General features: G+C 46.2%; 1 long non-coding RNA gene across 1 annotated transcript; it reads left to right on the top strand.

The window, feature by feature from the left end:
• The first annotated feature begins 41,159 nt into the window (after positions 1-41,159).
• LOC134929311 (uncharacterized) lies at positions 41,160-54,870 on the top strand. Its single transcript, XR_010178461.1, has 3 exons — positions 41,160-41,645; positions 46,841-46,899; positions 54,736-54,870. It is a non-coding gene; the product is annotated as an uncharacterized LOC134929311 (long non-coding RNA).
• Positions 54,871-72,089: the final 17,219 nt, after the last annotated feature.

Here is a 72,089-nt window from a genome sequence, read left to right as displayed (position 1 = left end):
CTGAACTGTGTAATCAGTTAATTGAGTGCGCTGTGGCCAGCGGCAGCTGTTGGGAGAGACGCTCAGTACACCAAACCCCCCCCCCGGGCGGCCGCGACCACCCACCCCCTTTGAAGCCGCTCCCGCGGCACTGTGCGCTGGTCATGCCGGCGCAGTGGAAGGCTGGCTCACTAGCCTTGGCCTCCCTGCACCGCATATATAGTGTGATGTCAGGACGTGTGACATCACTGGAGCACCACCCCGGCACCCATGCGCACCCTGAATGAAACCCCGAACTGAAGGAAGCCACACAGAACAGTGTCAGCAGCACCTGAGGTGAGGAGAGTCCTGCTGGCTGCTGATCCACTGCGATGATATGGGACTATGATTTAGGCACTGACTCCAACACATGGCTATTCACACATCGATATATATATATATATATATATATATACTAGCTCACAGCCGCCAGCCGCCCACCGATCACCACCTTCAGCCGCCCACCACCCGCTGCTCACCGCCGCCAACCACCCACCACTCACCGCTGCCAGCCGCCCGCCGCCCGCCGCTCACCGCCGCCAGCCACCCACCGCTCACCGCCGCCAGCCACCCACCGCCATCTGCAACAAATGGCAGTCACCGTCAGCGGGACCTCACCGCCGCTGCCCATGGGTGCCTCCGCTGACCACAGTCAGGTAATGTTCCACTGCTGTCACCCTCTCTCCCTGTCGTTACTGTCTCTGTCCCTACTGTCACTCTCTCTCTCCCTGCTGTCACTCTCGTCACTCTCTCCCTGCTGTCACTCTCGTCACTCTCTCCCTGCTGTCACTCTCGTCACTCTCTCTTCCTGTCGTTACTCTCTCTCCCTGCTGTCACTGCCGTCACTCTCTCTCTACCTGTCGTCACTCTCTCTCCCTGTCGTTACTCTCTCTCTCCCTGTCGTCACTCTGGCTGTCCCTGCTGTCACAATTTCAGCTCATTCAGTGTGCTACAATGTGAGTTCCGGCTCATTCAGTGTGCTAGAATGTGAATTTCGGCTCATTCAGTGTGCTACAATGTGAATTTCGGATCATTCAGTGTGCTACAATGTGAATTTCGGCTGGCTCATTCAGTGTGCTACAATGTGAATTTACGGCTCATTCAGTGTGCTACAATGTGAATTTACGGCTCATTCAGTGTGCTACAATGTGAATTTGCGGCTCATTCAGTGTGCTACAATGTGAATTTTCGGATCATTCAGTGTGCTACAATGTGAATTTCGGCTCATTCAGTGTGCTACAATGTGAATTTCGGCTCATTCAGTGTGCTACAATGTGAATTTTGGCTCATTCAGTGTGCTACAATGTGAATTTCGGCTCATTAAGTGTGGTATAGTGTGAATGTTGGCTCATTTAGTGTGGTATAGTGTGAATGTCGGCTCATTCAGTGTGCTAGAATGTGAATGTCGGCTCATTCACTGTGCTACAATGTGAATGTCGGCTCATTCAGTGTGCTACAATGTGTATTTCGGCTCATTCAGTGTGCTACAATGTGAATTTACGGCTCATTCAGTGTGCTACAATGTGAATTTTCGGATCATTCAGTGTGCTGCAAGGTGAATTTCGGCTCATTCAGTGTGCTACAATGTGAATTTTGGCTCATTCAGTGTGCTACAATGTGAATTTCAGCTCATTCAGTGTGCTACAATGTGAATTTCGGCTCATTAAGTGTGCTACAATGTGAATTTCGGCTCATTAAGTGTGGTATAGTGTGAATGTCGGCTCATTTAGTGTGCTACAATGTGAATGTCGGCTCATTCAGTGTGCTAGAATGTGAATGTCGGCTCATTCAGTGTGCTAGAATGTGAATGTCGGCTCATTCAGTGTGCTACAATGTGTATTTCGGCTCATTCAGTGTGCTACAATGTGATTTTCGGCTCATTCAGTGTGCAACAATGTGAATTTCGGCTCATTCAGTGTGCTACAATGTGAATTTCGGCTCATTAAGTGTGCTAGAATGTGAATTTTGGCTCATTCAGTGTGCTATAATGTGAATTTCGGCTCATTCAGTGTGCTACAATGTGAATTTCGGATCATTCAGTGTGCTACAATGTGAATTTCGGATCATTCAGTGTGCTACAATGTGAGTTTCGGATCATTCAGTGTGCTTCAATGTGAATTTCGGCTCACTCAGTGTGCTATAATGTGTGTGTGTGTGTGTGTGTGTGTGTGTGTGTGTGTATATATATATATATATATATATAAAAAATATGTGCCTCCCCAGCCAATGACCTCACCGCACGTCACTGGCAAAGGGGTATGGTCAGGAGTCCTCAGGACTGTGGACAGGTGGACACGGTAAGCCGGTGGCCCCCAGAGCATATCTTCCAAGCCTAGCTGAGGCGGCACATGGTCTGACTCATCTGGGCAAAGAGGGTATGTGCAAATTGGTAAGAGCCTACTGGTGTGCGCCAGGATTCTCTTCTCATGCAGGTAAGAGAGCAATGACATGCTTTACTTGCTTGAGGAAGAATATTGGAAAGACAATACCAACAGAACCATCCCATATCCCTCCTACAGACGGACCTTTTCAGGTAATACAAGTCGACTTCATACAGTTACCACCCTGTAGGAATTTAAAAATAAGAATTTACTTACCGATAATTCTATTTCTCGGAGTCCGTAGTGGATGCTGGGGTTCCTGAAAGGACCATGGGGAATAGCGGCTCCGCAGGAGACAGGGCACAAAAAGTAAAGCTTTAGGATCAGGTGGTGTGCACTGGCTCCTCCCCCTATGACCCTCCTCCAAGCCTCAGTTAGGATACTGTGCCCGGACGAGCGTACACAATAAGGAAGGATTTTGAATCCCGGGTAAGACTCATACCAGCCACACCAATCACACTGTACAACCTGTGATCTGAACCCAGTTAACAGTATGATAACAGCGGAGCCTCTGAAAAGATGGCTCACAACAATAATAACCCGATTTTTGTAACTATGTACAAGTATTGCAGATAATCCGCACTTGGGATGGGCGCCCAGCATCCACTACGGACTCCGAGAAATAGAATTATCGGTAAGTAAATTCTTATTTTCTCTATCGTCCTAGTGGATGCTGGGGTTCCTGAAAGGACCATGGGGATTATACCAAAGCTCCCAAACGGGCGGGAGAGTGCGGATGACTCTGCAGCACCGAATGAGAGAACTCCAGGTCCTCCTTAGCCAGGGTATCAAATTTGTAGGATTTTACAAACGTGTTTGCCCCTGACTAAGTAGCCGCTCGGCAAAGTTGTAAAGCCGAGACCCCTCGGGCAGCCGCCCAAGATGAGCCCACCTTCCTTGTGGAATGGGCATTTACATATTTTGGCTGTGGCAGGCCTGCCACAGAATGTGCAAGCTGAATTGTATTACACATCCAACTAGCAATAGTCTGCTTAGAAGCAAGAGCACCCAGTTTGTTGCGTGCATACAGGATAACAGCAAGTCAGTATTCCTGACTCCAGCCGTCCTGGAACCTATATTTTCAGGGCCCTGACAACATCTAGCAACTTGGAGTCCTCCAAGTCCCTAGTAGGCGCAAGGCACCACAATAAGCTGGTTCAGGTGAAACACTGACACCACCTTAGGGAGAGAACTGGGGACGAGTCCGCAGCTCTGCCCTGTCCGAATGGACAAACAGATATGGGCTTTTTTGAGAAAAAAACCACCAATTTGACACTCGCCTGGCCCAGGCCAGGGCCAAGAGCATGGTCACTTTTCATGTGAGATGCTTCAAATCCACAGATTTGACTGGTTTTAAACCAATGTGATTTGAGGAATCCCAGAACTACGTTGAGATCCCACAGTGCCACTGGAGGCACAAAAGGGGGTTGTATATGCAATACTCCCTTGACAAACTTCTGGACTTCAGGAACTGAAGCCAATTCTTTCTGGAAGAAAATCGACAGGGCCGAAATTTGAACCTTAATGGACCCCAATTTGAGGCCCATAGACACTCCTGTTTGCAGGAAATGCAGGAATCGACCAAGTTGAAATTTCTTCGTGGGGCCTTCCTGGCCTCACACCACGCAACATATTTTCGCCACATGTGGTGATAATGTTGTGCGGTCACCTCCTTCCTGGCTTTGACCAGGGTAGGAATGATCTCTTCCGGAATGCCTTTTTCCCTTAGGATCCGGCGTTCCACCGCCATGCCGTCAAACGCAGCTGCGGTAAGTCTTGGAACAGACATGGTACTTGCTGAAGCAAGTCCCTTCTTAGCGGCAGAGGCCATAAGTCCTCTGTGAGCATCTCTTGAAGTTCCGGGTACCAAGTCCTTCTTGGCCAATCCGGAGCCATGAGTATAGTTCTTACTCCTCTACGTCTTATAATTCTCAGTACCTTAGGTATGAGAAGCAGAGGAGGGAACACATACACCGACTGGTACACCCACGGTGTTACCAGAACGTCCACAGCTATTGCCTGAGGGTCTCTTGACCTGGCGCAATACCTGTCCCGTTTTTTGTTCAGACGGGACGCCATCATGTCCACCTTTGGTATTTCCCAACGGTTCACAATTATGTGGAAAAACTTCCCGATGAAGTTTCCACTCTCCCGGGTGGAGGTCGTGCCTGCTGAGGAAGTCTGCTTCCCAGTTTCCATTCCCGGAATGAAACACTGCTGACAGTGCTATCACATGATTTTCCGCCCAGCGAAAAGTCCTTGCAGTTTTTGCCATTGCCCTCCTGCTTCTTGTGCCGCCCTGTCTGTTTACGTGGGCGACTGCCGTGATGTTTTTCCCACTGGATTAATACCGGCTGACCTTGAAGCAGAGGTCTTGCTAAGCTTAGAGCATTATAAAATTACCCTTAGCTCCAGTATATTTATGTGGAGAAAAGTCTCCAGACTTGATCACACTCCCTGGAAATTTTTTTCTTGTGTGACTGCTCCCCAGCCTCTCGGGCTGGCCTCCGTGGTCACCAGCATCCAATCCTGAATGCCGAATCTGCGGCCCTCTAGAAGATGAGCACTCTGTAACCACCACAGGAGAGACACCCTTGTCCTTGGATATAGGGTTATCCGCTGATGCATCTGAAGATGCGATCCGGACCATTTGTCCAGCAGATCCCACTGAAAAGTTCTTGCGTGAAATCTGCCGAATGGAATTGCTTCGTAGGAAGCCACCATTTTTACCAGGACCCTTGTGCAATGATGCACTGACACTTTTCCTGGTTTTAGGAGGTTCCTGACTAGCTCGGATAACTCCCTGGCTTTCTCTTCCGGGAGAAACACCTTTTTCTGGACTGTGTCCAGAATCATCCCTAGGCACAGCAGACGTGTCGTCGGGATCAGCTGCGATTTTGGAATATTTAGAATCCACCCGTGCTGTTGTAGCAGTATCCGAGATAGTGCTACTCCGACCTCCAACTGTTCCCTGGACTTTGCCCTTATCAGGAGATCGTCCAAGTAAGGGATAATTAAGACGCCTTTTCTTCGAAGAAGAATCATCATTTCGGCCATTACCTTGGTAAAGACCCGGGGTGCCGTGGACAATCCAAACGGCAGCGTCTGAAACTGATAGTGACAGTTCTGTACCACGAACCTGAAGTACCCTTAGTGAGAAAGGCAAATTTGGGACATGGAGGTAAGCATCCCTGATGTCCCGGGACACTATATAGTCCCCTTCTTCCTGGTTCGTTATTACTGCTCTGAGTGACTCCATCTTGATATGAACCTTTGTAAGTGTTCAAATTTTTTAGATTTAGAATAGGTCTCACCTAGCCTTCTGGCTTCAGTACCACAATATAGTGTGGAATAATACCCCTTTCCTTGTTGTAGGAGGGGTAATTTGATTATCACCTGCTGGGAATACAGCTTGTGAATTGTTTCCCATACTGCCTCCTTGTCGGAGGGAGACCTTGGTAAAGCAGACTTCAGGAGCCTGCGAGGGGGAAACGTCTCGACATTCCAATCTGTACCCCTGGGATACTACTTGTAGGATCCAGGGGTCCTGTACGGTCCCAGCGTCATGCTGAGAGCTTGGCAGAAGCGGTGGAAGGCTTCTGTTCCTGGGAATGGGCTGCCTGCTGCAGTCTTCTTCCCTTTCCTCTATCCCTGGGCAGATATGACTCTTATAGGGACGAAAGGACTGAGGCTGAAAAGACGGTGTCTTTTTCTGCAGAGATGTGACTTAGGGTAAAAACGGTGGATTTTCCAGCAGTTGCCGTGGCCACCAGGTCCGATGGACCGACCCCAAATAACTCCTCTTCCTTTATACGGCAATACACCTTTGTGCCGTTTGGAATCTGCATCACCTGACCACTGTCGTGTCCATAAACATCTTCTGGCAGATATGGACATCGCACTTACTCTTGATGCCAGAGTGCAAATATCCCTCTGTGCATCTCGTATATATAGAAATGCATCCTTTAAATGCTCTATAGTCAATAAAATACTGTCCCTGTCAAGGGTATCAATATTTTTAGTCAGGGAATCCGACCAAGCCACCCCAGCTCTGCACATCCAGGCTGAGGCGATCGCTGGTCGCAGTATAACACCAGTATGTGTGTATATACTTTTTATGATATTTTCCAGCCTCCTGTCAGCTGGCTCCTTGAGGACGGCCCTATCTATAGACGGTACCGCCACTTGTTTTGATAAGCGTGTGAGCGCCTTATCCACCCTAAGGGGTGTTTCCCACCGCGCCCTAACTTCTGGCGGGAAAGGGTATACCGCCAATAATTTTCTATCGGGGGGAACCCACGCATCATCACACACTTCATTTAATTTATCTGATTCAGGAAAAACTACAGGTAGTTTTTTCACATCCCACATAATACCCTCTTTTGTGGTACTTGTAGTATCAGAAATATGTAACACCTCCTTCATTGCCCTTAACAAGTAACGTGTGGCCCTAAAGGGAAATACGTTTGTTTCTTCACCGTCGACACTGAAATCAGTGTCCGTGTCTGTGTCTGTCGATCGACTGAGGTAAAAGGACGTTTTAACGCCCCTGACGGTGTTTGAGACGCCTGGACAGGTACTAATTTGTTTGCCAGCCGTCTCATGTCGCCAACCGACCTTGCAGCGTGTTGACATTATCACGTAATTCCATAAATAAGCCATCCATTCCGGTGTCGACTCCCTAGAGAGTGACATCACCATTACAGGCAATTTGCTCCGCCTCCTCACCAACATCGTCCTCATACATGTCGACACACACGTACCGACATATAGCACACACACACAGGGAATGCTCTGATAGAGGACAGGACCCCACTAGCCCCTTGGGGAGACAGAGGGAGAGTTTGCCAGCACACACCAAAGCGCTATATTTTACAGGGATAGCCTTATAATAAGTGCTCCCTTATAGCTGCTTTTATAAAATCACAATTTCGCCAAATTTTGCCCCCCCTCTCTTGATTTAACCCTGTTTCTGTAGTGCAGTGCAGGGGAGAGCCTGGGAGCCTTCCTGACCAGCGGAACTGTGTGAGGAAATGGCGCTGTGTGCTGAGGAGATAGGCCCCGCCCCCTTTTCGGCGGGCTCGTCTCCCGCTTAAAAATGGATTCTCGCAGGGGTTAAATATCTCCATATAGCCCCGGAGGCTATATGTGAGGTATTTTTTGCCAAAAAAAGGATTTTCATTGCTGCCCAGGGCGCCCCCCCCCAGCGCCCTGCACCCTCAGTGACTGCCGTGTGAAGTGTGCTGAGAGCAATGGCGCACAGCTGCAGTGCTGTGCGCTACCTTAAGAAGACTGAGGAGTCTTCTGCCGCCGATTCTGGACCTTCTTCTCTTTTCAGCATCTGCAAGGGGGCCGGCGGCGAGGCTCCGGTGACCATCCAGGCTGTACCTGTGATCGTCCCTCTGGAGCTAATGTCCAGTAGCCAAAGAAGCCAATCCATCCTGCACGCAGGTGAGTTCACTTCTTCTCCCCTAAGTCCCTCGATGCAGTGATCCTGTTGCCAGCAGGACTCACTGTAAAATAAAAAACCTAAGCTAAACTTTTCTAAGCAGCTCTTTAGGAGAGCCACCTAGATTGCACCCTTCTCGGCCGGGCACAAAAACCTAACTGAGGCTTGGAGGAGGGTCATAGGGGGAGGAGCCAGTGCACACCACCTGATCCTAAAGCTTTACTTTTTGTGCCCTGTCTCCTGCGGAGCCGCTATTCCCCATGGTCCTTTCAGGAACCCCAGCATCCACTAGGACGATAGAGAAATATGTGTTAGTTTGTATTGATGTATTTTCCAACTGGGTAGAAGCGTTCCCTGCTGCCACAAATACTGCTACGTTCACTGCAAAGAAAATTGTGCAGGAATTTGTGTGTAGATAGCAAGCTGCATACTCCGTACCGACCACAGGCGAGTGCGAAGGTAGATAGAGTGAACAGCACTATTAAGAACAAGCTGAGCAAATTAATGGCTGAAACTGGATTGCTGTGGCCAGAAGCTTTGCCACTAGTGTTGTACAGCATCAGAACCACTCCCAGGTCTCCCCTTAACTTATCACCCTTTGAAATTCTTTTTGGTTGACAACCTCATGTAATGATAGACCCCCAGGATGATTTGAAATGCAATAATGAAATAACTGTGAAATATTTGGTTAGGATGAGCTGGCAGCTGAGAAATCAACAAAGAAATCTAAAGCTGGTGATTCCTGACCTACCAAACAGTCATTGTCATGACATTGAGCCTGGGGATTATGTGATGATAAAAAATTTTCTACGCTCAGGTTGCCTCATAGACAGGTGGGAAGGACCGTACCAAGTCTTGTTAACCAGCACAACAGCAATAAAGGTCGCCGAAAGAGAGACTTGGGTCCACTTGTCCCACTGCAAGAAGGTCGCTGACCCGGAGAAAACTTGTGACAAAGAGCAAGTTGAAGAGAACCTCATATCACTAGAGAGTCTATTCCTGGAAAGCTGAGAGGCAGGACTGTTGAATGGCACCTGAGCACGGAGAGCAACAAGACCAAGGACGGTTGTCACACCATTTTCTTTTTTCACCCCCCCCCCCCTGCATTTTCCTTTCTTTTCTCCTCATTATTTTCCTTCTTTCCCCTAACGAAATGGATCTATCACAAGAGACTGCGTTTCGGGTTCTGCTAGTAATTCTGTTTTTGATCAGGACAATTTGTTCTGGTGAGGGTCCCAGAGAAGTCGAGCAAGGATCTGGAATGGGTTCTGATGGCAAGTACGAATTTGTAGGATCTCAGGAGCAGCACATCACTCGAGTAAAGGCTGGTATCAGTAAGCGCTCTGGTAGTCATGGAGCTCGGAGTCAGTGTGAAGGGTTAATGTCTGATGAATATTGTATTTGTAGATATTGTGAGAATATAGTCGAAGACGGGTGCATCCAGAGGTGTAAGTCCAACGTTAATATCGATATGGACCGACATCCTTTGAGTGATTACCACTCATTAGTGGGTAAGGTCTTATACCAGACAGAATGTTGGATGTGCTCACAGAGTAAGTCAGGATTAGTACCATACCCTTTAGCAATAGATGAGGTACTCGAATTACGGGGTGGGAGACCGGTGGACAAGAAATTCAATATATCTAGGCCCCCTAGCTTGAAGCTCCACCAGTACAATGTAGAAAGATCCCTGTTGTGTTTTAATATTTCCAATTTCCGAAAACCAGGAAATTGGGAAGTGACATGGAATAACCAGACAATGACCTTTTCGCACAGAGCTGATGGGATACCTATCGACTTGTACACAAGAAAGCCAACAGTGGGAGGTATTTTCGGTATCGTTATACACGTGGAAGCAAGATCATGTGGGTAGGAAAAGTATCGCAGGGGTATTGTGCCCATATCATCCAGCTTGATACTTGTACTGAGCAAATGAGAGAACTATGGATTGGTTTCTTTACCTGGAAGGTTTGCAATATGGTGATGTTACATTTTGTCCCCTATGTTCTTGCAGATGATGCCTATTTCATATGTGGGAGGAAAGCGTACAAGTGGCTTACTCCGAGCTCTGAGGGATTGTGTTATATTGGGAGAGTACTACCAGAGGTAATGACCGTAACCCACAACAAAATGAAAGACGTTCACCGCAGTGCTCAGACTCCTTATATTCACAGAAAAAGGATTGGTAGAGTCTGCACAGGATCACTCAATCTAAGTGTTTGATATTTTAGGATAATATCATTAAAGCAATAGCTCTAGTATAAACCAACATCTGGCCAATGTACAAAACAAATAATTGGTATTAGGCGCTGGGTTGGTGGTGCTCCCAGAAAATAGTTCAGTAAACTAATGGAAAAAAAAAATTTGGTTCCCGTATAGTACCGGAGCCAAGAGAAAAAAGAAAGACTATGTGTCTTTTCTGGGGCACACTTTTGTTGAAAATGGAATGATGTGTTCTGTTTAAGATATAACTTTTATTATCAACCTTCTTAAAATAATAGCTATGAGGCAAAAAGAGAAAAAGGAGAAATTCTAACAATTAAAGATAACATTATTATCTAACTACACATCACATGATGTAATTTCAGTTTGGCGTAATGGCTCTATGAACGAAAATATGTATGTGTCTCCAATAATGAAAATTGTGTAAATCTTATCTGTTTGTATGAAGTCTTCTTCCTGAAATTAAAACAGTATAACATATAGTAAAAATATACCAGGAAGAAAAATCTACAGTGTGATATGTACCAGGCTCCACCCTAATTCCTGACTGTGTCAGGATTTACAAAAAGAAGGGGAAAGATAGAAGATTGTGATTCCAGGTCCTGTGTCGGTCAAACCATACTGAGTATGCCCAACCTCGTCTGATCTTGGAAGCCAAGCACTGTGGGCCAGGTCAGTACCTGGTTGGGAGACCACCAGGGAATACAGGGTACTGCAGGTATTTTTATCCAAACCTAGGACACAGGACCTGGAATCACAATCTTCTATCTTTCCCCTTCTTTTTGTAAATCCTTACACAGTCAGGAATTAGGGTGGAAGAAGACTTCATACAAACAGATAAGATTTACACAATTTTCATTATTGGGGACACATACATATTTTCGTTCATAGAGCCATTACGCCAAACTGAAATTACATCATGTGATGTGTAGTTAGATAATAATGTTATCTTTAATTGTTAGAATTTCTCCTTTTTCTCTTTTTGCCTCATAGCTATTATTTTAAGAAGGTTGATAATAAAAGTTATATCTTAAACAGAACACATCATTCCATTTTCAACAAAAGTGTGCCCCAGAAAAGACACATAGTCTTTCTTTTTTCTCTTGGCTCCGGTACTATACGGGAACCAAAAATTTGTTTTCCTTATATTCATACCCACTATGAACACATCATCAAGAGACACCTCATAGATAGGGCAGAGCACGCAGCCTCTGATTTGATCCATGAATCCACCGGGATTCAGTTCCTTCTCGCATTAGATATTACCCGCACTGCCAGAGGAACTATAAATTATAGGTACATCCATGCGCTAACGAACTTGATAGACAATATCACCGAGATATATGATGGCACCTTCAGGTATACGGGAAGGGAATTACAAGCCTACAAGAAAAAATTCATCCAGCACAGGCAGGGTTAGGAGTGTGGGCACAGAATGTTATTATGAGTGTGGGAAAGTTTCTCCTATGTATCCTGGGATTCATCATAATTATTGGTCTGATATTCAGGTGTGTTCGAATTCTAACACGGTGCAAGCACGGCACAAATTTGATGTGTCTAAGTAGCGAGAGCGCTGTTACAGCAGATTTGATTTATAACTCATCTATAGAAACAGTGTTATGATAAGGATTGCAAATGAATTTCATGGCCTGTTTCTTTCACCATTTTTTTCTCTGTTTCCCCCTTTACCCAGAAACAGCCAACCGGAAAAGACATCAGTCCTACCCAATGTTTATGTGAATATATTTTTATATATGTGTCTTCTCTTCATCCCTGCAACCTCCAGTTAATGGCACACATAGTTGACAGGTGTTATCCACATATACTAGCATTCACATATGTTCCCCCTCCATGTATCATCAACTAAATGTGCACCCCATTTGTTGGAATAAGAAGCCGAAAAGAGCTTGGTAGTGTTTGTTTGCCCATTTACAGACCCTTAATATGGGATGAGAAGGATTTAATGTATACTTCGCAATACCTCAAAGCTTATTTAGGACATATACGGCACGATGATACATGCCCCTCAGACATTGATTCATACATACATGCTTATTACTATCCCACTAGGTTACACATTTCCCGCCTACCGCTCTCCCCGATCATCCAAACTTGTGTATATTGTGTAGGTAATATTTTCTGTTTAGTAGTAAAGTGTGGCAGTTATTGATGACTGCCAAAGGGTGGACTGTCGAAGTAGAAAATATTTCAGTACACACATCACTTACAAACCACACACAGATGGCCTCCGTGAGCGTACTGTTTCTGCCGTGCGTGCACATATTCACAATTTGCGTATGATCGCTCCCGCGGTCCTGCGTATTAGCGCGTGGTATGAGTAATTACGGTAGTGTTTGTGATCGCATGGAAAAGCCATAAAAACACATTACATATTTAATCCAAATAGTGCACAATATACACATAGCCCACATGCACCGCACCAGCGATTTATAATTGTTTAAATGGTACAGCAACAAAGGGATTCACCTTTACAGGATAGGAGGGGACAGAACTAGGTTATAAGGTGGTGTTTGGTATCCAGCTGTAGGGTATTTTAAGAGCAATATTCCGATGTTGGTTTGCAGAAGATCGCATGCTCCTGTGAATAGTTATGCGCAGGAGCAGAATATTAGTATTAACTGTATTTACTGTACTCTTGATATGCGGCGGGAACCCAGAGGAGAACATCTGCAAGTGCACCTGGACCAGACGTCGCCCACCTATTCAAACCGACCTATGACCTCTCCTGTACTGTAAATGACCATCCCAGTGTCCAATGGACAAAGAGATTACAGCTTTCATTGTGTTAGGTTTTGGACAAATGTATAAAAAGCCAGCTGCAGGCCAGGTCACTCTCTCAATCTCTGAGGTCACCTACCTTGATGACTGAGGACCGGACCGGGAAGCGCAGGTGAAACCAAACGTATGTACCATTGACTGTAGCCTCTTTTCTGTTATTGTAATTGTATCTTTGTTATAACCCCCTTTTATCAATTATATGTTGGTGGGTCGAATCCCAACATCTTAAATACAATTGGTGTCATGTCTTCTCTCTGCTAAGGTTATAAGTGTACTTCAGGCACGCGTGTAGCTACATTGTGCTCATGGCGTGTCGGTGTGCGTGTACGCTAAGTAAGTAAAAAGTACGTATGTTAAAAATTACATCCAGCAGCCACAGCTGCTCGAATTTCAGTGTAAAAGGTACAGCTTTTTGTCCTGTATGCAAATCAGCATTCACATATGGGTCTCTGTTTCCTATATATCCCATGTGTGAAGCAAAACTGCCACGCATTTGTACCTCCCAGTGTTGTCACCTAGCTTAGTCAGGCAGCTTGCTCGGTGCAAACTTTTGGCCTAAACTGGATGAAAACAGTATTGTGAGCTGTGATTTGGTCAAAATTAAGTGGAAATGACCGGAAATTAATGTTTTTGAGGTAAATAATGCTGTAGGAACAAAAAAACGCCCAAATTGTGAGATTTTAGCAGTTTTGATCATTTAAAAAAACAAAACAGATCCAAAACCAAAACCTGTGATGGTGGTTTTGGCAAAACCAAAACACGAAGTTAATAATACAGATCCAAATTTTCTGTATACCAGTTCAATTCAGTGTCGCCCTAGAGACATGACATTGTACATCCTATGATTTCCTTTTCAAACTTGGTTAACTCCTTCTGGCAAGCCATTTTGTTAGCAAATTATCTAATCAGTGCCCCTCTACCCACGTGTCTGCTGCAGGAGCACACCATTTCGCTTGCGTGTGGGGGGTTCCAATCTCTGTCTACATAGTGTCTACAAAGTGTATGTGAGTAATAGTAGCAAAGGTTTACTGACATACAAAGCCAAAGTGAATAAAAAAATATACCATTTTAGAAACACCAACACCTGGAGCAATTCTTGTAGTGGGTCCAATCATTAAAATAAAAAGAAAAACAGAACAAATTCCCCCAGCACACTGCAATTGACCAGCAAGAGAGATCTGTATGCTACATATTTATAAAAATGTAGAGATCTCAGTTACATGCATTAACAAACATATAGTATACCACCAGCCATGGCAAGGTGTCTCTTCTCTGGTGGTCCTACAGTACACTACATGATAATTATTATAATTAATAATAGCATCACATTGGGTCATATGAGGTGTCACTATTAAATAATGAGACTGATGCTAAAATTTATGTTTTATCATAGTAAGCACATTTTAACTCTGTTCCCCTTCTATGTACTCCCCTTCTGCATCCACACACAGCTGCATTCTTATTTCCCATTGGACAAAGCCATGCTGTAGGTCATTATCTGTCAGCTGTCTCAACATCCTGATATTTTTCCACAACTCTTGCCTCTTTCTTCTGATTTTTTCCCACATATGGTAAGCCACCAGTCATGGCAAAGCATTTCTGCTCTGGTGGTCCTACACTACATGATAACGGCCACACTTTGGGGCTGTGTGTCTAAATTGAGAGCCACTTCAACTGGAGGAAACCCAGATTCTACTATTACTATTATTATTACTACTACTACTACTACTACTACTACTACTACTACTACTTCTATTACTACTACTTGTATTATTATTATTATTATTATTATTATTATTAGTAGTAGTAGTATTACTACTACTACTACTACTACTACTACTACTTCAATTACTACTACTGCTACTTCTAACACTTTTACTACTACTACTACTACTACTACTACTACTACTACTATTACTTTCTACTACTACATATCCATCATGCAATACCATCAGGGAGGGGACTGATTGGCTCCAAATTTATTCTGCAGCATAATTGATACAAATAAACTATTAATTCTTCTATTTTTTAAAGCATTCTTACTTTGCAGCATTTTGACCGCACCTGCTGAAAACTTTTGCACAGTACAATATATATATATATATATATATATATATAGCAATGCAGGGACTGGCACTCCTTAGAATCCAAAAAAACAGTAAAGGTGCCCAGGTGCCGAATGTAGTAATTGGTAGCAAAGTAAAAGAATGCGGCACTCAGAGGATTTCATTTCCTGATCATCTCCATAAAACAGCTTAAATTCACCACAACTGACCTATGAATCATCATAAATATCTAAGGACTTACCTTGAACTTGTACTACTCTACGCGGACATTTCATCAAAACCAACGGATTGCATTCCTGCGCTGAGATACACACTGGATTGAATCCTGGACTGAATCCTCTGCATATCTCCACTGAGAAATCCTTCAGTTTAGCAGCTGCTGTACTCTGCATTGGACATTACCCAGATAAGGTACTGTGGATTACAACCTATCTTTGGCTACATCCAGCCCCTCACTTAGACATCATCCACCTCTGTTCTCTGAGCAACAAATAACTGACTTATTGCATTAATCTACTAATATCAGTATATTCAGGCTCTGAATTGCTGAAGGCTCACTGTTTAAAATCAGGATCCATTTCCAGGACACGTTATCACTACCCCCACACAAAAAAAAAAAAAAATCTACTTCAAAGGTCTCTCACACTGAGACTTTTCACACCTACACAGTAGGAATTTGGCTTCTAACACCTTTCCAAAAGGCTGCCTATCCTAGGATAATTGACTAAATCAGCAGTTATTTTATTTATTACTTGCTTCAAATATACACAATAGGTTATAGCAATTAGTGATGAGCACCGGAAATTTTTCGGGTTTTGTGTTTTGGTTTTGGGTTCGGTTCCGCGGCCGTGTTTTGGGTTCGAACGCGTTTTGGCAAAACCTCACCGAATTTTTTTTGTCGGATTCGGGTGTGTTTTGGATTCGGTTTTTTTTTTTTTCAAAAAACCCTAAAAACAGCTTAAATCATAGAATTTGGGGGTCATTTTGATCCCAAAGTATTATTAACCTCAATAACCATTATTTCCACTCATTTTCAGTCTATTCTGAACACCTCACACCTCACAATATTATTTTTAGTCCTAAAATTTGCACCGAGGTCGCTGGATGACTAAGCTCAGCGACCCAAGTGGCCGACACAAACACCTGGCCCATCCAGGAGTGGCACTGCAGTGTCACGCAGGATGGCCCTTCCAAAAAACACTCCCCAAACAGCACATGACGCAAAGAAAAAAAGAGGCGCAATGAGGTAGCTGTGTGAGTAAGATAAGCGACCCAAGTGGCCGACACAAACACCTGGCCCATCTAGGAGTGGCACTGCAGTGTCACGCAGGATGTCCCTTCCAAAAAACACCCCCCAAACAGCACATGACGCAAAGAAAAATGAAAGAAAAAAGAGGTGCAAGATGGAATTGTCCTTGGGCCCTCCCACCCACCCTTATGTTGTATAAACAGGACATGCACACTTTAACCAACCCATCATTTCAGTGACAGGGTCTGCCACACGACTGTGACTGAAATGACGGGTTGGTTTGGACCCCCACCAAAAAAGAAGCAATTAATCTCTCCTTGCACAAACTGGCTCTACAGAGGCAAGATGTCCACCTCATCATCATCCTCCGATATATCACCGTGTACATCCCCCTCCTCACAGATTATCAATTCGTCCCCACTGGAATCCACCATCTCAGCTCCCTGTGTACTTTGTGGAGGCAATTGCTGCTGGTCAATGTCTCCACGGAGGAATTGATTATAATTCATTTTAATGAACATTATCTTCTCCACATTTTCTGGATGTAACCTCGTACGCCGATTGCTGACAAGGTGAGCGGCGGCACTAAACACTCTTTCAGAGTACACACTTGTGGGAGGGCAACTTAGGTAGAATAAAGCCAGTTTGTGCAAGGGCCTCCAAATTGCCTCTTTTTCCTGCCAGTATAAGTACGGACTGTCTGACGTGCCTACTTGGATGCGGTCACTCATATAATCCTCCACCATTCTTTCAATGGGGAGAGAATCATATGCAGTGACAGTAGACGACATGTCCGTAATCATTGTCAAGTCCTTCAGTCCGGACCAGATGTCAGCATCAGCAGTCGCTCCAGACTGCCCTGCATCACCGCCAGCGGGTGGGCTCGGAATTCTGAGCCTTTTCCTCGCACCCCCAGTTGCGGGAGAATGTGAAGGAGGAGATGTTGACAGGTCGCGTTCCGCTTGACTTGACAATTTTGTCACCAGCAGTTCTTTGAACCCCAGCAGACTTGTGTCTGCCGGAAAGAGAGATCCAAGGTAGGTTTTAAATCTAGGATCGAGCACGGTGGCCAAAATGTAGTGCTCTGATTTCAACAGATTGACCACCCGTGAATCCTTGTTAAGCGAATTAAGGGCTCCATCCACAAGTCCCACATGCCTAGCGGAATCGCTCTGTGTTAGCTCCTCCTTCAATGTCTCCAGCTTCTTCTGCAAAAGCCTGATGAGGGGAATGACCTGACTCAGGCTGGCAGTGTCTGAACTGACTTCACGTGTGGCAAGTTCAAAAGGTTGCAGAACCTTGCACAACGTTGAAATCATTCTCCACTGCGCTTGAGACAGGTGCATTCCACCTCCTATATCGTGCTCAGTTGTATAGGCTTGAATGGCCTTTTGCTGCTCCTCCAACCTCTGAAGCATATAGAGGGTTGAATTCCACCTCGTTACCACTTCTTGCTTCAGATGATGGCAGGGCAGGTTCAGGCGTTTTTGGTGGTGCTCCAGTCTTCTGTATGTGGTGCCTGTACGCCGAAAGTGTCCCGCAATTTTTCTGGCCACCGACAGCATCTCTTGCACGCCTCTCTCGTTTTTTAAATAATTCTGCACCACCAAATTCAAGGTATGTGCAAAACATGGGACGTGCTGGAATTTGCCCAGATTTAATGCACACACAATATTGCTTGCGTTGTCCGATGCCACAAATCCACAGGAGAGTCCAATTGGGGTAAGCCATTCTGCGATGATCTTCCTCAGTTGCCGTAAGAGGTTTTTAGCTGTGTGCGTATTCTGGAAAGCGGTGATACAAAGCGTAGCCTGCCTAGGAAAGAGTTGGCGTTTGCGAGATGCTGCTACTGGTGCCGCCGCTGCTGTTCTTGCGGCGGGAGTCCATACATCTACCCAGTGGGCTGTCACAGTCATATAGTCCTGAGCCTGCCCTGCTCCACTTGTCCACATGTCCGTGGTTAAGTGGACATTGGGTACAACTGCATTTTTTAGGACACTGGTGAGTCTTTTTCTGAGGTCTGTGTACATTTTCGGTATCGCCTGCCTAGAGAAATGGAACCTAGATGGTATTTGGTACCGGGGACACAGTACCTCCAACAAGTCTCTAGTTGGCTCTGCAGTAATGATGGATACCGGAACCACGTTTCTCACCGCCCAGGATGCCAAGGCCTCAGTTATTCGCTTTGCAGCAGGATGACTGCTGTGATATTTCATCTTCCTCGCAAAGGACTGTTGGACAGTCAATTGCTTGGTGGAAGTAGTAAAAGTGGTCTTACGAGTACGACTTCCCCTCTGGGATGACCATCGACTCCCAGCAGCAACAACAGCAGCGCCAGCAGCAGTAGGCGTTACACGCAAGGATGCATCGGAGGAATCCCAGGCAGGAGAGGACTCGTCAGAATTGCCAGTGACATGGCCTGCAGGACTATTGGCATTCCTGGGGAAGGAGGAAATTGACACTGAGGGAGTTGGTGGGGTGGTTTGCGTGAGCTTGGTTACAAGAGGAAGGGATTTACTGGTCAGTGGACTGCTTCCGCTGTCGCCCAAAGTTTTTGAACTTGTCACTGACTTATGATGAATGCGCTGCAGGTGACGTATAAGGGAGGATGTTCCGAGGTGGTTAACGTCCTTACTCCTACTTATTACAGCTTGACAAAGGCAACACACGGCTTGACAAATGTTGTCCGCATTTCTGTTGAAATACTTCCACACTGAAGAGCTGATTTTTTTGGTATTTTCACCAGGCATGTCAATGGCCCTATTCCTCCCACGGACAACAGGTGTCTCCCCGGGTGCCTGACTTAAACAAACCACCTCACCATCAGAATCCTCCTGGTCAATTTCCTCCCCAGCGCCAGCAACACCCATATCCTCCTCATAATGGTGTACTTCAACACTGACATCTTCAATCTGACTATCAGGAACTGGACTGCGGGTGCTCCTTCCAGCACTTGCAGGGGGCGTGCAAATGGTGGAAGGCGCATGCTCTTCACGTCCAGTGTTGGGAAGGTCAGGCATCGCAAACGACACAATTGGACTCTCCTTGTGGATTTGTGATTTCGAAGAACGCACAGTTCTTTGCAGTGCTTTTGCCAGCTTGAGTCTTTTCATTTTTCTAGCGAGAGGCTGAGTGCTTCCATCCTCATGTGAAGCTGAACCACTAGCCATGAACATAGGCCAGGGCCTCAGCCGTTCCTTGCCACTCCGTGTGGTAAATGGCATATTGGCAAGTTTACGCTTCTCCTCCGACAATTTTATTTTAGATTTTTGAGTCCTTTTTTTACTGATATTTGGTGTTTTGGATTTTACATGCTCTGTACTATGACATTGGGCATCGGCCTTGGCAGACGACGTTGCTGGCATTTCATCGTCTCGGCCATGACTAGTGGCAGCAGCTTCAGCACGAGGTGGAAGTCGATCTTGATCTTTCCCTATTTTTGGAACCTCAACATTTTTGTTCTCCATATTTTAATAGGCACAACTAAAAGGCACCTCAGGTAAACAATGGAGATGGATGGATATTAGTATACTTATGGATGGACGAGCGACTGCCGACACCGAGGTAGCTACAGCCGTGGACTACCGTACTGCGTCTGCTGCTAATATAGACTGGATGATAATGATATAAAAAATATATATATATCACTACTGCAGCCGGACAGGTATATATTATATAATGACGGACCTGCTGGACACTGTCAGCACTGCAGACTCCTAAAGTAAGCTACTAGTATCAAGAAGATAGAAAAAAAAAACACCACAGGTAGGTGGTATACAATTATGGATGGACGAGCGACTGCCGACACCGAGGTATCTACAGCCGTGGACTACCGTACTGCGTCTGCTGCTAATATAGACTGGATGATAATGATATAAAATATATATATATATCACTACTGCAGCCGGACAGGTATATATTATATAATGACGGACCTGCTGGACACTGTCAGCACTGCAGACTCCTAAAGTAAGCTACTAGTATGAAGAAGATAGAAAAAAAAAACACCACAGGTAGGTGGTATACAATTATGGATGGACGAGCGACTGCCGACACAGAGGTAGCTACAGCCGTGGACTACCGTACTGCGTCTGCTGCTAATATAGACTGGATGATAATGATATAAAAAATATATATATATCACTACTGCAGCCGGACAGGTATATATTATATAATGACGGACCTGCTGGACACTGTCAGCAGCACTGCAGACTCCTAAAGTAAGCTACTAGTAGTATCAAGAAGATAGAAGAAAAAAAAAACACCACAGGTAGGTGGTATACAATTATGGATGGACGAGCGACTGCCAACACAGAGGTAGCTACAGCCGTGGACTACCGTACTGCGTCTGCTGCTAATATAGACTGGATGATAATGATATAAAAAATATATATATATCACTACTGCAGCCGGACAGGTATATATTATATAATGACGGACCTGCTGGACACTGTCAGCAGCACTGCAGACTCCTAAAGTAAGCTACTAGTAGTATCAAGAAGATAGAAGAAAAAAAAAACACCACAGGTAGGTGGTATACAATTATGGATGGACGAGCGACTGCCAACACAGAGGTAGCTACAGCCGTGGACTACCGTACTGCGTCTGCTGCTAATATAGACTGGATGATAATGATATAAAAAATATATATATATCACTACTGCAGCCGGACAGGTATATATTATATAATGACGGACCTGCTGGACACTGTCAGCAGCACTGCAGACTCCTAAAGTAAGCTACTAGTAGTATCAAGAAGATAGAAAAAAAAAACACCACAGGTAGGTGGTATACAATTATGGATGGACGAGCGACTGCCGACACAGAGGTAGCTACAGCCGTGGACTACCGTACTGCGTCTGCTGCTAATATAGACTGGATGATAATGATATAAAAAATATATATATATCACTACTGCAGCCGGACAGGTATATATTATAATGACGGACCTGCTGGACACTGTCAGCACTGCAAACTCCTGAAGTAAGCTACTAGTATCAAGAAGATAGAAAAAAAAAACACCACAGGTAGGTGGTATACAATTATGGATGGACGAGCGACTGCCGACACAGAGGTAGCTACAGCCGTGGACTACCGTACTGCGTCTGCTGCTAATATAGACTGGATGATAATGATATAAAATATATATATATATATATCACTACTGCAGCCGGACAGGTATATATTATATAATTAATGACGGACCTGCTGGACACTGTCAGCAGAATGCGTTTATAGAATAAAAACACCACACGACGAGTGTTTAACTTTTTCAGGCAGACAATCACAATATACTGGTGGTCAGACAGTGGTCACTGGTCAGTCACACTGGCAGTGGCACTCTGGCAGCAAAAGTGTGCACTGTTAAATAATATGTACTCCTACTACTGCTCCCCAGTCTCCCCCACAATTAAGCTGTGTGAGCATTGAGCACTCAGCACAGTCAGATATACATAGACGATGCAGCACACTGAGGCTGAGCACAGATATGGTATACTGTTACTGTGTCACTGTGTATCGTTTTTTTCAGGCAGAGAACGGATTATATTAAATAATAATATAATAAAACTGCACTGGTGGTCACTGGTCAGTCACTAGTAAACTCTGCACTCTCTGAGTACTCCTAAGCTCCAGTAAATCAAGTGTCTCACTCTCACTCTCTCTCTTCTAATCTAAATGGAGAGGACGCCAGCCAAGTCCTCTCCCTATGAATCTCAATGCACGTGTGAAAATGGCGGTGACGCGCGGCTCCTTATATAGAATCCGAGTCTCGCGATAGAATACGAGCCTCGCGAGAATCCGACAGCAGGATGATGACGTTCGGGCGCGCTCGGGTTAGCCGAGCAAGGCGGGAAGATCCGAGTCTGCCTCGGATCCGTGTAAAAAGGCTGAAGTTCGGGGGGGTTCGGATTCCGAGGAACCGAACCCGCTCATCACTAATAGCAATAACTTTGTTCATAATCCCATTATCATTTTGGATCACATACCGAATTGGGGGAAAACAAAACACAAAAAGGAAAAAAAACAAAACACTGCTTTCTCTCCCTCTCTCATCATCATATGCAGCTCAAATTTATAGTAATCTGTCATTGATGACCAAATGTATACGTATTGCTCCAGCTTCATTCTTTCACTCCGCCCACCACGTTCTGCAGTTCCTATCACACCATCACAGGCTTCTATTCTCCAATCACTTGGCATTTTAAAAAGAAAACACAGGCGCATTCGTGGGAAGCGAGCAGGCCGGAAATGTATTTCCCCCGGTAACCATCTAAGTCCTTTGCCCACCTGCTCACCGCCATACTCAAAGAACAATCAAATAGAAGTGATACCCAAAAGACGGCCCTGTGTTTGGAAGGACAGAACTGTCAACTCTCACTTTGTGACCCCCATACCCAGAGCTCCTGCACTTAGCATAAAGAAAACTGAAGGCCCTCTGGTATGCCCAATCAGGTCAGTCCTTTGTAATGCCAGATCTATAAGAAACAAGACTGCAACAATTGCTGACCTTATTGAATCTGCAGATCTATATTGGAGGCTGCAGTACCAACAAACTACTCTGTCATCCACAACCCAAGACTGGACCGCAGGAGTGGCGGGGTGGCTATCTGCTTCAAAAAAGAACTTAAACTTAGGGTCCACCCTATTGAAACTACTCGCTCATTTGAGTGCATTGCTGCCCGGAGTTCGACAGGATTAGGTTTCAGAGTACTTCTCATTTACCGGCCACCTGGAGATGGAAAGATATTTCTGCAAGAAATTGCAGACACTGTTGCTGGCCTGGTTCTGGAACATCAAAGATGGCTCATCCTCAGGGATTTCAATGCATGGGTGGATGATGAGCTCTCACGCCTTGGCCAAGACCTCCTGTGCACAATGAATGGTCTGGGCTTCACACAGGTCATTCCCTCTGCCACACATAAAAGTGGTCACTCTCTGGACCTTGTCTTTCAGATTGGATTAGAAGTCACTGACCTAAAAATAAACCCAGTCATCTGGTCAGACCACTACTCCCTCTGGTTCTCAGTTGCAACCCCTCAATTAAGATCTCTGCCCGTGGAGTTGACCAGGTATCGTCCAAGGAGGGGTATGACTCCCCAGGCTCTTGCAGCAAATCTGGATCTCTCTGCTATACTGGGTGCCTGTGAAGATCCCTGTTCCCTAGTCCGTTATTATAATAGGGAAGTTATGGCTGCAATTGATATTATCGCCCCTGTGCGTTTACGACCTCGTAAACCACAACGTCAAGCTCCATGGTTCGACAACAGTGTTAGTGAGCTCAAGAAAAGGGGGCGTAGACTGGAAAGACGATGGAGGAAGACTAACCTAGTGGATGACAAAATAAAACTAATAAAGCATAACATAGAATATCAATCGACAATCACTCGTAAGAAAGCACAGTTCCTGTCAAATGAGATCACAGCAGCAAACAATAGGCCAGCTCAACTTTTCCGCACAGTGGAGATGCTTTGCAAGCCAGCATGCCTGCAGACTGATGAGACCCTCTCCCAGGCAAGATGCAACGAGTTTGCAAACTTCTTTGCAGATAAAATATCCACCATCCGGGCTGGAATCTCCACAGTGCCATCAAAGGAGTGCCAAACTACAAAACCTGCCAATATAAGCTACCTGCCTTCATGGACCAGCTTTGATCCAGTGGATGTAAAGGACACTGCTGAAATTGCTCGGATTTTACGTCCCACCACCTGTGATCTGGACCCAGCCTCAACCAATCTTCTAATAGGTTGTATGGATATAATTGGTCCTGTCTTTACAAAAATTGTTCAATGCTCTTTGCGGACAGGCATTTTTCCTGGACCCCTAAAGGAAGCAATTGTTAGACCGCTTCTTAAAAAACCTAATTTAGATCCCGACTGCATGACCAACTACAGACCGGTATCAAACCTTCCTTTCCTAGGAAAGGTTATTGAGAAAGTCGTTGCAAATCAACTGGAAACCCGCCTAACAACCCATGATATTTATGATCCATTTCAATCAGGATTCAGGAGAAGACATAGCACTGAAACAGCCCTGGTGTGTGTGTTAAATGATCTTCTGATGGCAAAAGACAGAGGTGATTGTTCAATATTAATCCTTCTGGATCTCTCGGCAGCATTTGATACCGTGGACCATGGGCTTCTGTTTGAGCGGCTGATACATTTCTGTGGTCTGGATGGCACAGTCCTGAGCTGGTTCAAATCATTTCTCACAGGCAGGTCACAGAGAGTATCATCTGGATTATACTCATCACCACCAGTGCCATTGCCATGTGGTGTCCCACAAGGTTCTATACTATCCCCCATGCTTTTTGCAGTATACATGCTCCCATTGGGCGAAATAATCAGGCGCCATGGCCTGGTCTACCACTGCTATGCAGATGATACACAACTGTACTTGTCCTTTGCTCCGGGCACTGATAACCCAATAGCAACCCTAAATGGCTGTCTAGCTGAACTACAGGAGTGGATGAGCGCCAGTTGGCTGCGACTGAACCCGGATAAAACAGAGGTCCTTATGATACGACCGCAACATCAAAGGACAAGACTGCAGCATAGCCAACCAACTGGACTTACACTCGGGGATTCAGAATTACAGACCAGTGATCGTGTGCGGAATCTTGGCGTTGTCCTGGATGGTGGCTTGACACTTAAACATCAGATATCAGCCACAATCAAATCCTCATTCTTTCACCTGAGGAACATAGCCAGAATCAAGCACTTAATTCCCTCAGATGATATGCCAAAAGTCATACATGCATTTGTATCATCTCGTTTAGACTACTGTAATGCCCTCTACCTTGGTCTACCAGCAAAAGAATTGCAGCGCTTACAGCTGGTGCAAAACACAGCTGCCAGGCTATTAACCAACCAGCCCCGTTCTAGCCACATAACACCCATCCTCTACTCCCTTCGCTGGCTGCCTGTACGATGGCGAATCATCTTCAAGATTGGCTTACTGAGTTTCAAAGCATTACATGACCAAGGCCCAAGGTACCTGAAACAGCTTCTGACCCCATACTGCCCCACTCGATTACTGCGATCTGTAGATGAAGGACTTTTAGCAGTACCTAGAATCTACCGAAATTCATCTGGGGGTCGAGCTTTTAGTCATGCGGCTCCGACTCTATGGAACTCACTTCCCCGCACAGTGCGAGAGGCCCCAACTATAGAATCCTTCAAAAGTAGACTCAAGACTTTTCTGTTTACTCAAGCATTTCCATAGTGTCCCTTTTAGTATCTTCATGCTTCTGTATTTTATGAAAATGTACTTCATTATTTTCTGTACTATATTATGCTATGTATCTGTTAAGCGCCTTGGGTCCTATTGGAGAAAGAGCGCTATATAAATAAAATTATTATTATTATTATTATTATTATTATTTGAAGCAGCAAGCTGGTTTAGAAATTAAGCTGACAGCGCAGCATTTGTAGGTCAACGTTTCATTTAATAACTAAATTTCGTCATGACAAGATAACATAAAACAGAACAATCTTACCTTAAGTAGTACCCCACACAGACCATCATGCACGCTGTGTGTGCTTCCTGGACGGGGATTGATGACGTCACCCCGGGGCGACTCGCGCTCTCCAGCGCCGTTTCCATGGTTACCCGCCGGAGGCAGACACAGCGCTGTAGATAGCAACAAAAGATAATCACCATAAAAACAGTGCATAAATCGTGAGAAACAAGTGTCCACAACAGCTTAGAAGTGGTCCAGAGGCATAGCATGAATTGTTATATGCACATTGATAATACAAGCATACTGAATAATTATATATTTAAATAGCAAGAGACACACCCCCGTTAGACATAAACTGTTTTAAAGTGGCATGAATGAAAATAATCATTAAATATCAAGCTAGCATAAATATGCCCCTGGTAATATTAATAGCCTGAGTTATGATGTAAGGAATAAATCCTCAAACACAATAGATTAAATTTGGATTACATAATTAAAAGAAACATTACATAATTAAAGAATTAAAGAAAGCACCCCAAATTATTGGACTCATTGAGACCGTACGGTGAAAGTGTGCGGAGCTCAAAAATCCAGCGGGCTTCCCTGCGTAATAACAGAGCACCCCGGTCACCTCCACGTATATTGGCAGGGACATAGTCAATGACCTTATGTCGTAAACTAGCCAATGTGTGCTTTGCTTCACGAAAGTGGCGGGCAACCGGTTGTTCTTGTGGGGTGCCTTCAAGGGAAGAGCGTATGGCTTGGCGGTGCAGTGCCATCCTCTCCCTAAATTGTCGGATGGTCTTACCCACGTGAAGTAAGCCACAGGGGCATTTAATGTAGTAAATGACAAAGGAGCTTTGACAAGATAAAACATGCTTGATGTTGATTTTGGCTCCAGAATGTGGGTGAGTAAAAGATGGACCACATTCCATTGAACGACATGTCGTGCAACCTAAGCACTTGTGACAGCCAGGCTGTCGTGTTAGAAATGTCCGGGGGGTTATTGTGTCCATATTGGAGATGTCATTCTTGTCTCGAAGGTTGCGGTTCCGTTTTTAACTTGACATCAGCTTACAGTCCTGGAAAGATTTTAAGTCCGGATCTGCCGTGATTATGGGCCACAAACTCTTGCCATTTTGCATGATCTTATGGCAAAGAGGATGAAATTCCTGAACAAATGGTACCCTTTTGTCCAGTGTGCTAGAGGTAGTTTTTGGACATAGAGTGTCCTCACGTTGAATAGCTAACACCTGTCGTTTGGTGTCCATCAGACGGGTAATATCATACCCTCGGGTGACAAATTGCTGGATCATCAGATCTATTCGTTGTTACGCTTTGACAAGCGTATCACAGGTGCGGACTGCACGAAGGAATTGGGATTTGGGAAGGCTATGTGACACGAAACCTGGGTGTTGGCTGTCTGCCCTCAAAATAGTGTTTCGGTCGGTGGGTTTTCTATATAAATCGGTTGTGAGCTTCCCATGCTGTATGGAGACTTCCACATCCAGGAATTGCACCTGTTTTTCACTGATGGAATAGGTGAAGTGTATGTTGTCATCCAAAGTATTGACATGATCCATTGCAGTTTTGAAGTCATGACAGGTACTTGTCCAAATGATGAATAGGTCATCTATGTACCTGGTGAGGTACAAGATGTATGGTTGCATCATGGGGTTTAATAAAAAGAGATTGTGGTCAATATCAAACATAAAGATGTTAGCTAGGGAAGGTCCCATGCAAGATCCCATAGCGCAGCCTCTCAGTTGGATGTACCATCGGCGGTCAAAAAGGAAGTAATTCCTAGTTAAAGACAAATGTAATAACTCGGAGAAAAGGTTAATGTCAGGACCACGATACGCCAAATTCCCAGTGAGAAACCTGCGGACGGCCTGGACCGCCCTATCATGGGGGATATTAGTGTATAATGACACCACGTCCACTGTACAGAGATGGCAGCCCTCTGGTAGTGTAGAGAAGGAAGATAATTTCCTGAGGAAGGTGGAAGAATCCTTTAGAAACGTTGGTTGATCCTGGATCAGTTCCTGCAGGAAACTGTCCAGGTATTGAGATATGATGTAATAAATGGATTCTCGTGCACTAATAATGGGTCGTCCGGGCGGGCAACTGGGATTTTTATGTAATTTGGGGATGGAGTATAAAACAGGTGTTTTTGGGTGATTGGTGATTAAAGCTTGGCGGACAGTCTCTCTGATGAGCCCATTTTCAGTGGCTTCCTTAAGGATGGCATCCAATTCGCTCTTGAATGAATTTGTGGGGTCTGACCCCAACTCCTTGTAAACTTCTATGTCGTTTAGTTGGGACTGCATCTCTTGCCGGTAATATTCAACATCTAGAACAACCCCCCCCCCCCCCCCCCGCCCTTGTCTGCAGGGCGGATGATAATGTCCTTGTAACTTTGTAGGTTCTTCAGGGCTATTCTTTCAGCTTTGGTGAGGTTATTTCTAGGGGGGACAAAATTGTTATATTCATCCATGACACTTTTGAGTGTCCTTGTAAAGACTTTGAGTGAGTTGTTAGAGGAGGATGGATCAAAAAATGATTTTGGTTTGAATCTTTGCAGTTGAGATGCCGGGAGTTGCACAGGTTGTTTTTCAAAGAACTCCTTCAATCTAATTTGTCGAGTAAACTTATGTAAGTCCACAGTCCAAGAAAATTTGTCAAAAGTAGTGGATGGTATAAAGGAGAGACCTTTATTGAGGACCAGTGGCGTAACTACTGCCCCCGCAGTCCTCGCGGTGGCTTGGGGGCGAGGGGCTGCGGTGGCGCCGCCACTGATTTAGAGCAGATTGACATGCGGACGAGCGTCCGCATGTCAATCTGTTGTCACTAGCCCCCCGCTGTGAAGTAGGGACACAGAGGGCACAGCGCGCGCCTCTCCTGTGTCCCTCTGTCTCGAGTCTCCGGCGTGTCAGGGGCGTGGCCTATGAAAAGGGGGCGTGGCTTCACCACGCCCCCGTTTTCATCACTGAGGGGGCATGCCCAGCGCTCTGTGAGCTGCTGGCATGCCCTCTCTCCCACTGTGCGCTGAATAGACGCTGTGCGCATGCGCACAGCGTCTATTCACTACTGCTCTGCTATGCAGAGCAGTGAGTGTACGAGCCTTCCAACTGCCCCCCCCCCCATCGCGGGACACTGCGGCCCGCGGGTGGGACAGCGGGACAGTCCCCAAAAAACGGGACTGTCCCGCGAAAATCGGGACAGTTGGGAGGTATGGGACAGTTGGGAGGTATGCATATATGGCACTGAGGGGGCATATATGGCACTGGGGGGGGGGCAGAGGGGGCATATATGGCACTGAGGGGGCATATATGGCACTGCTGGGGGCACTGAGGGGGCATATATGGCACTGAGGGGGCATATATGGCACTGGGGGGGCACTGAGGGGGCATATATGGCTCTGGGGGGGCACTGAGGAGGCATATATGGCACTGTATGTGTACCTGGCACATGGGGGGCTATATTTGGCACTGGGGGCACGTGAGCACCTGGCATTGTGGGGGAATATCTGGCACTGGGGGCATATGTGGTACTGGGGGGAGAGGCTATATTTGGCACTGGGGGCATGTGAGTACCTGGCACCGTGGGGGAATATCTGGCACTGAGGACATATGTGGCACTGGGAGCACAGCCCTAGCAACAAGCACTACCCCCTAGCAACGAGCATGACACCCAGTGCATGAAACCCCTGACAACGAGCATGACACCGAGTGCATGAAACACCTGGCAACGAGCATGACACCCTGAGCATGAAAACCCCTGGCACCGTGCATGGAACCAAGAGCATGAAACCCCTGGCAACGAGCAGGTAATTTAAAAGTAATTAGAAGCCTTACTGTAGGACTTAATGTGTAATGGGCATTATGGTGTGTGGCATAATGTATCACGGACATTGCGGTGTTTGTCAGAATGTGTCACAGGCATTACGGTGTGTGGCAAACTATATCACGGGCATTGTGGTTTGTGGTATAATGTCTCAGGGGCATTGCAGTGTGGCATAGGGTATAACGGGCATTGCGGTATGTGTCACAGGCATTACGGTGTATGGTATACTATATCACGGGCATTGTGGTATGTGGTATAATGTCTCAGGTTCATTGCAGTGTGTGTCATAATGTATCACGGACATTGCGGTGTGTGTTATAATGTATCACGGACATTGCGGTGTGTGGTATACTATATCATGGGCATTGTGGTATGTGGTATAATGTCTCAGGTTCATTGCAGTGTGTGTCATAATGTATCACGGACATTGCGGTGTGTGTCATAATGTATCACGGACATTGCGGTGTGTGGTATACTATATCATGGGCATTGTGGTATGTGGTATAATGTCTCAGGTTCGTTGCAGTGTGTGTCATAATGTATCACGGACATTGCGGTGTGTGTCATAATGTATCACGGACATTGCGGTGTGTGGTATACTATATCATGGGCATTGTGGTATGTGGTATAATGTCTCAGGTTCATTGCAGTGTGTGTCATAATGTATCACGGACATTGCGGTGTGTGTCATAATGTATCACGGACATTGCGGTGTGTGGCATAATGTATCACGGACATTGCGATGTGTGGCATACTATATCACGGGCATTGTGGTATGTGCTATAATGTATCAGGGGCATTGCAGTGTGTAGCATAATGTATAACGGGCATTGCGATTCCTGTCATAATGTGTCACAGGCATTACGGTGTGTGGCATAATGTGTCGGGGGCATTACGGTGTGTGCATATTGTGGCATTACGGTGTGTGCATATTGTGTCATGTGCATTATTGTGTGTGGCATAATGTCTGAGGGCCTTTGCAGTATGTGGCATAATGTATACTGGGCATTACTATAAGGAGGAAAAATGACAAATAATGGAAGGGGCATGAATCAGGATTATTTTTCTTTCCTGTGGTGGCTAACGTCTGGGCGTGCAGGTTGCAAAACTGGGGTATAAGGTAGTCTTTTCCTGCAATGCCACGCCTCTTTATGCGAAGCCACGCCCATTTAAATGAAACCACGCCCCTTTTTGGTGGCGCGCGCCTTCGGCGCGCACATGTTTGTCCCTTTACTAGTGCCAATTATGGGGGGGGGGGGGGCGCCGTAGAATTTTTTGGCTTGGGGGAGAAAAATTTCTAGTTACGCCACTGTTGAGGACACTTATCTCGTCACTGGATAGAATTCTTTTAGACAGATTAAAGACTATGTCTTTTTCTTGGCTGCGCGCTTCTTGCTTGTGGATCCTTTTCCATTGGCCGCCTCGCCGGGTTTTTTTGTTGGAACCCCGCGTTGAGCGCGGGTACGAACCCCTAAAGGGGGTTTGCCATGAACTTTTGATTGTTCACCATCCTGATCACTTTGCGAGGATTGAGTGCCAGAAGAATCATTAGAGGCCCGGTCACGCCGTTGTCGCCATCTGGATATTCCTTGTCGTTTGGTCGAAACTCCTGGGTTATTGACCCAGGGATATACAGTGCCTTGTTGATAGTCCCTTTGAACTACTGTAAGTTTATCACGCTTAAATTTCAACAACTCCTGTCGGTACTTGTCGACTTGTTCCTGGAGTTTTGTCATCCATTGGGTATCTGGATCATCTTTAAACGTGTTGTCCAAATTGACCTCAAAGGTATTAATACTTTCTTTGATCTTGGTTAGTTCACGTTGGGATTCTTCAATAACAAGTAAAAGTAGATCAAAACTACATTTGTTTATTACTGCCACCCACCGTCGGCAAAACTCTGGATTGAATTTATCGATGGTGGGGGCATTTTTGATCCGAAAACCCCTAGGAATTAATTTTTTACGGTAGTAATCACTCAGAGTAGAGCCATGCAAGAAATAGTCAATTTCTTTCTTTTTTAATTTGAGAAGTTTAAAAAAGATTTGTTCATTAGGCATTGTAATCTCTATTGTGTCTGGAATCTCAGGGAATAGAATGCCTTCCGCCTCACTCTCAGAGAGAGATAACACTTCTCCTAGTGGAAGGGGAACATCCCTATAACCACTATGGGTAGATTGCTCTATACCCGTTGCCATATTGAAAGCAGTGTTTGACACACCAAAAAAATTCCGATTGGAATAATATGTGAAAAAAATGTGAAAAAATAATAAGAAAAAATGGACAGTCTGTGTCCTGGTAGTAATGCAGGGGGTGCCTTGTCAGATGTGAGGAACATGGGGAGTATCCGTCGTTTTGCAAAAAGACGGACGATTGCACGTGCTCCCCCAATCACATAGAGCAATGCAGGGACTGGCACTCCTTAGAATCCAAAAAAACAGTAAAGGTGCCCAGGTGCCGAATGTAGTAAAGTAAAGGAATGCGGCACTCAGAGGACTTCATTTGAAGCAGCAAGCTGGTTTAGAAATTAAGCTGACAGCACAGCATTTGTAGGTCAACGTTTCATTTAATAACTAAATTTCGTCAGGACAAGATAACATAAAACAGAACAATCTTACCTTAAGTAGTACCCCACACAGACCATCATGCACGCTGTGTGTGCTTTCTGGACGGGGATTGATGACGTCACCCCGGGGCGACTCGCGCTCTCCAGCGCCGTTTCCATGGTTACCCGCCGGAGGCAGACACAGCGCTGTAGATAGCAACAAAAGATAATCACCATGAAAACAGTGCATAAATCGTGAGAAACAAGTGTCCACAACAGCTTAGAAGTGGTCCAGAGGCATAGCATGAATTGTTATATGCACATTGATAATACAAGCATACTGAATAATCGTGAAGCAAAGCACACATTGGCTAGTTTACGACATAAGGTCATTGACTATGTCCCTGCCAATATACGTGGAGGTGACCGGGGTGCTCTGTTATTACGCAGGGAAGCCCGCTGGATTTTTGAGCTCCGCACACTTTCACCGTACGGTCTCAATGAGTCCAATAATTTGGGGTGCTTTCTTTAATTCTTTAATTATGTAATGTTTCTTTTAATTATGTAATCCAAATTTACTCTATTGTGTCTGAGGATTTATTCCTTACATCATAACTCAGGCTATTAATATTACCAGGGGCATATTTATGCTAGCTTGATATTTAATGATTATTTTCATTCATGCCACTTTAAAACAGTTTATGTCTAGGGGGCGTGTGTCTCTTGCTATTTAAATATATAATTATTCAGTATGCTTGTATTATCAATGTGCATATAACAATTCATGCTATGCCTCTGGACCACTTCTAAGCTGTTGTGGACACTTGTTTCTCACGATTTATGCACTGTTTTTATGGTGATTATCTTTTGTTGCTATCTACAGCGCTGTGTCTGCCTCCGGCGGGTAACCATGGAAACTGCGCTGGAGAGCACACGTCGCCGCGGGGTCACGTCAACAATCCCCGTCCAGGAAGCACACACAGCGTGCATGATGGTCTGTGTGGGGTACTACTTGAGGTAAGATTGTTCTGTTTTATGTTATCTTGTCCTGACGAAATTTTGTTATTAAATGAAACGTTGACCTACAAGTGCTGCGCTGTCAGCTTAATTTCTAAACCAGCTTGCTGTCTCAAATGAAGTCCTCTGAGTGCCGCATTCTTTTACTTTTGCTATATATATATATATATATATACTGTATATATATAAGCATCAGTGGAAGAAACCGCACTCATTTCCAAGTCAAAATGGTTGGGTGCTGCAATCTCATATTTCAATACATAGTCCTCCTGTGTAGAGTATACCATTCAAGCAGCCTTTTCACATAAAGACCAGCACACCACGTTTAAATGCCAAAAAAGTTCTTTAAGTGTTGATAAAATGCAAAAAATCACATCAAGTTGAGTTTCATACAGCAGCGACTAATGAGATATTTCCAATAGATACAAGAAAGCTTCAAACCAAGGAATTTATCTGGTCAGCTAATAGATGCATCATCCTGCCATAATAAGCCCGACAGCTGTTTCGGTGTATAACCACCTTCCTCAAGGGCTCCTCAAAAAATAGCCCCATAGTTGCTGCTTAAATAGCCAGGGCGCCCATCATCAGCACACTGACATCCCACACATGTGACAACTCGCTCACCCGTCCACTCGCGCCAAACCGGCATCCATCTCCACAGCTCCGCTGTGAGCTTCCGTGCATTGGGGTCTGCTACTAAGCATCTGCTGGCGTGCTACATTAGTGGCATGGACCGGTAGATGCGAGTGGCTGTATCCCTGCACGGACAGTATTGTGAGCGCACAGACTGGAACCGGAAGTGCGTTCCAAAGACGGATGGCGTGCGGTTCACAGCTGGTCTTTATGTGAACAGGCTGCTTGAATGGTATGCTCTACATAGGAGGACTATATATATACCGTACTGTATCTATCTATCTATCTATCTATCTATCTATCTATCTATCTATCTATCTATCTAGTTTCAGTAGTCCTTAAAATTTATGATATAAAGTGGCACATAATAAAGCTGAGATCTACATATACAGTATATAAGGCAAATACCACTGACTGATTCTCTGACTCATCACGAAATCTCCGGAACCCTGAGGACTACACTTAACACTTAAAGAACTTTTTTGGCATTTAAACGTGGTGTGCTGGTCTTTATGTGAACAGGCTGCTTGAATGGTATGCTCTACATAGGAGGACTATATATATATATATATATATATATATATATACCGTACTGTATCTATCTATCTATCTATCTATCTATCTATCTATCTATCTATCTATCTATCTATCTATCTAGTTTCAGTAGTCCTTAAAATTTATGATATAAAGTGGCACATAATAAAGCTGAGATCTACATATACAGTATATAAGGCAAACACCACTGACTGATTCTCTGACTCATCACGAAATCTCCGGAACCCTGAGGACTAGGAACTTGAAATTTGACCAGTAGCTTTGCTTTGTGATGTAGGCACCCACTAAGAAGGAATTTTTCAAAAGTCCAACCCCAAAGGAGTGAAAAGGGGCAATATGTGTTTTTTTAAAATAAATCCTTCATTGTCTCTTAATCCAGATAAGATTTACATTTGTTTTTTATATACAAATGTTAACAAATTAAGTGCCTCAGTAGGTGTATATATTTTAATGACAATCTGTCAATTTTTGTTTCATTTTAAATTGGAGGATTGTTAGTGGCTTCTTTAGCATCCACCCGAACAGTTTTGAATTCACCCGATCCCATCAGACTACCATTTCCAGTTCAAACGGCTGTAGTTCCCGAGAAAGGTCTGCTACACAATGACAATTAACAAAGCTGAAGGGCAGAGTTTGAAAGTGGCTAGTAGGGTGGCCAATCCCGGGATTGGGAACGGCGGGAACCTGGGATTTAGGCCAAAAAAACGGCCAGGATTCAATCCCGGAAATTGCGGTATCAGGCGTCCCTTTGTTTTTGTTTAAGCCGGGCAGCGTTGAGCGTCCCCAGGATGCTCAGACACTACCCGTCTCCCTCCTCCCGGTTCCCCTGCGCAGCATGACGTGCAGTCACAAGTCACACTGTGTCGTCCGCCGTCACCTGCCGCTGAGACAATGAGACTGTCAGATGTTTCCCACCCGCCTGCCCCTGTTGTATGGTGAGTTATATGTGCGGCTCGGGTTGGGGGGTGTGGGGGGTGGACACATAGGGAAATGCCAATCCCAGGTGTCCCGGGAATCCCGGGATTGAACATTTTTCAATCCCGATACCCAGGATTGAAAAAATGGCCTGAGATTGGCCTCCCTAGTGGCTGGTGTGGATCTGAGGAGTGATTGCTTCTCCCATGGCTGGTTGTATGTTGCCTTTTCCAGAGTCTGCTCCTCTGACAGCCTGGCCATTCTCCAGCTTGAAGGAAAGATTAAGGGCTAGATGCATCATCGCTCAGAGAGTGATAAAATGGAGAGAGAAAAAGGTACTAACGGCCATGTCACAGGCTGTGTGTGAGAAATGTCAGTTAGAAGCTGATTGGCTGACACTTTTTCTTTCTCCATTTTATCACTATCCAAGCGATGATGCATCTGGCCCTAAAAATGTAGTTTACCAGGAAGTCCTTCAAAATGAAAGCAACATGCACGGAAATACTTAAAATTCCGTAGCGAAGCCCGCATATTCAGCTAGTTCACTAATAAATTAGTGGCGTAGAGGAGACTGGGATGGAACAGATAAGATCAATGATGCTGATGCACTGACTAAGCCTCCCAGTCATATAATATGACAGGAGTAGCAAGGCTTCAACAGTGGACAGTCAGCTGCCGGCAGAGCGCGGTCAATGCTTACCTCATTTGCCGCATGCCGCTGGCCCTGCTTGTATGCCCTGTATCTGAGCACCTCATTTCCACCAGCAGTATTAGTACAGTAGTAATCACTGTACTGGCCAAGGATTTATAAATGAAGCTAACACGTTAGTTATAGAAAAATGACCAGGCTGCTGCAAATTACATGTAACAGAATACAGGTACAGAAAGAATAAAAGTGAAATGACTTAGACATTCAAACCTTGGGCACATCTACACTTATGTCTGAGTAGGTATAACTCTGTGCTCTCACATAGGGGTCGATGTATCAAATCTTCTAAGGCAGACATTTTCAACCTTTTACAACTCGCGGCACACTGAACAAGATTTAAATATTGCCAAGGCACATTCAAATATAATGGTGATGCATGGTGCGGTTGCGTGTCCTCGGATGTAATGTCGCAGCTTCTCCATAGGTAACGCCTGAGCCTCATCTGAGAAAGCCAGAAGAGCCCAACACTGCCTGGGCCCAAAATTAGAACTGGCTCTGCAACCACTAAACCCACCAGTATTAATCGTTCCAGGGACTCAGTAGCGGCACAACACTGATGGGCTTGGCTGTGCTTCTATGGCGGCACACCTGGAGACTGCTCAGGGCACACTAGTGTGCCACGGCACAGTGGTAGAAAAACACTGCTCTAAGGAGTGGAGAAGTTGCCCATAGCCTTTAGAAGGACAATATTTGAAAGAGATTCTTCCTCTAATCCTTCCTTTCTTGGTCCAATATGTGGGTAACTCCCCTCTGAGATGGTCCAATGTCCCTCAAAGAAAGAAGAAATGGGAGAAACGGTATCGTGTAATCAGTCCCAAGTTCAAGATGGCTGGTCGTTTAGAGACTTTTTTGTTTGACGAGTTGTTTCGTACCATACTCACGTCTCAAAAGGAAGAGTTTCCACACATAAAGGTTTCTTTATGGGTTCAGACTTCTCCCAACAGGGCGGAGGATGGCTCTTACTTCTTTTCCAGTTCTCCCCGAGCGATATCACACCGTGAGGGATAATGAAGAAAAGAACAGCTCAATTAATAGACCACAATGAAGTCTATTACACCAGTCCGTATTTTAGCTGGAAGGATAAGCCAGCTTACCATACTCACACAAATTAAGTATTCAATAAAGCACATAAAGGTATCTTTTAACCATGATTCATATTATAGATAAATTGGAATGTCGATGGGTGAGCGTACCCCACTTACAATCTTCCTAGATGATGTCTAGCCCGTAGCAGTTTCTTTTTCTCCTCCTTGTACCGAAGGTGGGACTCCCCTCTTAAGTACTCCCAATCTCGGTGTAATAAAATTTGTATCAGAGATGGAGGTACATAAAAAAGGTTTTTATTTCAATAGTAAAAATAAGATAAGACAAACAGGACCAAAAAATCCTAATGGACCATCCAGATGATGTTTAGCACGATCAGAAAGATGAGATAGATCCGGATTACCTCACCTTAATAATGGTGATCTGGAAGGTCCTCAGGTAGTATATAGCCCTCACACCAACGCGTTTCGACCAGGAGGTCTTTTTCAAGGTGTGTAAGGAGGGCTACTGGGTATCTATTTATACCCTCTAACAGGAAGTTCTCTCAATATGGGAGGGGTCAGTGTATAGTACATTTGTAAATGGTTAAAAAATGAATAACAGGCAAAGATAATACATATAGTCCGGTGTAGATGCACAGACCGTCCTTTAACCACTTTATAATAGAGCTTAAATTCAGCTAAAACCCGTAGGTTAACTTCACAAACCTTAATAGGCAATGCTGTGCGTTCCACCTGCCAATGGTGGAACGCACAGCTTCCGCCGGAAGTGTGTATTTATCCGGGAGCTTGCGGCGTGTGTATATCCGGGAACGAGCGGCGTGCGTTCCATCATGTCCTTGTGGAACGCATCGTCGCTAGAGGTCACGTCATTATGAAGTGGCGAGTAGCCAGCTTCATACGTCGGAGTCAGTGTGCGGCGTGCGTTCCACCCGCTCGCTGTGGAACGCACCGCTACCGGAAGTAGCGTCACTCTGATGCGAGCCGGAAGGAGGAGAAACGGAGGATTAAAAATGCTGATGCGTTCCACTGACCTCGGTGGAGCGCATATAAGATATATATTATTGAGTATCCTATTTATTGAGTATTCACCATTTTAACAAGGGGGAAATATAAGGTACTTTTAAATGCCTTTTTATCTTATATGCGCTCCACCGAGGTCAGTGGAACGCATCAGCATTTTTAATCCTCCGTTTCTCCTCCTTCCGGCTCGCATCAGAGCGACGCTACTTCCGGTAGCGGTGCGTTCCACAGCGAGCGGGTGGAACGCACGCCGCACACTGACTCCGACGTATGAAGCTGGCTACTCGCCACTTCATAATGACGTGACCTCTAGCGACGATGCGTTCCACAAGGACATGATGGAACGCACGCCGCTCGTTCCCGGATATACACACGCCGCAAGCTCCCGGATAAATACACACTTCCGGCGGAAGCTGTGCGTTCCACCATCGGCAGGTGGAACGCACAGCATTGCCTATTAAGGTTTATGAAGTTAACCTACGGGTTTTAGCTGAATTTAAGCTCTATTATAAAGTGGTTAAAGGACGGTCTGTGCATCTACACCGGACTATATGTATTATCTTTGCCTGTTATTCATTTTTTAACCATTTACAAATGTACTATACACTGACCCCTCCCATATTGAGAGAACTTCCTGTTAGAGGGTATAAATAGATACCCAGTAGCCCTCCTTACACACCTTGAAAAAGACCTCCTGGTCGAAACGCGTTGGTGTGAGGGCTATATACTACCTGAGGACCTTCCAGATCACCATTATTAAGGTGAGGTAATCCGGATCTATCTCATCTTTCTGATCGTGCTAAACATCATCTGGATGGTCCATTAGGATTTTTTGGTCCTGTTTGTCTTATCTTATTTTTAATATTGAAATAAAAACCTTTTTTATGTACCTCCATCTCTGATACAAATTTTATTACACCGAGATTGGGAGTACTTAAGAGGGGAGTCCCACCTTCGGTACAAGGAGGAGAAAAAGAAACTGCTACGGGCTAGACATCATCTAGGAAGATTGTAAGTGGGGTACGCTCACCCATCGACATTCCAATTTATCTATAATATGAATCATGGTTAAAAGATACCTTTATGTGCTTTATTGAATACTTAATTTGTGTGAGTATGGTAAGCTGGCTTATCCTTCCGGCTAAAATACGGACTGGTGTAATAGACTTCATTGTGGTCTATTAATTGAGCTGTTCTTTTCTTCATTATCCCTCACGGTGTGATATTGCTCGGGGAGAACTGGAAAAGAAGTAAGAGCCATCCTCCGCCCTGTTGGGAGAAGTCTGAACCCATAAAGAAACCTTTATGTGTGGAAACTCTTCCTTTTGAGACGTGAGTATGGTACGAAACAACTCGTCAAACAAAAAAGTCTCTAAACGACCAGCCATCTTGAACTTGGGACTGATTACACGATACCGTTTCTCCCATTTCTTCTTTCTTTGAGGGACATTGGACCATCTCAGAGGGGAGTTACCCACATATTGGACCAAGAAAGGAAGGATTAGAGGAAGAATCTCTTTCAAATATTGTCCTTCTAAAGGTTTAGAGACACTTTACTGGACGTTGTAAGCTGTGCGCAGTTGAGGTAGTGCCCATTTCTGTTTGTTTAGGTCCATGATCCATGGTGTTGAGTGACACCGGGTATTACGCAACTGCAGCCGCCTGAGCGCAGTGGTTCACTATTTCTGTTTCTCTTGTAAGTTGCCCATAGCAACCAATCAGTTTCTTCCTAACCTTTATAGAATGTTCCAGATAAATGATAAATAGAAGCTAACTTCTAACTTCTTCATTTGTTCTCTTTAGAAAGCTAGATAAATCTACGCCATTGGCAAATTTTAGTGAGAATGTTGATGGAAGTATAAACTGTGTAGAGTTGTGTGCATATGGAAATACAACTGATTTCAGATGGATCTTTTACATTAACTATAGGATTGATGCAAGCAGTGATGCTGGGGATGGGTGGGTATCCTTTTTACCAGACCTCTTGGAGGGGCCTGGGTCCCACTTTCCCGTTGCAGAAAGCCGGACAGGAGAGAGAGAGAACTGACTGCCTCTGCAGCAGCCGCTGTGCACAGAGCAGGTTAGGGAGGCAGCCGCAGCGGCAGCCTGTCCTCTTCCTCCCTGCGTGGGTGTAGGAGCTAGCGACCGCATCCCACCAGCCTGGACACCAGTGCTCCCCGCCCTGGACACCTGCGCCCCCCCCCCATGTGGTGTGTGGGCCCGCTACGCAGCCAAGCGGAACATATTAAAAAAAGATTCATGGAGGGGTCTGGTCACGCCCCCTCGATTTGGCCATGTTCCCTCATTGTACCAGGGCCTGCCAGAACTGTCGGCAGTCCTGGATGCAAGTGCATAGTATCAACGATAATGATGACAACCATGACACCAAGTGTACAGATATGGTTGGTCCAGTTGCAAAGATGCATAAAACTCTGCATGTTGGCAAACTTACTGAACAGAGGTATCTATGTACTAAGCCATGGAGAGAGATAACATAGACGGAGATAAAGTACCAGCTCCTAGCTGCCATGTTACAGGCTGTGAGAGAGCACTCTGGTTATACTGTGGGGCTCATTTATCAACGAGTGATAAAACTCCTTATAATTAAATGATAAAACTCATTGTGTATGATCAATTATAGTCCAGCCAATGAGCTCCTACCAGTCACCTGTTCAGCTCCTGTCATGTGTTTAAGAATATCAGTTGCAAACTGATTGGCTGGAGCACCATTTATCAAACGCAATGAGTTTTATCACTTGTTGATAAATGGGCCTCTGTGTTTGTTAATTTTAGAAAATATTACGTTTTCTTACTTGCATCTTATATGTTTGGTAGCTTGACTATAGTTATAAGCCAGTAAAAGCTCTTTTATAACAACTGGTTAAACATTGAAATGCACTGCATTGGAACGAGATCATAAATGTGATTGGTTTCTGGGAAAAGAATGGTAATTTATTATTTATCATTTCTTTTCATTTCATATATCAATAACAGACTGTTTTTTTGTGAAAGAACAATATTGCAAAATCACTGCCAGAACCAATGTAGCAGGAACCAATGTAGAGTATTAGATGTAATGCATACAATTATTCAATTGATTGTTCCTTTACCTATTCTTATAGCAAGGATTATTGGGTGCTTATTAGTAACATAATGTAAATCATTCATAGTAAAACATTTTTTGCTCTTGGGTTCATTTTGTAAGGTGCAATTACAGAACAGTTTTTGTCAGGGTTGCCTACCCTCCCGCATTTAGCGGGAGGCTCCCGATTTTTAAGTGAGCCTCTCGCTGCCCCGCTTACCTTGCCTGCCCTCCCGGTTTTTAAAGCAGCTCCCTGTAAATCCGGACAGCGCATGCGCTAGTCCGGAAATGCGGGGGGCAGAGCTTGCACTGAAGAGGTCACAGCTGGCGGCTACCGTGGGGTTGTGGGTAGCGGTGGCCATCCTGCTGTGCATACCGAGTTGGGCAGTCTGAGGCTGAGCGGAGGCAGGAGAATGATTAGCAGAGCAGCTGGTCTATTGACAGCCAGTTGCACTGCTTTACTGCTGCTGGCCCCGCCCACCTCACTCAGAGTGGGCTGCGTGTAACACACAGCCCAGCTTACCTCTTCCTGGTCCTGCAATCTGCATATGGCTGCCCAGTGCTGACTCCCCCACTACACTATCCTGGGACAGCTCCCTGATCCTCACAGGAAAGAGCAGCAAAGCCAGCAGGTGGGTGCTGTGTGTACTGGGGTTTATATGGGGAAGGGGGGGGGGATGTTTGGGCTGTGTATAATACAATGTTATATGGTACTTTGTGTAATATGGGGGAGGGCTGTGTATAATGTAATGTGCTATTTGGACGTAATATGGGGTGGGGGCTGTGTGTGCTGTGCATAATGTAATATGGTAGTGGGTGTAATACTGGGGAGGGGAACTGTGTGAAATGTAAAGTGTTACTGTGTGTAATGTTGGGGGGGGGCTGTGTATAATATAATGCAGGCTTGCCTACCCTCCCGTTGCATTAACCCACCCACCACCCCCCACCCAGCCCTCGGTTTTCAGTGTCCCACTGTGAAAAATCAGGACTGTGCATGCGCTAGTCCGGAAATGACGCAGGCGGGGCCTGCATAGGAGACTTCATGACGGATGCACTATTTCGCCAGGGATGGATGCGCTCCGCGAGAGAGGGTCAATCCGGCTCCTGCAAGTGTGCTGTATCCTAAATTCCATCCTCAGTGCAGAGAGCTGCTGGGTAGGGAAGAGCTAGTGTATTCGTCATTTACCCAGGCACTTAGCGCCACCTTCCCCTCCTGCAGCCAGTGCAGAATACTGGCAGCTGGCACTGCTGCTGGGTAGCTCTTTCCTGTGTCAATATGTACCTTGGTCCAGCTGCTGCTTTGTTCAGAGGCGGAACTACCGCCAGTGCAACCAGTGCGTTGCACTGGGGCCTGCCACTGTCCAGGGGCTTAAAGCATGTAATGAGTCAAACTGACTCATTACATGCCGCTGTGTGCTGCGGGCAACCGCTGCCCGCAGCACACAGCCGCCCGGAGAGAAGCGGAGCGGACACGGGGGGAAGGAGGAGGAGGGAGCCGCAGCAGTGCTTTGTTACTGGTGGAGGCGCTGCTGCTGCTGTCCCTCTGCTTCACTATAGGCTGTCTTCCGCCGCTGTGAAGCGCATCCCAGCATTCACAGCGGCGGAGGACAGCCTATGGTGAAGGACTGGGACAGCAGCAGCAGCGCCTCCACCAATAACACAGCGCTGCTGCGGCTCCCTCCTCCACCTCCTCCTTCTCATCCTGCCCGGGAATCGTGATCTCTGCCAAAAGCTGCCACGAGGAGCCCGAACCAGCGGAGACGGTAAGTATAATTCCTTCCTTCCTTCCTGTGTAAAAAGAGCACGCTGTCTGCCGCCATGTGTAAAAAGGGCACGCTGTCTGCCGCCATGTGTAAAAAGGGCACGCTGCCTGCCGCCATGTGTAAAAAGGGTCTACCTGGTGTAGTGGTGCTACTGTGCGGCGTAATTTGAATAATGGAGACTACTGTGCACTGTTTTATGAATTGGTATTATTTTGTGGCCACACCCCTTCCCCACGAAGCCACGCCCCTATGTATTTTTGCACGCACCTACGGCGCGCACTGCCCTTGTTTTGCATTGAGGGGTGGGGCTCCGATGCCGTTTCTTGCACACAGTGCTAAATGTCTAGTTACGGCACTGTTGCTAGGTATCCATTTCTCTGGCCCTGAGCAGGTCCCCCTCACCAGATCCTCTCCAGGGGTGGTCTTCAGTATGCCGGCGGTCGGGCTCCTGGCGACCAGCATACCGGCGCCGGGAGCCCGACAGCCGGCATACCGACACTTATTCTTCCTCGTGGGGGTCCACGACCCCCCTGGACGGAGAATAAAATAGTGTGGCGCGCGTAGCGCGCCACCGTGCCCGTAGCGTGGCGAGCGCAGCGAGCCCGCAAGGGGCTCATTTGCGCTCGCCACACTGTTGGTAAACCGGCGGCCGGCCTCCCGGCGCCGGTATGCTGGTCGCCGGGAGGCCGGCCACCGGCAGATCGTACTGAACCCCTCTCCAGGGGTGAGGGGGTGGACTTGGATTGGATGAGGGGGGGGGCAAAGCATTTTGTCGCACCTGGGCCCACCGCTCGCTAGTTCCGCCACTGGCCTTGTTACCCACTCTCACACCCAGAGTGTTACCCACTCACACCGATCACACACCCCAAGCCTGAGGCATTACTGCTGGCATCATTAACGCAAGCTACTGTATGCATATCCCAAATTGTGTGTCACTGACGTTATACAGCAGCGGGCATTCTACAATCCACAATACACAGAAGGGATGTAGTCATGTGACCGACGGTCACATAAGCTCTCCCTACATCCTGCCCCCTCACAATCCCAATGGTCGGCATGCCGACCAACAGGGACTCCACAACACCCATAGAGTGGGAATAGAACCCGTGGCAGGATCCTGGCGTCAGTATGCTGGCCGCCGGTCACGCATACCACACCCGATACAGAATAATGATACCCATTTTCATATAATCAAATCTACCCTTCTGCTGCTCACGTTTTTTTAATTGAGCCTCCCGCTGCCTTGCAATCTTTGCTAGCCCTCCTGGTTTTTCAGTGTCCCTCCATAAAAATCCAGACTGCGCATGCGCGAGTCTGGCAATGCATGGGCCTGCATGGGTTGTGGGTAGCAGTGGCCGTCTCGCAGTGCATACTCAGAGTCTGAGAGGAGGCTAGTGTGCTCGTGGTGGCAGTGTCAGCAGCAGAGGCGGCAGTGTCAGCGACAGTGGTGGCTTCTTCTCCCCCCACAGTGGCCTGTTAAAACGTAAGGGAATTTAATAAACTAGACTGCGTCAAGGTGACCATGGTGTCTAGGTTGGGCAGGAGAAAGGGAGGAAGCTGGGTGCTGAATGTCACAGACAATAACTGCACTCTGAAAGTGCACTCACTGACAGACATCTATGCTCTCTCTGGTGGTAGGTAATGTCTGTGACACTCAGCACCCAGTTTCTTCCCTTTCTCCTGTCTTTAGGTCTTGGGTTAGTGTAAAAGCAACCAATCTCACAGTGGCCTCACTTAAAAGGAATAAATGTTATTTGTACAGTTGTATATGCAAGTTCTCATTTGGGAGCAAAGGTGTCCAAGGTGATTTTTAAATTAAATAAAGTGATCTCACATTGCCAATAAGCCAGCAGCTCAGCTGCAGGCCACACCCCTGAGTGGCACTATATACGCCCATAGGTGGAGCTAGACACGCCCTTTGGGTGGAATAGGACACGCCCCTTCAGCGTTGCATAGCGCATTCTGCTACCACCTGCAATCTCCCTGAAACTAGTTTTCAAAAGTAGGCAAGTATGGTTTTTGTATAATGCAGGAAATAAAGTTACCTTGACTTCAGGGGATATGTATCATGTTTATGCTTCCAGAAAGGTACTGACACATTGCTGTTAGTTATTCATAAAAACTATTTGCAAATAAGAGACATGCTGACAACATACAGTATTAGGGGCCTCTCTCTGTCCTTCCACCAGACTTTAGCTTCATTCCACATCTTGTTTTCAGGATGAGAGATTATAGGAAAAGCCATATTGCAGCCTCATCCATTTTCGTCCTACATATCAAGGGCGTTTGTGATACCACTTCTGAGTATCCCTGCTGCATGTCCTTGCAGCTCTAATGGCAGCCAGTGCTGCCTGAGAGACTTTTAAGTAGTAGGCACTGTTGGGGTTAAAACCCCTTACCTGGTGCCTGTAACAGCTGGTGCACTGGGACCCAGGACCGCCTGCCGGATGCCAGAAAGCGGGAAGCCCTGGAATCCCGTGTGATTGGCTGCATTGGGCGCAAAAGGGAGGGAGGACCCGTGATAAAAGGGAGAAGAGAAGAGGGAGGACCTGTGATAAAAGGGAGAGGTGCCGCGCAGCCAGGGGGAAGGATCACTAACCATCGCTGCCGAGTGTGTGCTGGGCCACGCGTGAGGAGGAAGGAGAGTGCAGTGCAGGGTCAAGTGTCAGCCTGCGAGCAGAGAGAGCCCGGACCCGCCAGCCGTAACCCACCCGCTAGCCTACAGAGAGAGAGAGCCGGGACCCGCCAGCCGCAACCCGCCCGTCAGCCTGCCGAGGGAGAGAGCCGGGACCCGCCAGCCACAACCCTCCTGTCAGCCTGCCAAGGAAGAGAGCCGGGACTCGCCAGCCGCAACCCCCCCCCCCCCCCGTCAGCCTGCAGAGGGAGAGAGCCGGGATCCGCCAACCGTAACCCGCCTGCCAGCCTCTGGAGAGAGCCACGAGCCGCCGCACTGAAGGGGAGCCCTGCGCAGCCGGCCCCCACAGCACCGCAAGACTGAGCCGCCAGCTGCCGCTGTACCGGGACTTTGAATGCGGACACCGCTGCTAACCCACCAGTAGCTAGTAAGAAGATTACCTCTACACTGCACCAGCACTGACTCTGATCTGGATCGTAGGGGTCCAGCCAAGTCCCTGAGGCAGTTAACCCTCTGCTCCCCTTCCCATTAACTCTATTAAGCCAAACACTTTTAACTCTGCCAGCATTGCCAGTACACTAGTAGGGGGCATCAATTAAAGAGAGACATTGTGGCTAGGTCATACCCGACCCGCAGAATTACCGCACAGGCATTGAAGTGTGAGGACCCCTCTTCTGAGTTAAGCCCAGTGCAAACGTCCAAGTTAGTGATCCAGGCAGTCACACATTTATGATGCTTTAAAGATATCGGATCACTCCCACCTGTCAGCGCTATTTTCTTAACCTTCTAAGTGTAAGATCTGATTTATGCTCCTGCACCCCACTGAACCCTATTGTGTGCAGGTCACATGAGGCCGGACAGACCTATTTGCAAAGCTTATCCAGGCTTTTACAGGGACACTTGACACTTTATGCCTTATCCTGAGAGGATTGTCACCGTGACCTAACACCATTCTTATAAGTTGTCACTAATCGGGCCGATGCCCATCAGCACCTCAGTTATTCGTAACTGGTTCTCTCATATCAGGCGATTTTTGTGATTCATTTTAAATCGACACTAAGACTTCTCCGGATTGTGTGTAAAGTTAAGGATTTTCTTTTATTTGAGGTCATACCGCCACCTAGTGACTCGTTAGTATACTGTTTGTACATTCTTGAACCAACCCTGCTAAATGGTGTTAGGGTTTTCTTCTATGTTCCGAAAAGCACTTATGTTGACGTTGTGATAACAATTATGCCTATTATGCCAATGATATGTGACATTCTGAAATGTGCCTTCCGAGGTAAATTTGATTTACATACCAACACGTGAATTCATTGAAACAGTGAATATTCTTTTAGTTCCTGAGTTAATAAACTTGCTATCACCGTCAATTTACATTTCCTTTATCCGTGGGGTCCTCCTTGGGGTGTCCATTCTCCTGCCACAGGCTCCTAGGGACGAAGCTACGAGAGGTCCTGATTCCGCAAGCATCGTCTGGAAACACAGGTATGACAACACACCATCACAGGGGCTGACATTACACGTTCATCACTTTAGCAGATGTCAGCATCCACTTACAGATGGACATGGAACATTTATGTATTGAAAAGGAATTTTACATCAATGTATGATAGATAGATTGATGGCATCAATGTGGGTATCAAACTACTTTCACAGACCAAGCTGCTTATTACCCAAATCATCTCATCTTGTGGGTACACTCCTCCTAAGTAATTAAGCCCTAACTTGCAGAATGACCAAGCTTCCTTGCCCTGGCATCACCCCTGTGGTGCCCCATGGCACTGCAAAGGTTAATTGCTGTACAATGTGGTAACTGACATAAATCCAGCAACTGCAGGGTTAGATGACAGGGAGACTCGGGCCCAGCACACTTGTATACTCATGTACTCAGTAACCGATGTCAGTGAGCTGACAGTGTAACTTCTCTATGTAGGTCTGCATGATAATTGGCTGACAAGGTTGTGAGCTTGCAACAATGCACAATGGCCCTCATTTCGAGTTGTTCGCTCGCTAGCTGCTTTTAGCAGCCGGGCAAATGCTAAGCCGCCGCCCTCTGGGAGTGTATTTTAGCTTAGCAGAAGTGCGAACGGAAGGATCGCAGAGCGGCTATAAAATAATTTTGTGCAGTGTCAGAGTCGCTCCAGAGTCCGACCTACTCAGCGGTAGCGATCACTTCAGACTATTCAGTTCCTGTTTTGACGTCATGAACACGCCCTGTGTTCGGCCAGCCACGCTTGCGTTTCCCCAACCACGCCTGCGTTTTTATCTGGCACGCCTGCGTTTTTACACACACTCCCTGAAAACGGTCAGTTGACACCCAGAAACGCCCACTTTATGTCAATCACTCTGCGGCCAGCAGTGCGAATGAAATGCTGCGCTAGACCTTGTGTGAAACTACATCGTTCGTTGTAATAGTACGACGCGCATGCGCAGAAGTGCCGTTTTTTTGCCTGTCCGCTGCGTTGCGACCGAAATCTGCTAGCGAATAACTCGGAATGACCCCCAATATCCGTAGAGGAGTCACAGTTGTCCACCCCTTCATGCATCAGGGTTGTGCCCAGTTCCTCCGATGTGCTGAGTTACCTCCTTGTCCTTCCCAAGAATCAGCCCTTCAGTGCAGGGCCGGTGCTAGGGTGTTCGGCGCCCTCCTGCAAACTATAAATTTGCACCCTCCCATACTTTACAAAGGGACAGCGCACATAATGCTTATTCACACAATGCTCCCTGTAGTAGTGGGACTTACACACGTAACGCCCCCTGCAGTAGTGACGCTTACACACGCAACGACCCCTGTACCAGTGACGCTTACACACGTAACGCCCCCTGCAGTAGTGACGCTTACACACGCAACGACCCCTGTACCAGTGACGCTTACACATGTAATGCTCCCTGCAGCAGTGACGCTTACACACGTAACGCACTCTGTAGCATTGACGCTTACACACGTAACGCACTCTGTAGCATTGACGCTTACACATGTAACGCACTCTGTAGCAGTGACGCTTACACACGTAACACTCCCTGCAGTAGTGACGCTTACACACGCAACGACCCCTGTACCAGTGACGCTTACACATGTAACGCACTCTGTAGCAGTGACGCTTACACACGTAACACTCCCTGCAGTAGTGACGCTTACACACGCAACGACCCCTGTACCAGTGACGCTTACACATGTAACGCACTCTGTAGCAGTGACGCTTACACACGTAACGCACTCTGTAGCATTGACGCTTACACATGTAACGCACTCTGTAGCAGTGACGCTTACACATGTAACGCACTCTGTAGCAGTGACGCTTACACATGTAACGCACCCTGTAGCAGTGACGCTTACACATGTAACGCACTCTGTAGCAGTGACGCTTACACATGTAACGCACTCTGTAGCAGTGACGCTTACACATGTAACGCACCCTGTAGCAGTGACGCTTACACATGTAACGCCCCCAGTACCAGTAATGCTTGCACATTTAACGCTCCCTGTACCAGTGATGCTTACACATGCAACGCCCCATGTACCAGTGACGCTTGCACACGTAACGCCCCCTGTACCAGTAACACTTATACAAGACACAACGCCCCCTGAAGCAGTGCCGCTTACACACATTATGCTGCACAGTCACACATACACCACATACACATACACACACATGTACATACTGGGGGTCATTCCAAGTTGATCGCACGTAGCAACTTTTTGCTGCCCGTGCGATCAACTCAACGCCGCCTATGGGGGAGGGCTTTTTGTAATAGCAAGGCTGCGAAAGTTTTGTGTAGAACTAGATCAGGTTAATAATTACCCTGTGCGATCGATCCAGCGATGCAGGGCCCGGAAATTGACGTCAGACATCCAACCTCCAAACGCATGGACACGCCTGCGTTCGCCGAACCACTCCCAGAAAATGGTCAGTTGACGCCCTGGAATGCCTTACTCCTGTCAATCTTCTTGCGGTCGCCGCTGGGCAACGACGCACCTGCGCAATGCAGCCGCCGCACATGCGCAGTTCCGACCCGATCGCACGGCTGCGAAGAAGTGAAGCGTGCGATCGATCAGAATGACCCCCACTGTACACACACACACACACACACACACACACACACACACACACACACACACTCACTCTTTCCAGCCACTTACAAAAAAAGTCTGGAAACTCGTCCTCCTGTGATGCAGGCTGCAGCCTGGTTCTGTGTAGCTCTGCCCCTTATTCCCGTGAAGCCCCGCCCCCTTTTAGATCCCCCCCAGCACATTGACTGGCTGCACTGTGAGTAAGTGACAAGGGAGGGGGGGAGGGGGAGAGGAGGCTTCATGATGCCGGCGCCGCTGCCTGTCATAGAGTTTGACAGGCGCAGCAGCCAGCATCAGCAGGGCAGGGGAACTCAGCACAGGGATGCAGAGCGGGTAGAGAGCCTCTCCACCCTGGCGCCTACCTGCACTGCATCCCTTTGTTGAGCGGTATGCACCGGGCCTGCTTCAGTGCAGTGTGCACCTGCTGCTGTTATGCATGGCATTCAAGAAGCATCTGTGATTTGAAGGGACAGCCCTGCCATCCCAACTGTCCTGGAATCATGATGTAAGCCCTGATCTGTGGGATGACAGGGCTGTCCCTTCAAATCAGGACTAGCCTGCCTAAATTAGGGATGGCTGTCCACCATTAGTGGTTAGCAAGCATCAATGGTTTACCACTGATGGTTGATGATATTGCCATTGATGGCAGAGATATGATGGCAGAGAGTGCATCAATGAATTTTTCTACAGTGTAGGGTGCATGGTGCATAGCCCCACCCCCATTCAGACCTCAAAGCCTCATTCTCCTTCCCTGAATGACCAGCTACATTTTGAGTCCTGTCTTCCACTCAGAGCCACTGAAGAGATGGCAATTGATGGTGTAAACCATAAATGATTTCCGATCAATGGTTTTCCTCCATCATTATAAACCACTGATTGTACCATCTATAGAGTCCACCAATGGTAGACACTGATGACATCCGTAGCCTAAATCAGGAAAGTTAGGAAGTGTGATAAACAAAATAAATGAGTATTTTAGGGTGAGTATTCCAAATGTAGGTAGGTTATATGTTTAATCAAGTCCATATGTGAAAGTTGGACTACTTTATAAGAAATTTGCTTAATTGGGGTTCTTCTTCACTTTTTTTTATTACATGCACACAAACAAAATGACTGCTGCTTGTATGTCCCACTCTGTAATTGAGACAAATGTAAAGTGGAAGTTAAATCACCTAAAGCTTATGTTCTGGCAAACTTTATTCCCTTCCACAAAATGAACCAACATATTATAGTTCTAATAAGCTATAGGCAGGTACTTTTACTGGTAGATACAGATTTCTACATTCTGGATGTTGTCCTCAGTGGTGCCGAGAGGGGGGGGGGTAGTGTACAAATTACTCGGGCCCAGGACTGATGGAGGGGCCCCGTGGGGCCCCAAAGCCCTCACCCCCTTTTCTGGCAGCAGCAGCAGCTCTTCTCCTCAGTGTGGCCAGGGAGGAGCTTAAAATACAATTTTTTTTAAAGTTTTTTTTTTCTATGGGTGCATGCAGGGTCGGTGACAAGGGGAGTTAAAGGGGACACTTGTATGGGCCCCAAGAATCGGAGGGGCTCCAAGCAGGGCCGGTGCTAGGGTGTTCGGCGCCCCCCTGCAAATTATAAATTTGCGCCCTCCCATACTTTACAGATGGACAGCACGCAGCGAAAAAAAGGTATGTGGTCTCACAAGAAAGGGGCATGGCCACACAATAGTACCCCTATTTCAAATTACTCCACACAGTAGCACAATCCTATTCACATTACACCGCACGCATAGTGCCCCCAGTAGTAACACCGATTTCCCTCCACTCTGGCCGGATCAGGAGCAGCATCCTCTCCCTCTTCACACAGAGCAGCCTGGTCCCTTGTAGCTCTGCCCGTCTGACCTTGTAGCTCCACCCCTCTGTCCGTTTAGCCAGCCCCCTTTTCCCGTCCACAACGCTTCTGAAGGGAGAGGGGGTGCGGACTCTTCAAGATGCCAGCTCCGCTTCCTGTGTGTAGTGTGACAAGTGCAGCGGCAGCTGGCAGCAGCAGCAGCAGGGACCTCTGCACAGGGATGCAGAGCAGGGAAAGCGCCTATCCAGCACAGTGCCTCCCTGCACTGCATCCCTTTGCTGAGTGGGTAGCGCCGGGTCTGGCTCCAAGGATATACCACTTAGTGCCCGGCAGGGATGTGAGCCGTCACGTTTAAATAGGGCAGCAAGCTGTAGGCGGTGTGGGCACAGCCTCAGAGTGACTGGAGCCTCTCACATACAGTGACTGTGCAGCACAAGTGTGCACTGGAACTTCCGGGTCCAGCTCTTTTGCAGGCAGTTACAGGACATGGCAGCAGCTCTGCTAGCCATAATTCCCGTGCCATGCGCTGACCTCTGCTAATGCTTCCTGCTGTGCGGTGTTCGGGCCTGGATACTTGGGAGTGCAGGGCAGGTGAGTCTCCCCGGGGTAAGAGTGGCTTGGTGAGGGGATATAGAGTTTTGAGAACGGGTGGCGGAGCTGGGAATGCAGCATGGAGTCATTGGGGAGAGATAGACAGTGGGGTGTGTGGAAGGAGAGAGAGGGAGACAAAGACTGTGGTGTGTGTGTGTGTGTGTGTGGGGGATATATACATATACATACGAACAAAACGACACCAAAAAAAATAAAAAATCCTCATGTCGACCTTTAGACCTGTCGACCTAGCACATATCGACCTAGAAACCCTGTCGACCTTCCATCCATGTCGACCTAGTGACTGTCGACCTATAGTGGTCGACCTAAACATTGTCGACCTAGACACTGTCGATTTGATGAACCACACCCCTTAGAGAGGGGTGAAATGGGTACTACTTTCCTCAGGCCAAGCTTGTTTGACAGGGACCATATGTTAAAGGGGACAAATGGTTCCTTTGTATTTTATTTTATTTTTAGGGGATGTTGCTATACCTCCTGGATTGGGTCACTCCTCCTGGATTGGGCCACGCTTCCTCACTTTCACATGGGCTCGATGTATGTCTCAAAGAACCTGATCTCATGTACTACATACACTTTTATTTATATACAGGAGAAAATCACTTCAGAATAAAGATAATGTGAATATGTGCTGTTTACTACAGATATATATTTTATTCACAAATATTATTACACTTCCCTTCCAAAAAGTTCCAATGAACATGGGAGGTCATTCAGATCTGATTGACACTTTTACAACCACACTTACAAATAAATGCTTGTTTACATGTTCTCTGAATAGATTTATTTATAAGAACATCTCCCCCATTAGTAATAACAATTATATTTTATTTATACATCTTTTTTTTTTAAATTACATTTGTACAAAGCACATCAAGTACTTTCAAATATTATCAGGCCATCTTGAACTGATTGTGCCTTTGCCATGGATCTTGTGTATAAACTGTTTTTGCCAATGTGCCATGTAACAACCTACAGGCCAGCGGTCAGAATACCGATACGTATTAGTAAGTCTGCTAACCCTTCCCCCTAACCCTAACCCTCTCTACCCACAGTCTAACCCTAATTCTCCCCTCCCCCAGCCTAACCCTAGCCCACCCCCTGCAGCTTAGCCCTCCCCCTAGTGCCTAACCCTAACCTCCCCCTGCAGACTAACCCTTCCTCCCACAACCAAATCCTAGCCCTCCCCCTAAATCCAAACTCTTCCCCCTGCAGCCTAACCCTAACCCTCCTCCTAGTGCCTAACCCTAACTTCCCCCTGCAGCCTAACCCTCCCTCCCACAGCCTAGCACTCCTCTCCCCTCCTGCAGCCTAAGCCTAGCCCTCCCCCTGATGCCTAACCCTAACCTCTGTCTACAGGATGTCACTCAACAACCACAGAAATACAAACAAGAAAGTATAAACATCACCTCTGCGCTCATCAAGTAAAATATGTACAATGGTAAAAAATGGTCTTTCAAAAATAAAGTGAAATGATTAGGACAAAGTTCCAAGAGTCTTTTGGTAAACGTGTATAATGATAGTTTTAAGTCTATTCAGATGTAGTTCCTCCTTTTCTCAATGATAATTGAACCGTTAGCGGGAAATGATGGAATGCGTACCGTACTCACGTTGCAAAGTAACGTTATCCTCCAATCAAGGTATCTTTAATTCCCATATCCCGTGGTCGTCAGGGTTTCTTTGCTTCTCCAAGCAGAAGATGAGTCGTTCGAAACCTCTGAAATGGAGGAAAGGAGGGGAGAAGACAAAACGGATGACCAATAGTGTAGTAGGTTTTTTTTGTCCAGAAGGTTTCCTTACTATAGGTTTTCTTAGGTTGGTGGTGTGTGTACCATACTCACATCCATAAAGGGTAATGGACACATATAAGTGGGTTCTTTTATCCAACAGAATTATCATCTGGGCAGTACGGATGGTGTAATGGTTAGCATTACTGCCTCACAGCACTGAGGTCATGGGTTCGATTCCCACCATGGCCCTAACTGTGTGGAGTTTGTATATTCTCCCCATACTTGCGTGGGTTTCCTCCGGGTACTCCGGTTTCCTCCCACATTCCAAAAATATACTGGTAGGTTAATTGGCTCCCTACAAAATTAACCCTAGCGTGAATGTGTCTGCGTGTACATGTGATAGGTAATATAGATTGTAAGCTCCACTGGGGCAGGGACTGATGTGAATGGCCAAATATTCTTTGTAAAGCGCTGCAGAATATGTGTGCGCTATATAAATAACTGGTAATAATAATAATAATCCTCTATTTGAATGCTTCTAATCACGCATACCCCAGCAAAGATCACCAGACATAAGTGAGACAATGATAGATATATGGGGCGTACCCAACTCACACTTGAATGAGTGGAAGCACGTTCATAAAGGTTTCTTTAGGGGTCCTCGTAACTTCTTAGCTCCAATTGGTGGTTCCGTACCTAAGATGAAGTGGAAATAGGTTGTGAATGCCAAATTGATTTCTCACAAATATTTAAAATGCCCGCTCTAATATATATTGTAAACACCTGCACCTCTTATTACCATATCCCATGAATGTGAGCTATACATCGCAAAACACTGCATCCCATAAGAGAAAACAATAAACCCACACATTATCTGAGTTCCAAAGCTCATTGATGTATATATTTGTTATTAAAAGGATATGGATTCAATATATATTACAAAGTACAGTATACCTATAGTTACATGGTTACACTCACACAGTAAGCAGTTAATACATACAGTTATATACAGTTTCAGTTACAGTTACAGGCCATTACATACAATTACCATTCCCTCCAATGCATCTTATGTCTCTCCCTCTCTGCATGTGACAGGATGTGAACAAGCTTACGAGTGAAACGCGTTATCCATTCCACAGCTGAATCGGAGCTGATGCCGCTGCCAGTGGGAGGCTTGTGAGCCCACACGCCCGCGATACGGGTTTTTTCAATATTCACTTCATACTCCTGAAATAGGTACCTATCCACTCGGCTAACTCTCATTCCTGATTGCGCTGCGGTTCCCTGCAATGTCTCCGAACACCAGGTAGCCGCATGCGCTCTAAAAGGTACAGCAGAACGGCCGCTTTCTTCCTTCCTAACAGGTGGATTACCCGGCCACTCTCTCATCTTCCATCCGCTGATTACCATAGGCGTAGGTAAATCAAGATGGAAAGACAGCAGAAGTTGCAGGAATAATCCCCTGGTTGCTTTTCCTCTCTCTCGTACCAAGGTACTTCTAAAAGCATGGGGAATTTTCAAACAATGATACATGCCAATATGATGATATAGTTTGTCTAAATGATATGCCTTGATATGGTTAAAATTGTTATCTATATTCATTTAAATTACATGAATATGTATAATTGAGGAAATACAATTAACACACTATGTTTTTCTGATGTGTGGAAAGCCTGCCTCACCCGAACGCTGTTAATGCTACACACAGGTTTTTCACGTCTAGTACGGATTAACTGATTAATATTTAGGAGGTTAAATTGTTACACCAGTGTTTTTTGGTATGAGAACTTTATACACCACAGATAGGTCTGAATAATTTTTCTGTGTTAATATTAACAAAAGCACATTGTACCTTCTTACAGAGTAGAATTTATTTTTGCTTTCCTCTCTAGCCTGGTTTTGTAACATATTCGTACAGCATATATATGATCTCTGTATAAATTTCAAGCATTTTCTCAGAATATACAGAATAGGCTGCACTAACTATTAAGTGTGGACATCAGGGCTAATCCGCTTTTAAATACTGTGTGTATCCTGTGAATGTGAATGAACAACTTATCGACCCGTGCAACAGTTGAGGCACACTGTAACACCATACACCACACAGTGTATCTTTGTTTGCTTTTTCAGTCTGGGGTTGCGAGACATCCGCAGGGAACAATATTAGAGATGTGCACTTGAAATTTTTCGGGTTTTGGTTTTGGGTTCGGTTCCGCGGCCGTGTTTTGGGTTCGACCGCGTTTTGGCAAAACCTCACCGAATTTTTTTTGTCGGATTCGGGTGTGTTTTGGATTCGGGTGTTTTTTTCAAAAAATACTAAAAAACAGCTTAAATCATAGAATTTGGGGGTCATTTTGATCCCAAAGTATTATTAACCTCAAAAACCATAATTTCCACTCATTTTCAGTCTATTCTGAACACCTCACACCTCACAATATTATTTTTAGTCCTAAAATTTGCACCGAGGTCGCTGGATGACTAAGCTAAGCGACCCTAGTGGCCGACACAAACACCTGGCCCATCTAGGAGTGGCACTGCAGTGTCACGCAGGATGGCCCTTCCAAAAAACACTCCCCAAACAGCACATGACGCAAAGAAAAAAAGAGGCGCAATGAGGTAGCTGTGTGAGTAAGATAAGCGACCCTAGTGGCCGACACAAACACCTGGCCCATCTAGGAGTGGCACTGCAGTGTCACGCAGGATGGCCCTTCCAAAAAACACTCCCCAAACAGCACATGACGCAAAGAAAAAAAGAGGCGCAATGAGGTAGCTGTGTGAGTAAGATAAGCGACCCTAGTGGCCGACACAAACACCTGGCCCATCTAGGAGTGGCACTGCAGTGTCACGCAGGATGGCCCTTCCAAAAAACACTCCCCAAACAGCACATGACGCAAAGAAAAAAAGAGGCGCAATGAGGTAGCTGTGTGAGTAAGATAAGCGACCCTAGTGGCCGACACAAACACCGGGCCCATCTAGGAGTGGCACTGCAGTGTCACGCAGGATGGCCCTTCCAAAAAACACTCCCCAAACAGCACATGACGCAAAGAAAAAAAGAGGCGCAATGAGGTAGCTGTGTGAGTAAGATAAGCGACCCTAGTGGCCGACACAAACACCTGGCCCATCTAGGAGTGGCACTGCAGTGTCACGCAGGATGGCCCTTCCAAAAAACACTCCCCAAACAGCACATGACGCAAAGAAAAAAAGAGGCGCAATGAGGTAGCTGTGTGAGTAAGATAAGCGACCCTAGTGGCCGACACAAACACCTGGCCCATCTAGGAGTGGCACTGCAGTGTCACGCAGGATGGCCCTTCCAAAAAACACTCCCCAAACAGCACATGACGCAAAGACAAAAAGAGGCGCAATGAGGTAGCTGTGTGAGTAAGATAAGCGACCCTAGTGGCCGACACAAACACCTGGCCCATCTAGGAGTGGCACTGCAGTGTCACGCAGGATGGCCCTTCCAAAAAATACTCCCCAAACAGCACATGACGCAAAGAAAAAAAGAGGCGCAATGAGGTAGCTGTGTGAGTAAGATAAGCGACCCTAGTGGCCGACACAAACACCTGGCCCATCTAGGAGTGGCACTGCAGTGTCACGCAGGATGGTCCTTCCAAAAAACACTCCCCAAACAGCACATGACGCAAAGAAAAAAAGAGGCGCAATGAGGTAGCTGTGTGAGTAAGATAAGCGACCCTAGTGGCCGACACAAACACCTGGCCCATCTAGGAGTGGCACTGCAGTGTCACGCAGGATGGCCCTTCCTAAAAACACTCCCCAAACAGCACATGACGCAAAGAAAAAAAGAGACGCAATGAGGTAGCTGTGTGAGTAAGATAAGCGACCCTAGTGGCCGACACAAACACCTGGCCCATCTAGGAGTGGCACTGCAGTGTCACGCAGGATGGCCCTTCCAAAAAACACTCCCCAAACAGCACATGACGCAAAGAAAAATTAAAGAAAAAAGAGGTGCAAGATGGAATTGTCCTTGGGCCCTCCCACCCACCCTTATGTTGTATAAACAGGACATGCACACTTTAACCAACCAATCATTTCAGTGACAGGGTCTGCCACACGACTGTGACTGAAATGACGGGTTGGTTTGGACCCCCCCCAAAAAAGAAGCAATTAATCTCTCCTTGCACAAACTGGCTCTACAGAGGCAAGATGTCCACCTCATCATCATCCTCCGATATATCACCGTGTACATCCCCCTCCTCACAGATTATCAATTCGTCCCCACTGGAATCCACCATCTCAGCTCCCTGTGTACTTTGTGGAGGCAATTGCTGCTGGTCAATGTCTCCACGGAGGAATTGATTATAATTCATTTTAATGAACATCATCTTCTCCACATTTTCTGGAAGTAACCTCGTACGCCGATTGCTGACAAGGTGAGCGGCGGCACTAAACACTCTTTCGGAGTACACACTTGTGGGAGGGCAACTTAGGTAGAATAAAGCCAGTTTGTGCAAGGGCCTCCAAATTGCCTCTTTTTCCTGCCAGTATAAGTACGGACTGTGTGACGTGCCTACTTGGATGCGGTCACTCATATAATCCTCCACCATTCTTTCAATGGGGAGAGAATCATATGCAGTGACAGTAGACGACATGTCCGTAATCGTTGTCAGGTCCTTCAGTCTGGACCAGATGTCAGCATCAGCAGTCGCTCCAGACTGCCCTGCATCACCGCCAGCGGGTGGGCTCGGAATTCTGAGCCTTTTCCTCGCACCCCCAGTTGCGGGAGAATGTGAAGGAGGAGATGTTGACAGGTCGCGTTCCGCTTGACTTGACAATTTTCTCACCAGCAGGTCTTTCAACCCCAGCAGACTTGTGTCTGTCGGAAAGAGAGATCCAAGGTAGGTTTTAAATCTAGGATCGAGCACGGTGGCCAAAATGTAGTGCTCTGATTTCAACAGATTGACCACCCGTGAATCCTTGTTAAGCGAATTAAGGGCTCCATCCACAAGTCCCACATGCCTAGCGGAATCGCTCCGTGTTAGCTCCTCCTTCAATGTCTCCAGCTTCTTCTGCAAAAGCCTGATGAGGGGAATGACCTGACTCAGGCTGGCAGTGTCTGAACTGACTTCACGTGTGGCAAGTTCAAAGGGCAGCAGAACCTTGCACAACGTTGAAATCATTCTCCACTGCGCTTGAGACAGGTGCATTCCACCTCCTATATCGTGCTGAATTGTATAGGCTTGAATGGCCTTTTGCTGCTCCTCCAACCTCTGAAGCATATATAGGGTTGAATTCCACCTCGTTACCACTTCTTGCTTCAGATGATGGCAGGGCAGGTTCAGGCGTTTTTGGTGTTGCTCCAGTCTTTTGTACGTGGTGCCTGTACGCCGAAAGTGTCCCGCAATTCGTCTGGCCACCGACAGCATCTCTTGCACGCCCCTGTCGTTTTTTTAAAAATTCTGCACCACCAAATTCAAGGTATGTGCAAAACATGGGACGTGCTGGAATTTGCCCATATTTAATGCACACACAATATTGCTGGCGTTGTCCGATGCCACAAATCCACAGGAGAGTCCAATTGGGGTAAGCCATTCCGCGATGATCTTCCTCAGTTGCCGTAAGAGGTTTTCAGCTGTGTGCGTATTCTGAAAACCGTTGATACAAAGCGTAGCCTGCCTAGGAAAGAGTTGGCGTTTGCGAGATGCTGCTACTGGTGCCGCCGCTGCTGTTCTTGCGGCGGGAGTCCATACATCTACCCAGTGGGCTGTCACAGTCATATAGTCCTGACCCTGCCCTGCTCCACTTGTCCACATGTCCGTGGTTAAGTGGACATTGGGTGCAACTGCATTTTTTAGGACACTGGTGAGTCTTTTTCTGACGTCCGTGTACATTCTCGGTATCGCCTGCCTAGAGAAGTGGAACCTAGATGGTATTTGGTAACGGGGGCACACTACCTCAAGAAATTGTCTAGTTCCCTGTGAACTAACGGCGGATACCGGACACACGTCTAACACCAACATAGTTGTCAAGGCCTCAGTTATCCGCTTTGCAACAGGATGACTGCTGTGATATTTCATCTTCCTCGCAAAGGACTGTTGGACAGTCAATTGCTTACTGGAAGTAGTACAAGTGGGCTTACGACTTCCCCTCTGGGATGACCATCGACTCCCAGCAGCAACAACAGCAGCGCCAGCAGCAGTAGGCGTTACACGCAAGGATGCATCGGAGGAATCCCAGGCAGGAGAGGAATCGTCAGAATTGCCAGTGACATGGCCTGCAGGACTATTGGCATTCCTGGGGAAGGAGGAAATTGACACTGAGGGAGTTGGTGGGGTGGTTTGCGTGAGCTTGGTTACAAGAAGAAGGGATTTACTGGTCAGTGGACTGCTTCCGCTGTCACCCAAAGTTTTTGAACTTGTCACTGACTTATTATGAATGCACTGCAGGTGACGTATAAGGGAGGATGTTCCGAGGTGGTTAACGTCCTTACCCCTACTTATTACAGCTTGACAAAGGCAACACACGGCTTGACACCTGTTGTCCGCATTTCTGGTGAAATACTTCCACACCGAAGAGCTGATTTTTTTGGTATTTTCACCAGGCATGTCAACGGCCATATTCCTCCCACGGACAACAGGTGTCTCCCCGGGTGCCTGACTTAAACAAACCACCTCACCATCAGAATCCTCCTGGTCGATTTCCTCCCCAGCGCCAGCAACACCCATATCCTCCTCATCCTGGTGTACTTCAACACTGACATCTTCAATCTGACTATCAGGAACTGGACTGCGGGTGCTCCTTCCAGCACTTGCAGGGGGCGTGCAAATGGTGGAAGGCACATGCTCTTCACGTCCAGTGTTGGGAAGGTCAGGCATCGCAACCAACACAATTGGACTCTCCTTGTGGATTTGGGATTTCGAAGAACGCACAGTTCTTTGCGGTGCTACTGCTTTTGCCAGCTTGAGTCTTTTCATTTTTCTAGCAAGAGGCTGAGTGCTTCCATCCTCATGTGAAGCTGAACCACTAGACATGAACATAGGCCAGGGCCTCAGCCGTTCCTTGCCACTCCGTGTGGTAAATGGCATATTGGCAAGTTTACGCTTCTCCTCCGACAATTTTATTTTAGATTTTGGAGTCCTTTTTTTACTGATATTTGGTGTTTTGGATTTTACATGCTCTGTACTATGACATTGGGCATCGGCCTTGGCAGACGACGTTGCTGGCATTTCATCGTCTCGGCCATGACTAGTGGCAGCAGCTTCAGCACGAGGTGGAAGTGGATCTTGATCTTTCCCTAATTTTGGAACCTCAACATTTTTGTTCTCCATATTTTAATAGGCACAACTAAAAGGCACCTCAGGTAAACAATGGAGATGGATGGATACTAGTATACTTATGGATGGACGAGCGACTGCCGACACAGAGGTAGCTACAGCCGTGGACTACCGTACTGTGTCTGCTGCTAATATAGACTGGATGATAATGAGATGAAATCAATATATATATATATATATATAATATCACTAGTACTGCAGCCGGACAGGTATATATATTTATTATGTAATGACTGATGACGGACCTGCTGGACACTGTCAGCTCAGCAGCACCGCAGACTGCTACAGTAAGCTACTATAGTAGTATGTATAAAGAAGAAAGGAAAAAAAAAAAAACCACGGGTAGGTGGTATACAATTATGGATGGACGAGCGACTGCCGACACAGAGGTAGCTACAGCCGTGGACTACCGTACTGTGTCTGCTGCTAATATAGACTGGATGATAATGAGATGAAATCAATATATATATATATATAATATCACTAGTACTGCAGCCGGACAGGTAGATATATTTATTATGTAATGACTGATGACGGACCTGCTGGACACTGTCAGCTCAACAGCACCGCAGACTGCTACAGTAAGCTACTATAGTAGTATGTATAAAGAAGAATGAATAAAAAAAAAACCACGGGTAGGTGGTATACAATTATGGATGGACGAGCGACTGCCGACACAGAGGTAGCTACAGCCGTGGACTACCGTACTGTGTCTGCTGCTAATATAGACTGGATGATAATGAGATGAAATCAATATATATATATATATATAATATCACTAGTACTGCAGCCAGACAGGTATATATATTTATTATGTAATGACTTATGACGGACCTGCTGGACACTGTCAGCTCAGCAGCACCGCAGACTGCTACAGTAAGCTACTATAGTAGTATGTATAAAGAAGAATGAAAAAAAAAAAACCACGGGTAGGTGGTATACAATTATGGATGGACGAGCGACTGCCGACACAGAGGTAGCTACAGCCGTGGACTACCGTACTGTGTCTGCTGCTAATATAGACTGGATGATAATGAGATGAAATCAATATATATATATATAATATCACTAGTACTGCAGCCGGACAGGTATATATATTTATTATGTAATGACTGATGACGGACCTGCTGGACACTGTCAGCTCAGCAGCACCGCAGACTGCTACAGTAAGCTACTATAGTAGTATGTATAAAGAAGAAAGAAAGAAAAAAAACCACGGGTAGGTGGTATACAATATTATATATATATTATATACAATTATATATATATATATATATATATATATATATATTAAACTGGTGGTGATTATTAAACTGGTGGTCAGGTCACTGGTCACACTATCAGCAACTTGCAAGTAGTACTCCTAAGCAGACAATCACAATATATATTATACTGGTGGTCAGTGTGGTCACAATGGCAGTGTGGCACTCTGGCAGCAAAAGTGTGCACTGTACGTTATATGTACTCCTGAGTCCTGCTCTCAGACTCTAACTGCTCCCCACTGTCAGTGTCTCCCCCACAAGTCAGATATACACGTCACACTATCTATCACTTCAGCAAGTAGTAGTACTCCTCCTAATGCTCCCCAAAATTACTACTGTGTCTCTCTCTAGTAGTCTCACTCTCTTCTCTATAAACGGAGAGGACGCCAGCCACGTCCTCTCCCTATGAATCTCAATGCACGTGTGAAAATGGCGGCGACGCGCGGCTCCTTATATAGAATCCGAGTCTCGCGATAGAATCCGAGCCTCGCGAGAATCCGACAGCGGGATGATGACGTTCGGGCGCGCTCGGGTTAACCGAGCAAGGCGGGAAGATCCGAGTCGCTCGGCCCCGTGTAAAAAAAAATGAAGTTCGGGCGGGTTCGGATTCCGAGGAACCGAACCCGCTCATCTCTAAACAATATGTGAATCTGTACGAGTGTGTTAATACATAATTGTTGTGATCACACAGATCAGAATGTCACTTTTCTAACGGTTAAAGTGTGGACAAATAAAAAGTTTTTTTGGGGTAAACTACTAACAGGCATATTGATAATAACTAAATGGACGGTTTATATGGCATAAAGTTTAATGTCAGTAGTTACACCACTTTGTCCCCTTTATCATAAATCTGCGGGAGCAACCGAACGTAAGACTCTATCTACTTAAGAAAAGGTGAAACACAACCACTTTATGTCTCGCAATACAGCTTTATCAAAAACTTTAGATTTCCCTACATGTGACCAGGACGGAGAATGAACCACTCGCCACCGGTCTCTTATACTAAAAGGACTGGAAGTAGAGTAGGAACTATTAATTAAGAAAGAAGAAAACCCTTACAGTCAGCGAAATTTTAGAGTGGATATAATTTACTAAAACTAACACAGGTCCGAATACAATTAGGAGTGTGGACACTAATACTTGTGGGCTCTCACAGCCTAGAAAAAACCCACTTTGGGATCAGAAATTTTTCACCCAATTTAATTGCCAGGCATGATCTCACTGCCGCAATTTTTTGCTGATTACACACAATTTCAGACAAACAATTTCAGATAAATTTAAAAGATACTTAATAAAAGTTATATTTTTAAAAAACACTTAATAAAAGTTATATTTTACTGACAATATCATTTTTCTGTACAGGTGTAAAAATACATCTAAGAGTGCCCCCAAACAAGAGTCTTCTTTTCTTTCCCTATACTGTCTCTCCCTCTCTGTAAATAAATACAGGAACTGAACTGGCAGCAAGTCCATCATCCTCTGAGACCAAAAAGCCACTGAGCTCCTGTGTGATCAATAAGTGTTATCTAGTTTCTGAGGAAGGGGTTCACGATGAGTCACCAGTCCCTTTGTATATGGTAATCAGGTTCAGCCTTGAAGACATCCAAAGGGCTGGCCTGAGTTTCCTGTCCACTGTCCTAATAAGAGTGATTTTAGCTTTTATACATTTTTTTTTTTAAATAAAGTATTTTTATTTCGAAGGAGAGTAGTTTGCATACAGACATTGCATAACAGGAACACATTAAACACGTAATGACATGTCCTCATCGGGGAACAGCATTCACTTTCGACTTATTTTCAAACTTTGTCATTTGCTCATAGGCGCATAGGAATGTACAGTTATATATACCATTATTTTGCATTATCCGTACACTCTAGTATTCATGAAATCACATTATACTTTGTTTTGTTTCCCCCCCCCCCCTCAAATATAACTCTTACGGACAATCCGTCCGAGTAAAACCCTTTAAAAGAGAAGAAAACAATCAGAAACCAAACACAGAGAACCCCAGAAATAAAAAAATTAAAAAAACAAAGAGACAAAAAACATTATGGGGAAGAGGACGCATTGGGGGATACTAGCACTCTAAATCCTACCCTGTCCAGATGGGCACAGAGCCACTCTCTCATTCACAACCCATTGGGTGAGAGGGAAGCCTATGGCCCTAGAAGATCATAACTTGGCAAATCCAGGACCTGTTAGTAACCCTATCACCATTAAGTTGTAGGGTCTGGGACGGAGTATATGGATTCCAGCCATGGAGACCAAATTCTTTCAAATTTAGCGGAGGCATTGTGTTTCATATAAATGTATCGTTCCTTAAAAACAGTGTCGTTTATTAGTGCCTTAAGAGCGGGGAGTGTAGGGCCCTTAGGGGCCATCCATAGCCTCGCAATGCTTACCTTCGCCATTGCACATATGTTGCGAGCATATAGGCCCTCTGGACCAGACACAAAGTCAGAGCTACCCATTCCCAGGATGCAAAATTGCGGAGTAAGCATGGCCTCGTCCACCCCTGTGTTCCCCAGAATCGATCCGACCCCCGCCCAGAAAGCCCGCAGCACCGGACAATCCCAAATGAGGTGCCAAAAAGTACCTGCAGTTATCCCACACTTAGGGCAGTCACCCACACGACCCGTCCCGAATTTGGCCAGTCTGGCCGGGGTCATATATATTCTATGCAAAAGGAAGTATTGTATCTGTTGATACCTGATGGATTTGGTAACCGTGCACGGAGTTTCCAAAGCAAGGGCCCAGTTCTCTTCATCTATGGGGCCCAGATCCTGCTCCCATTTGACACGGAGACGTGTCAAAGGATCTATATGGAGTTTGGCGAGTAGATAACCATAAGCATGGGAAATCATCTTAACTCGACCCAGCATACTTACAAAGGTCTTAATGGGAAATGGTATAATTTTAGGGGGGGAATTGGCGAATTGGGACTGCAAGGCATGTCTGAGCTGGAGGTATCTAAAAAAATAGGAGTTAGGCAAATTAAACTCATCTTTTAGTTGTTGGAAGGATTTGAGCGTATTATCCGTATAAAGGTGATTTATGGAAATCACTGATTTAGGGGCCCAAACTTCCCTCCCCTCGAGCGCATACAGTTCAGGGAGCCATTTAGAATACCAGAGGGGGGTGTCCGGGTCCAATCCATCAAATTTCAAAATAATTTTTAGTGCCTGCCACACCTTCATGGCTTGGTATATAAGAGGAGGGAGGAACCGGGCCAAGCTCCCACTCAGCAACACCTGCAGGGGGGATAAGTCGGGGAAGTAGCATTGGACAAATACCCAGTGTAGAGAAGTGACGCCAGTATCCTGTACCCATGCACTAATATGAGACAGCTGAGCGGCATAGTAGTACATCTGAAAGTTTGGCAAGGCCAGACCTCCGTCGCTGCGCAGCCTGGTGAGAGTGTTCAGTTGTATTCTAGGACGTTTGCTAGCCCATATTAAAGAAGACAGGACACTATTCAATTTTCTAAAGAAGGATGGATGAATATATACAGGGGATTGCAGAACCACATATAGAATCTTAGGTAGTATTATAATTTTTACGAGGCTGACCCTGCCAGATACAGTCAATGGAAGCTTACACCAAGTCTTGGATTTACGAGTAATTTGTTGCATGATCGGATCAAGGTTCAAAGGTGTAAAGTCAGAGGGGTCATTGGTTACCTGAATCCCAAGATATTTAAATTTCGCCGTCCAACATAGCGGTAGGGAGATTTTAGGAGCAGCAGGGGGGGGGGGGGGGGGCAATCACAGGCATAATAGAGGACTTAGACCAGTTAATATGAAGGCCTGAATATACACCGAACTCCTCAATCAATTGCAACACTGTAGGCATAGACCTGGTGTAATCCTGCAGAAACAACAGCATGTCGTCAGCGTAAAGGGCAATCCTATCCTCACGAGGGCCGGTATGAATGCCCACCACGCCTGGGTGGGACCTTATTAGACAGGCCAAGGGTTCGATGGCCAGGGAAAACAAGGTTGGGGACAGAGGACATCCCTGCCTGGTCCCGCGAAACAGGCGGAACGAGGGAGAGATATAGCCATTCACTGAGATCCTGGCAGTCGGGTGCTGATAAAGCAATTTAATCCATTTTATAAAATTAGGCCCGAAACCCATAGCTGTCATGACCTCCCATAGATAGGACCACTCGATACTGTCAAATGCCTTGGCGGCATCCAGTGAGACCACTACCGAGTCAGAGGGGAAGTCATATGGGATTTGTAAAATGGTATATAATCTACGTAGGTTAATAGAAGTGGACATCCCTGGCATAAAGCCGGTCTGGTCGGAGTGGATAATGGAAGTAATTACGGTGTTGAGTCGAACTGCTAAAATCTTTGCCAGGATCTTAGCGTCAGTGGGAATCAATGATATCGGTCTATAGGATTCTGGGGATCTAGGGTCTTTTCCGGGCTTCGGGATCACTATAATAATCGCCTCCGCCATAGAGGGGGGAAGTTGATCATTAACAAAAATATCAGAATACAGGGCGTGAAGCCTAGGACCGAAGAAATCAATGTGGGTCTTGTATACCTCTGAGGGGATGCCGTCATAGCCCGGTGCCTTGCCGCTGGGAGACAAGCCAATAGCCGCCGTTACCTCTTCCAGAGTTAAGGGTGCCTCCAGCATCTCAGAGGCCTCCGGGGGGAGTGTGGGTAGGGGAATATTACTTAAATAAGCGGAGAGGTCTGATGTCGAGTCTACCAGTTGTGAACTGTAGACCTCAGCATAGTAGGAGCGGAATAGCTGCGCAATTTCCGGCGTGGTGTTCACAAGGGCGCCATCGCTACCGGTCATCTGAGCAATTGTAGAACCTGGGCGGTCACTGTGCACCAATCGAGCCAACAGGCCACCTGGCCTATCGCCCTGCATGTAAATATTAGTAGCCTGAAATAGAAGCGAGCGCGAGTTTTTATCAGACAGATGAGCCACCCATGCCGACTGGGCCGCCAGCCAGCGTACCTTCAGCGCAGGGGTGCCATCCACCAAGTATCTAGATTCCAAATCCCTGGCGTCACTCTCAAGGGCTCGCTCTCTCTCCCTGCAGGACATTTTGAGGGCAGAAATACGTCTAATATACGTTCCCCTTAGGAATGCCTTAAATGAATCCCAAACCACTGTTCCGGGGGCCGAGCCTACATTGTCAGTAAAGTATCCCTCCCACTGAGTCACCTGGTCAGAGCAGTCACCTATTTGCAGCAGCCAGGAAGGATACAGTTTCCAATAAGATTGACCCCTCTGGCTCACCATAGCGAGAGTCAACACCATAGGGGAGTGATCAGATATACCCCGGGCCTCGTATTGGACGTCAACCACCCTAGGGAGAAGAACGGGGGAGAGTAGGGTCAGATCGATCCTGGAGAACGAACCATGCGTGCCAGAGAAGCATGAAAACTGTCTAGTCGTAGGGTGCCGAGCTCTCCACACATCCACCCACTGCAAATTATTCAGAAAATCAGCAAATTTAGTAGGACTAGAGCGAACCCCAGCAGCCTGCGGAGAGCGCCATCTGTCTAAAGCTAAATTCATGACATTGTTAAAGTCACCCAAGCAGATTACCGGGGTGTCCGGAGAGGAGGCTATGAATGAAGCGGCCTGCTGTAGTACATCGTACGAGAATGGGGGGGGGGGATATAAACCGCCAGTATGTAGTAGGGTTGGGAACTTAGGCCCTCATTCCGAGTCGTTCGCTCGGTATTTTTCATCGCATCGCAGTGAAATTCCGCTTAGTGCGCAAGCGCAATATTCGCACTGCGACTGCGCCAAGTATCTTTGCTATGAAGATAGTATTTTTACTCACGGCTTTTTCATCGCTCCGGCGATCGTAATGTGATTGACAGGAAATGGGTGTTACTGGGCGGAAACACGGCGTTTTATGGGCGTGTGGCTGAAAACGCTACCGTTTCCAGAAAAAACGCAGGAGTGGCCGGAGAAACGGGGGAGTGGTTAGGCGAACGCTGGGTGTGTTTGTGACGTCAAACCAGGAACGACAAGCACTGAACTGATCGCACAGGCAGAGTAAGTGTGGAGCTACTCTAAAACTGCTAAGTAGTTTGTGATCGCAATATTGCGAATACATCGGTCGCAATTTTAAGATGCTAAGATACACTCCCAGTAGGCGGCGGCTTAGCGTGTGTAACTCTGCTAAATTCGCCTTGCGACCGATCAACTCGGAATGAGGGCCTTAGTCTACATTCAAGGAACACAAATCGACCGTATTTGTCAGTCTTGACCAATACCAGCTCAAATTGGACCGATTTCTTTATCAGGATTGACACACCCCTGGAGGAAGAGGAGTGAGAAGCGTGATAGGCCCAGCCCACCCAGGGTCTTCTAAGTGACAGTAACCTATTCCCCTCCAAGTGAGTCTCGCAGAGACATGCAACATCCGGGCCATATTTCCGAAGTGTAGTTAATACTAAGGAACGCTTTATCTTATTATTTAAACCTCGAACATTCCATGTCAGAAATTTCAAATTAGCCATAGATCTGGTAATATTCTATGTAGTAACCTAAAGATACAGTCCAGCGAATATTCCTGGAAATTGTTAGTGAGGGTAATAACAGTGCTATACTACTCAATCCCTGATTCTTAATCGACAGTATCCAATGCATCAGACATACTTCCCACATCAAAATGAATGTACTCCAAAACAAATTTAAGCATGAGAAAAATAACAAACTATAGAAAGAAAAAACTTGTGTAAGGCACAGCAACAAGCTGTTCGCTGAACTCTCCCCCCCTCCCCGTATACCACCCCTAACTTCGGCATACTTAAATCCCAAACTATCGTTTCTATCTCTCAAGGGCTAAATACTAAACAAAACCCTTAACCAAAGTCAAGCGATCAAGAGAAAGAAAAGAAAAGTCCTGAGCCACCAACGCCAAGGGGGGGCTCCCTGGACAATGGGTAGATGCCTCTGGTGGTCCCAACCGATCATTAGACAGTGCAGGGCCTCAATCCGGGGCCATCTGGCGCGCTCCCGGAGCATATCTGTCCAGCCATTGGGCCGCCTCTCTAGGGGAATTGAAGAATTTGGTTTCCCCGTCCGCTACCACCCGGAGTCGGGAGGGGAATAGCATAGAGTAGGAGACGTTCAGGTCTCTGAGGCGCCTCTTGATAGGCATAAACTGGGCTCGATCCTTCTGGACTTCCGCGGCAAAATCAGGAAAAGCAGACACGGTAACCCCGTTTCTGGTAAGGGGGCCTTTTGTGCGTCCCAACCGGAGGACCGAGTCACGGTACTTATAATGCAGAAATTTGGCGATGAAGGTGCGCGGAGGGGCGCCAGTAGGTAGAGGACGAGATGGTATCCGGTGTGCACGCTCCACCGTAAACTGTGCCGTGAAGGATTCAGCGCCGTACAGTTCCTTAAGCCATGACTCCAGGAAGACCTCAGGCTGGGAGCCCTCCTCCTTCTCCGGCAGGCCCACAAATCGCACATTATTTCTACGCAGCCGACCCTCCATGTCTAGTAATTTGGATTGAAGGGATGTTACTTGCTGGGTTACCGTGGAAATAGATTGTTTCATAGGACCGCACATATCCTCCAGATTCGAGACACGGGTTTCTGCCTCTCCCACTCTCTCTCGTATGCGCTGGACGTCCTGCCGAAGCAGTGAGAGATCACACTGCACTTTCTCCATCTTATCTGAAAGACGCTGTTCCGATCCAGCTATTGCCTCCAGCACTTGTTGAAGAGATGGAGCTGCGGGTGTGTTAGGGGATTCAGCAGCTGTTGCAGATGGGGAGTAGGAGTGGGACGGAGAGGCCCCCTGCGAAGCGGCCTGCGAGGCCCGTTGGTTTAGTGGGTTAGGTTGTCTGGCAAATTTCTCCAGCTTCGCCGCAGCCGTGCGCTGGCCGTCCCGAACCATGACGGAAAATAGGTAGTAACAGACACTCCGGTATAATCTCAGGTCAAAAGCGTAGAAGGAGACTTCAGCAATGAGTGAATTTTAGGGTTGTAATAAGCAGAAACACATCCGCAGCTGGTCTCCAAAGTAGTAGGCAAATGTAAAAGAAAGTACTGGCAGCGTCCCAGAATATAGGTGAGAGCAGGAGCGATGCAGTTATTCAGTATGTAAAATAAGACAGCAACTGAAGTCAAAGCGTAATTTGATCCCAGGAGGTAGAAGTCACTCACCAGTTACATATCAGTCAGCCTTTAAGTGAGAGTGTTCCCTCTATGACTGGAAGCAGCAGTCCAGAGCAGTGGGGCCGGGAATCTCCAAAATTGAGGCCGGGGATCCGGAGGAGGTATAGGCCGCAAATCCGGAAGTATGTCTCCTCGGCCGTACAGACCCCGGGGAGAGCGGGGAAATCGCCTGCCGGTGCCCTGCAGCGTAGGGAAGAAAAGCAGGGTATTCAGGCACACCAAAGGGGCCAGGATATTACAGGAGGATGTTTAATCCAGGGAGCTCCCGGGATCTGCTTCCTACTCCTGTGCTGCCGTGGCCACGCCCCTAGCTTTTATACATTTAATCATAATTCCGTGTTGCAATGTCCTACAACTTAATAACAAGTATCAAATGAATCCACACATTAATCTGGTTGTTTTAACAGTAAACACGACAGGTCTATCTTGTTTCGTTCAAATAATACACATTCATGACATTACTTCATTAGATAATTTTAAATCATCATGATGTCTGGCGCTTGATACCACCACAATTATGTACTGCATGAAATAAGTGTCGAATCCATCTCTGTGGCATGTCCGTGTAAATGCGTGTGTTACCATATATTGCTGTGCTCGCTGCGCGTATTTGCAAGTATAGCGACTTATATGTGTGTAGAGTTTGTATGTTCTCTTTATGTAATATTTTGTTTGACTTCGACAGTCCACCCTTTGGCAGCAAACAATAACTGCCATCAATTATTAACATAAGAAAAAATATTTCATACCATAATCGGTGACCTAGACACAAGTATGTATGCATTTCACAAATCAGACACTTGACTATATTTGGGGAAGACAGGGAGGAGGACGAGACATCCTCTATATGCACTCGGCGGTCACGGGACCACTGGTTGGGTGTGGGACAACATTCAACCTATAGATTATGCTGGGACAGTGCTTTGGCCTATAATGTCTGATTTGCGACGAACATTTCACACATACATGTACCTACGTCTTTGTACACTGATGTTTGCAATCGATTGAGGTTCTGCTGGGTAGATGAAGAAGACACAAACAAATCGTGACAGTGACATATAACATTTTCATGATCTATATATTCCTATCATTTTCTGAACATTGTTTCCATTTCTGGAACGTATGCTAGGTCTGTTTAGTCATTGAACAAGGGTTATATGTAGTGTCCTTCCTAAATAACATAGACCTTTGGAGTTCGGGGAGAGCCACTCATAAACCTTTCTTCCACATATATTAATGAGCTCTTTATCTGCAATGTGTGAATAGCCATTGTCTGGTTTTTCCTGATTACCTCTGAACTCCATAACTACTAGACCTTTGATTTTTCTCTGATTTTAACAGACTGATCGGCTAATCCTGGGATCCTATAAAGAGATCACTCCTTCCTACAGAACCAGTTCCAGTCCCACACTCGACTCCTCATAAAAAAAAAAAACTCGCAAAAATAGAATATCCTGAAAGAAAATGTTTGTCAGCGGGAAAGAGAGAAAAGAGAAATAGAACAAAACAACTCTTGTTCATAACAAATCAATTACAATGACTGGTCTTTCTGCAATCCTTTAGTACGCTCAGGTAGTGTTCAACAGTGCCGCCTCTCAGTCTTCACGGAACAGAGTCTCTGGTGATACGAGGTTCTCTTTGCCTTGCTCTTTGGACACACAGTTCACTTGGAACACACAGTTCACTTTGCTCTCCACCTTGCTCTTTGAACACACA

The sequence above is a fragment of the Pseudophryne corroboree genome, chromosome 5 (genome assembly GCF_028390025.1).
Source record: "Pseudophryne corroboree isolate aPseCor3 chromosome 5, aPseCor3.hap2, whole genome shotgun sequence".
NCBI lineage: Eukaryota > Metazoa > Chordata > Amphibia > Anura > Myobatrachidae > Pseudophryne > Pseudophryne corroboree.
Note: the sequence above shows the minus strand (reverse complement) of the source record. Positions and strands in the feature narration are given on the sequence as shown.